This window comes from Pinus tabuliformis, chromosome 3_1 (genome assembly GCF_031772625.1).
Source record: "Pinus tabuliformis cultivar Carrire ecotype Pingquan chromosome 3_1, CPIR1, whole genome shotgun sequence".
NCBI lineage: Eukaryota > Viridiplantae > Streptophyta > Pinopsida > Pinales > Pinaceae > Pinus > Pinus tabuliformis.
The window spans coordinates 85203141-85275229 of record NC_142301.1 but is presented as its reverse complement, the minus strand read 5'-3'; the positions used below and the strand labels follow the sequence as shown (position 1 = coordinate 85275229).

The window sequence follows — 72089 nt, the reverse complement described above, 5'->3', positions numbered from 1 at the left end:
GGAAACCACCGGTGACAAGAAACGTTCCCAGAGCTACTGTATCAGAGAGGTGTCAACAGAGAAGAACAGAGAGCTAATCCATCAGAGCCATTATATCAGAGAAGTGATACCTATGGAGCGCCCTGAACAATGTTTCCACTGCCGCGATCTGCAGGCAGAATTTGAGGAAGTGCGCGCGCAGCAAAGGACTCTGGAAGATCAAGTTCGCAGCATGGAGGCAAGGCATGCAGATCAAATCCGGAATCTGGAAACAAAGCTTGATGAGCAGTGTAGAATCCTTCATGACAAATATCGAGCCGAGATGAATCTATTCCTTCATAGAGTTCACTCATTGCACGAGCAATTCAACAACCTTAGCAACAGATGTGCTCATGCCGAAGAATCAATCACAGTCCTCAGGTATATGATGGACAAGAAATTCAAAGAAGCTTCATCCTCCTCCAGTGCAAAACCGAACGAGGCTGACCCAAACCCGGAAGATTCTACTGCGCGAAAGATTAGTCACATAGAAATTGATTAGTTACGTGTTGCAGCTGTAAGTTTTGGTGTTTTCAGTTTGTAAGAATATATAGTAGCAAAAGATATCTCATAGCTAGAAGCAATAGGATCAGGATCAAGGAAAGGAACTATTTTGTAATTCCTTGGATCCGTAATGCTCAAGAAGCACTCTATGTATGGCAAGATGCCTCCCTCTTTTTTCAGACTAATACATAGCAACCGAACTTGTTAAAAAAAAAAAACAAAAAAAAAATCAAGTTACAATTTTGACATTTTTAAGCAATGGAGTTAAAGATAAAATATTCGAACTTTGAAAAACTGTAAAATTCCAACAATTCTCAGACATGATGTTAAAGATAAAATATCATGTCTCGAATCCTGATAATTCCAACTATTTCCATCCATGTTGTTAAAGATAAAATATCTTGATTCCAAAAAACCTTGACATTGTAATTGTTTTTAACCATAGCATTAAAGATAAAATATCATAATTCAGAAACACCTTAACATTTTGACAAATTTTCAACCTTGTAATTAAAAACCTTCAATTTGTAACACATTTCAACCATGAAATTATGGACAAATTATATGATTAAAACAATTTTTAAAAATGAACAAGTAAATGAAATATTCCTTATTCCAAGAGTAATTTTTATTTCAAAGGCTAAAACTATATCTCTTTTCAAATTTTAGCCTAAGAAAACTTATCCTATTGCAACAAAAACCTAAAAATCAACCATCAAAACGAAGTGTTCTTTTTAATGAGGCATTAAAATTTCAACAATTTTAAAACTATTTTATACCAAATGATAACAATAAATAAAATCATGGCACTATCATTGTATAATTTAAAAAATCAACATTAATTTCTAATATTTATATACTTTTAATCAAAATATCAACTTTCCTAGATGGAATATCACATACATTAAAGCATATAATCCCAAAAACATAGAAATGACCCATAACTTCATGTAAGATCATATGGAAGTAAAAAATATTTATTTCAAGTTACCATGCAAACATATTTAAAGACATGAATTTCTTTTAATTAAAACATTAAATCCAACAAACATAGAAATGACTCATAACTTCATGTAAGATCATATGGAAGTCAAAATATTTATTTCAAGTTACCATGCAAACATCATTTACATAAAATGTCTTAGACATTTATTCAAAATCATCCATAGGATCTGGCACACCATCAGAATCTACATCTTCAGATGAATGACTAGATGCAGATGAAGATGACCCATATTCTTCTCTTTCATCAATTAGAGCCCCATCTGAGTCAACATTCATGCCCACCATTTTAGGTTTTAAACGTATTCTAGTTCTACAACTAGGTTCAGCAGACTCCCATATCAACCTTGTTCCTTCTAGTAGCAACTACTTCAAAATATCTATGGTCTTGAAGTGAAGAGTTCCTCTCTTTGTTAAATTGAATTCATAGACAAGTATGTCAACATCCTCCAATTTTAATAGGTCTGTGCGGTGACAATTTATATTTGTACCCTTTCTTTTTCTCTTTCTGCGAATTTGTTTATCAACAACCATCTATGGCTTGTACACACCATTGAATGGATGGGTATTTGTGGCATACCAATGTACCTCAACAACTGTAATATCTTCATTTTCTTTAATGACTTTTATAACCTTCGCAACCCAAAATGGATAGTCAAGTAGATCTCCATCTGCTACCTTAAAATGGATAGTCAACTCTCCTTGACATCTTGCACAGAACCCCTGTAAAGGTCTTCCATTTCTCTTTCCTCTTCCTATTGAGAATTAATAATGCCTTGAGATTGTTGTTGTTCAACAATGTGTCTTTCCTCCTGTTCAATTTGGCATATTTTGAGGCCAAATAAATGGAGTCTTCAAAAGTATATATTCATTTCCAAATATTGAGATGATATCACTTTGATCATTGAAAAAAGACTCCCACCAAACTGAATCAACAACATCAAAGTAGTCATATGTATCTCTAATACAGTTTTTATTTCTTCCAGAAATTCAGAATAATTTATCTCTCTCTTATGCCTTCGTGCATTATTGAGTTCAAAAACTAATTGTAATAATATTATCTTTGATGCAAATATTGGGTGATCTGGGATGAACTTCAAAAATGTTAAACCTGATGATGCCCCCATTCTGCAACAGTTGAATACTTCTTGCCCCATAAGTGTTTTGCCATCAATTTTTTTTATGCAAAATTGATGCTGGAAGCCAATTTCATTAAGTTGTTCATGTTGAAAATAGAAACAAGAAATGCTAAATATAGAAGTGCTAAAAATAGCATTGCTATAAATAGCATTTTGGGATACATTCCAATTTTAGTTAGTCCCTGAACTAAAATTGAGAATTAAAAATTGAATTTGATCGTAGTAGTTATTTGAAAAATAATTAGTTAATTCATCTTGAGTTAATTAGTTGGAGAAAATCAAACATGAAATCTATGTGAAGACATGCAACAGTTATCCCTTTGATTGAGGAAGTTATCCCTTAATTAAGGAGATCAGGATGAGTTGTACTTTGAGTTGTAAATAGTTAGCTCAGTTAACTGAGTTAAGTCCAGTTAGATTAGTTCCAACAGTTTTTGGAACTGATTGTGAGTTCAGTTAGTTAATGCATGCATGCATGTAACTAGTGTACTTCAGATAACTGAATATTCTCTCATAAATAACTCATTCATGTCAGTTCAGTCAGAGACCCAGTTGAGATCAGAGGATGGGACAGTGTACTATCAATTGCATGAATATTCCCTTGAGGATATCTCTTGCATGCAGAAGGAATTCATTCCTTGAGGATTGTGCAGTTATTTCTGAGTTTGGTGAGATGTGTGGAAGGTGAATTCACACAGGTGGCAGCCAGAGGACCTAGGAGAAACTGCGCAAGGAAATAGGAGGCTTGGAGGACTAAAGGATGGCATATGTTATGACTATTCTATCTATGAGCAGCATTGAGGGATTGTACTAAGAGCTGGATAGCTTGTGAGCTAAAGCATTGTGTAATCAGGAGATATTTCCACTTGTATGATAATACAGATAGCGGGGTTTTTAATTAAGGCTTTCCCCAGAGTATTCTTCTATGTTCATGTGTGATGGATTTCTCATTCTGTGTTATATGTGTTCAAATTGATCTTGCTCAAAATCGATTAAGCTTCTGCAAGTTTGTTTGTAGAAGTAGATCAAGTATTTTGCTTTAGTATATTACATTATCAGGTATCTACAGTAAGAATTTTTATAGTTCAATGCAGTTCTCCTCACCATTTGATCCCAATATAAACCTTCGTATGTCAATAGTTTCTTCCAACACATGAAAAACAGGCTATGGAATGTATACTTTTTTGATACAATCAATTAATGATGGAAGGCTCCCAACATTCTTTGTCCTCAATGTTACTGAAAAACGACTAAACATCTGATCAATATGGTCATGAGTGTGCCCAACAAGAAGGAAACCAACCTTTACCTTTTTAAAAATTCTCAGTTGAACAAGCATGTTTAGATATCCAAAAATAACTTGATTTTTATTTTCACGGATTGTGTTATCCAATTGCAGATACAAAACTTTAGGAAGAATACCATACCAATGAGAAAGCGCATCATGGATTATAGTTATGGTAAGATTTTCATCATTATGAATATTTGGAGCTGTGAAGTAAACCCTTGGCAACATCTTCCCATTAAAGACCATACAGCGAACCAAGTGAAACTGAATAAAATTTTCTTCCTGTAAATTTCTTGGTGTGCAGACAAAATGTGGTAGAAGTGTTTTTTTTTATCCATACCATCAAATTATCAAACCCAAATATTTATTTGGATTATCATAACAATTTTTTCTATGTTTATACAATTTTTGTCTTTCACTTGTTTGCTAATTGTGATTCTCTTTAAGTGCTTTGACAATGGAATCTACACATAAAATAAAAGAAATCTATTAAGAAATATATTTTCATAGTTGATATCTATCCAAATTTTAAAAATAATGTTATGAATGCATACCTCTTTCTGCCCCTTGAAATTTATCTCTTTTTTATTTAAGAGAAGCACATGTACTGCAAATCCCCATCCTTGTCTCCATAGGAATATGAAAATTATTGAATTTGTTCCTCCATATCCTTGTGAAATATGAATATGTAATAAAATTACCATCTCCTTTAGCGCCTTCTTCATATTCTCTGTATAAGTTGTATATTTCTCGTCTTGAGAAATTATCTGGAATATGTATTGTGTCTTTATTTGGTATACACTCTCCATGCTTTGAAAAGAAGTCTTTCATCCATGACATTGCAGTAATTGCTGATGGTCCAACCTCTCTTTTATAATGTACTTCTAAATAATATGTAGGGTCTTTTTCCGGTGTTCCTTGGATTCTTGACAAACGAAAAATACCAACTGAATGCAACATTTTGAAAGCCTTTCTACAGATCAATACATTCCTAATATGGTAATCATAACCTACCAGTGTAGATTGCATGCAACCCACTAAAAATGAATTTTGCATGCCTTTATTCAATGACAAATATTTCTTCCTTTGCTCCAAAGCAAACTTGAAATCCATATGTTTCAAGCAATCCTTTCGACGACATTCACTTGAAATCAGATCACCGATAGAACTTCTACATGTGAGATATTTTGTCCTAACCCTTGTATAACAGGAATATTTTGGATTGATATGAAAAGCCCTACTCCTACTCCTAGATACAATATTTGCTTGCAACGTCTCCCTTATTTCATTATCTGCATAAGCATTTTCATCATCAGTAGGAAGAATATTATACTAACGAAGATAGTTAGAAAATTCATCACCATCATTGCTTGGAAAATATTCATTACCATCCTCACATGAAGGAAATTGTTCACTACCAACATCTGCGCTTTTGAAATCGTGACTCAGATGAAATTATTCACCATCTTCATCCCTGATTTTGAAAACCTCCCTTGGAGAACTCAATTCATCATCACCACGACTACCTTTGAAACACTCACTTAGAGAAAATGCATTATTGACATTTGTGCCTCTAAAATTATCATTTGCAAGAAACTCTTCATCCTCCCCTTCATCACTAGTGCTTGCATAATTCTTAGGAATATGCCTAAGTGGAAAATATGACTCTCTATTGACTTAGTTACCAGAGATTCCACAATAAAAACCATTTTTTTCGTCAACGTTTCAAATCCCAACCGGGATCCATCATCAGGACTTCTTGAATGCTTGGTAGCAGAAGAGCTAAATTTTTGCAGCTCTTCTTGCTATCTTCACTCTAAATTTTTCGAGTAAAATGATTTCATTCCATGTATCCCCTCTGTGTTGGGAAATAATTATGGATTTACGAGATTTGTGGTTTATATCTTTTGACTTAGTTACCAGAGATTCCACAGTAAAAACCATTTTTTCGTCAACGTTTCAAATCCCAACCGGGATCCATCATCAAGACTTCTTGAATGCTTGGTAGCAGAAGAGCTAAATTTCTGCAGCTCTTCTTGCTATCTTCACTCTAAATTTTTCGAGTAAAACGATTTCACTCCATGTATACCCTCCATGTTGGGAAATAATTATGGATTTAAGAGGTCTGTGGTTTATATCTTTTGACTTAGTTACCGGAGATTCCACAGTAAAAACCATTTTTTCGTCAATGTTTCAAATCCCAACCGAGATCCATCATCAGGACTTCTTGAATGCTTGGTAGCAGAAGAGCTAAATTTCTGCAGCTCTTCTTCTATCTTCACTCTAAATTTTTCGAGTAAAACGATTTCACTCCATGTATCCCTCCGTGTTGGGAAATAATTATGGATTTAAGAGATCTGTGGTTTATATGTTTTGACTTAGTTACCGGAGGGGATACATAGAGTGAAGATAGCAAGAAGAGCTGCAGAAATTTAGCTCTTCTGCTACCAAGCATTCAAGAAGTCCTGATGATGGATCCCGGTTGGGATTTGAAACATTGACGAAAAAATGGTTTTCACTGTGGAATCTCCGGTAACTAATTCAAAAGATATAAACCACAGATCTCTTAAATCCATAATTATTTCCCAACACGGAGGGGATACATGGAGTGAAATCGTTTTACTCGAAAAATTTAGAGTGAAGATAGCAAGAAGAGTTGCAGAAATTTAGCTCTTCTGCTACCAAGCATTCAAGAAGTCTTGATGATGGATCCCGGTTGGGATTTGAAACGTTGATGAAAAAATGGTTTTTACTGTGGAATCTCCAGTAACTAAGTCAAAAGATATAAACCACAGATCTCTTAAATCCATAATTATTTCTTAACATGGAGGGGATACATGGAGTGAAATCGTTTTACTCGAAAAAATTAGAGTGAAGATAGCAAGAAGAGCTGCGGAAATTTATCTCTTCTGCTACCAAGCATTCAAGAAGTCCTAATGATGGATCTCGATTGGGATTTGAAACGTTGACGAAAAAATGGTTTTTACTATGGAATCTCCGGTAACTAAGTCAAAAGATATAAACCACAGATCTCTTAAATCCATAATGACTCTCTATTCATAGTCAAATTATCATTTGCACAAAATTCTTCATCCTCCCCTTCATCTGTGGTGGTTTCATAATCCTTGGGATTATGAATAAGTGGAAATTTTGAATTTCTATTTAATGGAAATCTCCATCCTCCCCTGCGTGAGTGGTGCTCTCATAATCCTTAGGATTAGGACTAAGTGGAAACTTTGAATCTCTATTTACTGGAAATTGTTCATCCTCGCCCTCCCCTTCATCAGTGGTGCTCTCATAATCCTTAGGATTAGGAATATGTGGAAACTTTGACTCTACAAATTCTTCATCTCCCCCTTCATCAGTGGTGATCTCATAATCCTTAGGATTAGGAATATGTGGAAACTTTGACTCTACAAATTCTTCATCCCCCCCTTCATCAATGATGCTCTCATAATCCTTAGGATTAATACTATGTGGAAATTTTTACTCTACAAATTCTTCATACCCCCTTCATTAGTGTTGCTCTCATAATCCTTAGGATTAGGACTATGTGGAAACTTTGACTTTGCAAATTCTTCATCCCCCCCTTCATCAGTGGTGCTCTCATAATCCTTAGGATTAGGAGGAAGTGGAAACTTTGACTCTACAAATTCTTTATCCCCCCCTTCATCAGTGGTGCTCTCATAATCCTTAGGATTAGGACTATGTGGAAACTTTGACTTTGCAAATTCTTCATCCCCCCCTTCATCAGTGGTGCTCTCATAATCCTTATGATTAGGAGGAAGTGGAAACTTTGACTCAGGAAATTCTTCATCACCCCCTTCATCAGTGTTTCTCTCATAATCCTTAGGATTAGGACTATGTGGAAACTTTGACTTTGGAAATTATTCATCCCCCCCTTCATCAGTGGTGCTCTCATAATCCTTAGGATTAGGAGGAAATGGAAAAATTGACTCTCTATTCACAGGAAATTCTATTTCTGCCCTTCATCAATGTTGCTCTCATCATCCTTAGGATTAAGACCAAGTGGAAAATTTGTCTCTCTATTCATAGTGAAAGAATTCCTATTACATTCATCAAAATGAATAGAGTTGTTGCATGACAAAGATGTTCGTGCTAAAGAAAGAAAAACTCCATTATCAAAAGAATCCATGGCCTTCAACTAGAAGATGTTGAATGATACAAATGCACTCTCTCCCAATGACAATATATAACTTAGAGATTGAGAATTTCCCTCTAAAGTTTTCCCTCCGAAAATTTTCCCTCCAAAATTTGCCCCCAAAAACTTTTGTTGAAAATTTTCCCTCCAAAAATTTCATTTTTAAATATTTCCCTCCAAAATTTTCATCTATAATTTACTTGAAAACATATTACTAAACTTTTGGTTTTGAAAAAATTCACCCTAGTTTCTATTCAAAATATTGATAGAAACTCAAAATAATTTTTCTATTTAACTTTTTTTTTTTGTTACTAGCGGAATTGGCAACGGCGGTGGTATCGTACTCACGTTACACGCGGTCAAATCCCACCGACTACCAATATAACCTCTAGGAGGAACCGCCCAGCCCGCAAGAACGGCCCTCGGTTAAAACGAGACTTGAACTCGTGACCTGCATAGCGGTACGATGACTTAGCATGTCGTCCGCTGGCCATGAGACCAAACCTCTACGGGCTAACTTATTTAACATTGACTATGTAACTAAATTAATTTTTATAATTAATATTTTTTTTAATCCCATAATGAATGAAAACTAACCTAAAGCTATAATATTAACTATAATTTTTTTTTTAAGTTTAATCCCACATTCAAGAAACGATAAATCAATCCCAAAATCATCGCTATAAAATAAAATTCATCATTTCTATTCATCACATCACATCACGTCTTTTAGGCCTTGTTACAAAGTTTGGAGAGATTTTGCGGAGGAGCTGCGAAGGGCTGCATTGTCATAGATAGCATATTCAACAGTAGTTTTACGCATTCTAAAGGTTAGTTTTCTTTCTATTTCAACTATTTACAGATGAATTTGGGGAAATTGTGTTTTTACGAGAAAAACCACATAAAAACTCTATTTTTTTATATTTTATAGAGACGAAAAAGGAAGAAAAAAACTCAAATTTTTAAGATTTTTAAGAGAAAAATTAAGAAAAAAAAAAATTAATTTTTAGGCTTTTGAAATGAAAAATGAGTATTATTTTTTTTTCTACCTTTTTTTTTTAATTTGGTTTGGGGAGCATTAAAATTTTGGCATGAAAAAAATATATATATATATATATATATATATATAATTGTTCAATTAGAAAAGAAAAAAAATACTTTTTTTTGTTATATATTTGTAATTTGTATTATTTTTATTCTTATTTTGTTTTTTATTTTAAATTAATTTTTTTAATTAAAATATATATTTTTGAAAATATTAAAAAAATAATAATTTTAATTAATTTATTAAAAATAAATAAATAAAAAATAAATTCATATATAAATTTATTTATTATAAATTAATAAATAAAACATATAAACCAAAGGGCCAATTTTATTTTTATTTTTTTATATAAAATTAAAATTTGAATTAAAACAATAAATAAATAAATAATTTAATTTTAATAATAATTTTTTTATATAATTTCAAAATATTAATATATCTATATATATGTAATTTTAAATATTAACCGTATATATATATATATATATATATATATGATTTTAATAATTTAAAATTTAATATATAATATTTCAAAAAAAAATTATATACTTAATTGGTTGATTTTAATAATTTAAAATTTCACTTATCATATATATATATATATATATATAATTAATTGATTTTAATAATTTAAAATTTAATATATATGTTGATTTTAATAATTAAAAATTTGATATATAATACTTTTTTTAATTTCTTTTTATGATGATGATGATGTTTAACTTCCGCTGAGACCAGACAATGGTGTATCGGACCTAAAGAAACAGATTATTTATTTTGATTTAAGATTTTATTCCTATGCTCAAAAAGCTTGGAGAGAAACCTCCCGAGCTCACTATAATTTTGACATTGTAAAAGGCTAGGAAGGTCAGCATTGTAACAAAGATTGTGAAACTGAGATCTAATGTGATTGTACGCGGGGAACTCTAAGAGGAAGTGGTTTTCATCCTCAATGTTCTTATTCTCACATATATGGCAGATCCTTTCCATCCATGTCGTTTTAGGAACTACCCAACGACCTGTTTCACTATGGAGATCATGAGAATTCGTTCTAATCTTTGCTATATTAATTTTCTTCTTTGAGCTAGTTAAAATAGAGAGATACTTTTGATCTTCTAGGGTGGGGTTGATGACCTTCTTATAATAACTTAATTTTCTTTTAGTCGCTAAATCTTTCTCACACCACATTTTTTATTTGAACTTAGAAGTAACAATATCTTTAATGTTATTTATGTTTTGCAATGCATCATTTTCGTTGATCTCCCAATAGTTTAACCAGGCCCTTGTGTCTTTATGCCACCCTCGATTGAGCCTTAGGTCGTTTTGGCTGGAATTTAAAGCTAGCTTAGGAAGTCTATGATCATCTATGTTATTGAGTTTGTGCTTGTACAACAGAAACATAAGCATAGCTAGGCTCTCAATAGGGGAAAGCCCTGCTTCTATATGTATAATTCGTTGATTTTAATCATTTAAAATTTAATATATAATTATATTTTTATAAAAGTGTAGATATAAATTATTTAAAAAAAAATAATAATAATTTATATCTAACAAAAAAATTAATAATTTCAAAATTATATAAATAAAATTTGTATATAATAATTTTTTTATAAATAAATTTTATGACCATTTTCAAAAATTACATATAATTTAACTTATTTTTATATTTAAATAATAATTATAGTGTCAATTATTTTATTTTTATTTTCTTTTATTTTTAAGTAATATAAATTGTTTTTTGATTAACTAATTTTTGTGCGTGTTTTTTTTAGGTTTTTTTCAGGAAGATGTCGTCAAGGAAGGTCTCTGTGAATATGTATGGAACAAAGACAACAATTCCATCATCTATAGTTGCACATGGACACGCTTTGAAGACTGTTGAATATATCGTAACTGAGAAACATTGTAAAAGTCGACTAACTGGCCCATCAAGTACACCAAATATTATTTATAAATGAATGAATTAAAGAGAAATAAATAAAACAAATTTTACATGGCATGTTAAAGATGTTGAATCTAATGATAGTACACATCTCTATCTATACTGTGGTATGATTTACATGGGTGAACCGTATGAGGTGATAGGCAGAGTATGAGACATATGTTTGGTGCCGAATTCAAACATTGTTTATGTTCTTGCAAAATTGTCCAAGTCACATGAAAATGTTAGATATCGTCTCACAAATAACAAGTATGACACAGATGAAGAATCTACACCATTGTGTGAAAAAATCTCATCCAACATTTTAAATAACATTGTAAGTATGCTTTTATATATATATATATTATTGTAAGGATCATTAAATTTTTTATAAATGATTGATCATTGACATATTGTATTTTATTTGATAGGATTTTGTTGAGAGTCTTTCAATGATGTTGGAGGGTATTTATTATGTGGAACCAAATATTATGAATGCGATCAACATTTTCCATATAAAGTCAGAACAAGAAAAGAGAATGAAGCAAAAATCAAAAATCCACGACACTACAATGGTACATATAGGGAATCAACAAAGAATCCATACGGTGGGTCAATCTAACAAAGGTAAATATGTTTCTTTTGAAGATGTGGTAGTTGTAGTTGAAGGTGAAGCTCAAAAATATGTTTCTATTAGTGAGGAGGAGGCTAGAACTATTGTTAAAAATGAGAAAATAAATAAAATGCCGAAAAAGAAAAATGCCCATGGATGTCTCTTTTCCACTTGATGATTAGGAGATTATTTATGTAGAAGAAGATATGTTAACTAAGAAGAAGAGGAAATAAAATAATTGGCAAATCTATTAAAATCATAAGCAACGGTAAAGAACCAAGTGAAAGTTCTAAAGACAGCAAAGAAATCATAACACTAGGTGTTGATTTAGAGGATGGCATTATGGAAACAAAACAAAATTTCATTTGGAATCACTTGAGGAAGAATAAATTAATTAATGGTGGCAAAACATTTGAGCTTAATGTCACCCAATTCTATAAGTCAAATGAAACAATATCAAATTAGAAAGGCACATCACCTACATGTCCATAATTTGAAAAAATTGTTCAGGTGAAATCCATATGCACATGCGGTGGATTCTGTAGTCTTTGTTGATCCAAATCAAATTCCCAATAAAGAGGCAATTGATAGGATACAATGTTTTGACTACAGATATTGTGTAATTAAAGGGAACCATTCAGCAGAGACCAAAAGACAATTGATTGAGGAATATCTTCGAAACTATCTTTTTGAAACAGTGAAATGCATCATTAACGTTGGTTTAACAAAAACATATGCAAAGTTATTGGCATAGGATCATAATGTAGATAATGAGTATAGAATGTCTATGACTTTCATCCAAAGGGTCAAATTTATTCATAATGAATTTATAGAAAAATGTGGTGGGAATAAGACAAAGGTCAGTTTAAGCTTTCGGAAGGAATGTTGTATGGAAACAGGTTATCAAATTGAGGATAGAATCAAAGAAAAAGGTGGCGAAATAAATTCAGAACTATTTGAAGGCATAGATAACATTTTCCAGTTGCCATTTAGAATAGAGGAGATATGGAAATTGATTGATGACATTTTTGAAATGTGGAAGAATATTGCCATAAAAAATCATAAAGTTAAAAAGTATAAACTCATAATATTTACCAATAGTAATACATGTCTGTTGAGGCCTCGAAAATCGCTGCCACAACAAAGGGGAAACCACCCGGTCCGGAACCTTGAAAGTAGCTCCTTTTCCGTTTGGAATAGTGGCTCCGACTGGGGATAATGGGACCAGTTTCCCAATAATAGATAAAAGTGGGGTGGATGAGTAGCTTATGCGATAGGATAGTGATAAGCGAATAACTAAAACTATCAGCAAAATATATAATCTAATAATCTAATCCCGGGACTTATCGCTTGGTAAAGTGTAGTGTTTGATGATCTGTACTTTAGGGCAGGCATATAGATGACTCTAACACTTAAGCATAGATGTTTAAACCATTTAAGATTGCTCTGCATAATTAGTTATGCAGAGCGATTATAGCGAATTACTACACTTAATCATTTATATCATTGACACATGCATGGGTGAAAGAGATAACAAATCACCAAAACATTCAATAGTGAAACGAAATGAAGATTCGCTGTTATATCGCATACATGCATTCAACAATAGCAAAGATAATAACATAGCAATTCATATAATAAGAAAGAACACAGATACAGATAATAGTACCATGTAAGCTGCTCGATCAATCCAGTATGTTAATCACTATGTCGCAGTCCTTCCTTCAAATCAGAAAGCATTCCCAACAACAGACAGTCGTGCGCAATTGTGTAAAACAGCCTTCTAATCAAAATTAAGAACCGTTGGTCGAGTTTCACAAAAGAATATAGACTGAAGCACAATAGTGCAAACTTCAGCCTTTAAGTCTATTACAAAATTTTACGACCCTTTCCAAAAAAATGAAAGGGTCTATAAATACTATACTAATCTAAATATCTAAACAACTGAAAAGCTATTAAATTGGCATCAATAAATGTTTTTCTCCATCTTTCTTGGTGATCTGGTAGTTGGCGGCAATGCTTCATTCGGTGGGTTCTTTGCCTTTACTCCTTAGCTGACATATCGCCAGCATTGGCTCTACTTCTGGTGGAGTGTTGAGACGCGAAGTTAGCTGGGCATCATATGTAGCATCCTGAATGTCGGGGATCAGGCATCCGAGGGCATCTGTTAGACACTTGAGAGCAGACCTTTGAGTATGTGGCTTGATTAGAAAGAGCCAATATGCATCAGAGGTTAAAGTATTTACTCCGGTAATTAACTTCCTCTGTTCCTCCAAGTCATGATAATTTGTTTGTTCAAGCATATCTGCTGTTGTTATGCTTCCAGGTGTGCACTTGGAGATCATGTTTGCCAAATAAAGTGTATCATTGACTAGGTCGATCATATTGCTGGCAATTATTTTACACCTGGAAGCCGCCCTTTCTGCTTTCATTACCTGAGTGTTCCATTCCGTGAAGAGTATGTCCTTGTACGCTTCATGGATTCGGGACAAATTCGCCGCTTTCCCTTCAACAGTGTCTTGCCACTCAATATAATCGGATATGGCTTCTTCGGCCTGATCTAGCTCATTTCTGGCCTTTTCTATTTGCTCACACACTGTTGTAGATATTTCGCATAATGACTCAGCCTTAGCAAGTTGTTGACATAGAAGTCTGATCTGAGACAGTAATGCGCTATTTATTTGAGTTGCCTCTGCTCTGAAGACTTTCACATTCTGTGTGCTCTTGATACCTTCGAGCTGTGCTGATAGTTGAGCTATTCGCTCATCTTTCGATTTCATCATCAGCTCATTTGATGCTTTCAACTGTGACAATGCCTCCGACAATTCTTTTGCCTTCTGAGTTTCACTTTGGTCCATCCTTTGTCTTTCAATTTGCAGTTGCTGGGTTAACAAATTGTTTTCCTGCTGTTGAGCCAGCAACTTCTCTTCCACCTGTGCTGCTTTGTTTTTCGCTTCAATTACCTCTGCCTGTAATGCATATATTTCATGGTCCTTAGTCTTCAACGGAAGACTTACCTCCGATGCTTTGTCGATAGTTGCTGCAGAATAAGCTCCCGCGAATTGCGACAGCTTTGTTAAATCATCGGAGGGATCCAAATCCTCCTTCCAGACCATATTGCCCGTGACTGTTTGCTCAGGAAAGATAGAAGGTTGATCAAGCCTTCGTCTTTTCTTAGAGCGCTTAATAACGGCTCTATGCTTTGGGCTGTAGAAAATATCCAGGGGAGGAATTTCTTCCACCTGGAGAACAATTTGATCGGAAGGGTCCTTATTGATTACCTCGACATCCTGTGAAATGGGTGGGCCGCTGGTTCCTCCTAGAACCTGAGAAGAAGTGGTATCGGGCGCATCGCTTGTTTTAGAGGTGTCTGTGTCTTTGGAGCCTTCCTTACCACTGATAATGGAATCGAATTGGTTCCATTGTTTAATCAATTCAGGATCGGTGGAGGTTTGCTTATGTTGCTCTGTATGGGCTTTGCTCCGTTCTTTTTCTTGTTCTAACTTCTGCTGTTCTTCAAGTGCTTTTCGCTGCTGCTCCTCTTGCGCTTTCCGCTGCTGCTCCTCCAATTCCTTTTTCTGCCTATCTGCTAGTTCTTTCTTTAGTTTCTCTTCTTCCTTCTTCTTCCTCTGCTCTTGATCCTTCTGTGCCTTTTGCTGCCTTTCTATCTGCTCCTTTTTCTGCCTCTCTGCTTGCTCTTTTCTTTGCTTCTCAGCCTGCAGCTTCTTCTGCCTTTCCTCCTGTTGTTTATCCTGTTCTTCAGTTGTAACAGGAGGTGGATGTATCTCTTGCCGACCAGGCTCGCTTGAGGAAGACGCTGGGGTTGTGGATAATAAATCTAGAGGCAGAGTTTGCAACCTCTGCTCCCTAAGTTTGTTAAACTCAGTCAACGCCTCATCATTGTATTTCATTCGCGCAAGCTCTTTGGCACGGCCGATTGTATCGGCGGCGATGAACATGTCATCAAACATATCCTCTTGATGATCAACTTTTGTTAATTTCGCCTGTTCTAGGGCAATGTAGGCGATTTTATTTGGATCATAGAGTCTGTTTGAGATAGTGGCCAAGGATAAAGCTTGCATTTTTGTTGCTTCTTTTTCTGCATGCTTGTAATTAAGCAGAGTAAAAACCCCAATTCTTAAAGGAAAAGAGGGCCAACCTCTCTTCTTCTCCTCTTTGAGAGTTTGTGTGACACTCTCGGCCATAATCTGGTAGCAGATTTCCCGGGCTAACAGTTTGTCTGGGATATATAAAGGGAGGACATGCGGCCTAGCCTTACTCCCAAAAACTCTGATATAGGTGAAATGCTCCTCTCCGAACCAGCTTGCTACGGCTGTTAAGTCAAAAGAAGCTTCATAGGAAATTCTGGGAATGGGTTTGTCATAAATAGAATAGTGAATGGGCGCCATGAAACCATTGCAAATTTGATATAAATGGTCCTTGTAAGAGGACTTCCACAATTTCTGATGGTATAAATGAATGGGTGTTGGATCTTGGGTGGTCCATCTCCAACCGAGGACAGGAAACTCAGAATTAAAACACAGGGTATCCATAATGTAAGCAGTATAATAAAACGGTGGGATTTTCCTTTCGGTAACTATGGTTTTGGCTCTAAATTCACGAACAGCTGTGACCAACTTATCAGAAAGAATAGTGGCCCAATCCATAATTATACTATTGACCGCCGCTTCCATTAGGGGAACCATGTCAATATTGATATTAACGGAGTCATGTAATCCCCACAATCTACACATCATAATCCCCGCATAGCAATAGGGAGAAGCCAAAGAAACGTTGGAGTACTTACCCGAACTTTCATGCTTGTGTTTGGCTGGGTTCTGTCTCCAATCTCGGAGGGGTTCGGATGGTGATTCATTTTCTTTTGCGAATTTCTCCACGAAGGCTCTGTTATAGACTAGCTCCGGTTCAGGCAGATGATACATTTGCCTCAGGTCATCAGGCTTGAATGACCCGAAAATCCTTCCATCCCTTGTATGAAAAGTTCTATCAGTGATGGGGATTTCTTCAATTGCCCAGCGCACCACATCTGTGTAAGGGAGAACCTGCTCTCTGGCCGCTATTCTGTGTAAAAAGGAATCGGCCAGGTCTTTGAGCGTTGCATCAGACTTCCTTAGTACATCTACACTAGCCGTTCTCACTGTCACTTGCGGTTGCTCGGCCTCCAACAGATTATATGTGCCCTGCCATGTGGTCCTAGCAAGACCAGTGCACGTAGTGTCCGAGATAAGGCCTTTCTTCGAAATTGTAGCAGCTTGACCTGTAACAGGTGTTGTAGTGGAACCGGTACCCCTCTTGTGTTTCTTCCCCATCATGTTCAGGCTTTTCTCAACAAACGAACTCTACACAAATGCAAGAGAAATCGTAACACGAAAAATAATGAAGACAAAGCATAATGGGAAAGATATATATCATTTGAAGCGTGGCGATATTAATTTTCAAAAAGTGGCTGCGGATCCAATCACTGGTAAGAGATCGCATATGCATTAATGGTGTTTTTAAGGCCTGCTACCCATTAAATGACCTTTATACTGTTATTCAGCTGAATGACCCCCTAACGCGCGCAACAGATATGAAAATGCTTTAGACGCAAGTATTCGTTAATCGAAGGGGAAAAGTTATTAAATACGCATGCATTACCTTATCCCTGCATTTAACGGCATTTTGAAATCTGCGCTTTATCAACCGGATTTAAATATAATTTTAAGGCTCAAAGCAATCACTTTTCGAAAATGCCGATTACCGATGAACAATGTCGCATCGCATCGGAGGAGAGAGTTACACTATCGTTTGAAAGAAGTCCTGGCGAATGCCGATTGCGACATCGCATCGGACTGGCGCGTGAACACATTACCAGATGCAGATTAAGTGATTTGCCGACCTCCGATAGCGATATCGCATCGCATCGGGGAAAAACCTGAGCGCCTTATGAGAGTGTATGGGATTCCGCCGACGGCCGATAGCGATATCGCATCGGGTCGGGGGTTTATAACTTAAAGTGTTTTCCCACAGGAGGCAGTGCCGATAGCCGATCGCCGATATAGCGTCGCATCGGGGTGTAAGATATGTGCTCTTTTTGTGTATGCATTGAATACCGCCGATCGCCGATAGCGATATCGCATCGGCAAAGACCAAAGTGCCATTTAAATGCGTCTCTCTTGTTATTGCGATATGCGATCTTGCGATCGCTTTATCGCAATAACAAAAGATTGTTTTATTTTGGGAACATTGTTATTCGAAAAAGGCTTCAATTCGCAAACACATTTGATTATCATATCCTTTTCGAACAAAATCATTAATGCCAATTAATTTTTTTTTTAAGGGACCCATTTCATATGTTGATTGTAAAGAAGTACAGATGATATGAAATGGGGGGTTGTTGTAGGGCACAACAATTGGCGATTCGTTGGTAGAACCAGTTATCTCTGAAATTAATACAAACACTCAAGCTTTTCAAAAATAGAAACTCAATCAGAAGAAGAACTTCTAATATAACTAGATATTCATGTGTTCTGACTAAAGTGAACTTCATTTTGTCAACTTCTTCCCATTTAGTTTCAAGAAACCAAATACATAATAAGTTTCAAAAATAAGTCTTTATTGGTTGATAGTGATAAAATAGAAAACCTTCCCACATCAGCTTTTATAATTAACCCCTTTGTCATAGGTAGAGCCTCTGTTGCCAGCAAACATTTATAGTCTCGACAGGGATACCTTTTAACCATAGTATTGTCCACTTTTCCATTCACATAAGAGTGTGATTAACAGAATGAATCCATAACATGTTTTCATATTTTATTTTTCATCTGTTTTTTCTTTGTAATTAATAAGATAAAAAGCCACTGTCCTGGTTTGGTGGCCAGCTTATGACAATGCCATTCACTGGTAATAATTTAACTGATCAAGCTGGCTCGTGATGAGACCCCTTGTCTTGAAATTTCAAGCCATTACCCTGTTTTGGTAGGCAGTATTGGTAATGTCAGTTAACCTATTTTCCTATGAACATGGTAAGCAGGCTTATGATAAGACCTCTTATCTTTAATCTTTTATATTTTAGAATTACACTCTGAGTAATCATAACCTTTAGTGAATGGGGTGAACAATCTTCTCCTTAAGAGCAAATGGATGACAGGTGAAGAGTTGAAGATACTGAAAATGGGTTAGCTTCTATCTTTTAACAGATAACCTTTGGAGACTAGTTTTGAAAACAGAAAATGATTCAGAACTTTTACCTCTTGAGAGGAGTCTTCAAAATTTAGGTTATAGTTTCAGAACACAAGGATATCTAGTTTCCTAGAAACTATTTCTTTTGATTGAGGGTTCTATTATCTAAAAACAAATATTTATATTATTTTTGTGAGACAGCTTCCTCAAACACAACAAAAGGTCAATGGAGATACTCTACAGTTTTATTTCCTACCAATCCTACAAACTACGCAAATCTATAAAAGGAGAAGGGGTTACCTTCTCAATTAAAGAATTTCTTCAGGATCAGGCCATTGACGGGGAGAGAATCTCTCAACCCTGATAAGTCTTGCAATATAAAAGTTGAATGGCCTATCTTTTCACAGATCTGAAATGGTCCAAGCCACATTTTCTGAAATTTGGTATGCTTACCTTTATCTTCATGGGCCTTGTCCCATTTGAGAACTAAGTCACCAACTTGAAGTTGTTTGGAACCGGATGATGCTGAGTCGAAGGATGCTTTGATGATTTGTTGATGTCTGGCATGAGTGATTCTGGCTTTTTCCCTCTGTTCTTCTAATTTGAGAATTTGGTCATGTCTAAGTTGGATAGAAAAAGAAGGAGTTTCTTCAATGTACTGTACTAGGGCTAAAGATGGAAGAACAAGATTTGTAGGCAACACGGCTTCTTTTCCATATACCAAATTGAAAGGAGAGGTCCCTATAGAAGCCTTTTGTGTTATTCTATCAGCCCATAATGCAAAGACCAAAGATTTATGCCAGTTTCTATGATTCTGTTCAACAGTTCGCTTAATGATTTTGATGAGATTCTTATTAGTAGATTCAGCTAAACCGTTTCCCTGGGGATAATAATTGGAAGAATATTTCAGTTTAAACCCCCTTTTAATAGCAAAATCATATATAGCGTTTCCCGAGAAATAGGAAGCATTATCAAAAACAAGAGCGTTTGGAACACCAAACCTGGTAATGATGAATTGGTCAATGAACTCGATAATTGCCTCTGCATTTGCCGCTTTCAAAGGAATAGCCTCTACCCATTTAGTAAAATAATCAGTAGCAGTAAGGATATACCTATGTTGTTTGGAAGATGGTGGAGTAATTTCCCCGATGATATCTAATCCCCATTGTTCAAATGGATGTTCAATGTTGACAGGTTGCAGAGGGAAAGCTGATTTTCGTTGTCTTCCACCAGATGTTTGGCAATTAAGGCATTTTCTTACGTACTCATGGCAATCTTTAAATAGAGTAGGCCAATAATATCCAGCATGAATAATCTTGTGAGCTGTTGTGTCAGCTCCAAAATGTCCTCCAGCTGGTCCATCATGTAGCTCCTGCAAAACCTTTTGAGCTTCAGGTTTCTCAAGACATCTTAACAGGATAGAATCATAATTTTGTTTAAACAACACATCATCAATGAGAGTGAAATTCTTAGCTTTTAACCTAATGGCCCTTTTATTTTTGTAAGATAAATTTGGAGGAGCATGACCGTTCTTCAAATAAAATATCAAATCAGCATATTGAGATTCAGAATCAGTGACACTTATCTGATTGATGGATTCAATCTGATCCTCATCGCTTGATTCGTGAATATTTGATGCTCCTGCCAATATCCTGCAAAAACCTTGGCCCCTAACAATCTTTGCTGGCTTTATTTCTAAGTCATATTCTTGAAGCGCTGTAACCCAATTGGCTCTTTTTTCACCCAATTCTTTCTGAATTAATAGTTGTCTTACCGATGGGAAAGGAACTATAACTTTTGTGTGGGTTTTCAAAAGGAAGGGTCTATAATGTTTGACTGCTTTGAATACAGCAAAGGCTTGTTTCTCCACATCAGAATAATTTAATTCGGCACCTTGAAGATTTGAACTAAAAAATGATATGGGTGCTTCTAAGTTGTTATCATTCAGTTGTGTGAGTACTGCGGCATATGAAGTGTTGGATGCAATAGTATATAGTGTAAAATGATTAGAAAAATTTGGAGTATTCAAGGCTGGGGCATTAATTATTGACTGTTTGATAACATCAAAAGCTTGCTTTTCTTCTGATCCCCATTTGAAGACTGAATTCTTCTTGATCATTGTCTGAAGTGGTAATACAATCTGCGAAAAATCTGGAACAAATCGTTTGACAAAATTAATCTGACCCAAAAATGACTGCATTGATTTTTTGTTATGAGGGAAAGGGATTTCAGAAATTTCATTAATCCGATCAGGATCAATATAAATACCATCTTTGGATACTATAAAGCCTAAGAGTTTTCCTTGGTCAAGCGCAAAGAAGGACTTCTTTGGGTTTAGAGAAATACCATATCTTTTGCATCGCTGAAAGATCTGATTTAAGTCGTGCAAATGATTATCTCTCTTCTTAGAATACACAGTAATATCGTCTAGATAGACGACTACTGATCGATTAATTAACCCTCTGAAGGCCATGTCCATAGCTCTCTGAAATGTCGCTCCGGCATTTATAAGACCAAAAGGCATTTTCTGATATGCATAGGTTCCCCATTTTGTTCTGAATGTAGTTTTAAGCTGGTCATCAGGATGTACCAGAACTTGGTTGTATCCGGAGAATCCATCGAGAAAGGACATCAATTCAGAACCTGCCACCGATTGGAGAATTTGCTCCATAGTAGGCAAAGGGAAGTTGTCTTTCAAGCTTGCTTTATTGAGGTTCCTGAAATCAATACAGATTCGAATGTCGCCATTTTTCTTTCTGACTGGCACCATATTAGAGACCCAGTTTGAATGTCGGACTGGAAAGATAATCTTGGCTTTCAAGAGCTTGTTAAGTTCCGACTTTATCTGGCTCTCCAAACTTGGATGTATTTTTCTTAGCTTTTGCTGAATCGGTTTCTGATCAGGAAGCATAGGAATGGTATGCTGGATAATAGATGTATCATATGTCTTTAAGTCATCATATTTCCAAGCAAAAACCTGTTTGTTTTTTCTTAACAATTTAATAAATGCTTCCTTTTCCTTCTGAGATAGTCCTGTTCCTAAATTGATGTTTTGAGGAGACTCATTGGTTCCTAGATTTATCAATTCAAACCTAAGGGTAGAACTCTGAAGCTTTGTATTAATTACAGGTTTAAACCTGTCTTTGATATCATAAAGATCTTCTAATTTTACCACTGGTTTAGGGATCAAATTTTCTTTGGGTACTTCTTTCATCTGGGAATCATGATCATCTTCCTCAATAACTTGCTTATCATAAGATTTCTCAGAAGTTAAAAATTGCAAAATATCATCATCATGATTAAATACTCTCCAATTAGTGACATTGTCAGGAATTGAAGGTCTGAAAAGTAATTCTACAGAAAATCTATCAAGGCTGTAGTCTTCAGAAGGTAGAAGCTTTGAAGCTACATTGGCTAGTAAATCTGCGGCTGAATTTTGAGATCGAGGTATAGAAGAAATGTTAAATGCCAAAAAGTGTGAGGTAAGCTCTTGAACGAGCGATTGGTAATGTTTAAGGTGAGTCGAAAGGCAATGAATTGCATTTCTAACATGTTTGACTATGATTTCCGAATCGCCGAATACCTTTAGATATCGCACTTCAAGGCCGATCGCTTTATATAAACCCTGGACCAGAGCTTCATATTCAGCTGTGTTATTAGTACACTCAAATTCTAGCCTACAAGACAGCATTGTCTTTTCTCCTTGCGGACTAACCAAAATGCAACCTGCTCCTGAGCCTTCGCTGGACTTAGAGCCATCAAAATATAAAGACCAAAATAAAGAAGTATTAACTAAAGTATTTACATTTTCCTGAGCATCATTAAAACATCTGGATTTATCTGTTTGTGAAAAAATTTCAATTTGAGATGCAAAATGATTGACTGAAAAAGGAGATGGTTGGGCAACAAAGTTGCCAAAGAATGATTCGGTCGAATAGTTCCCCAAAATATTGTTATTGAATGCCACAGGTTGGTTTTCTTGCTCGAATTCAGTAACTGTGTGGGTCATATGCTTCTCACGATCGATCCTTATTTGATTTGGCTTTCCCTTGTAGGGAAGCCACATATGTGACCAATCTGTGGAAATATACCCATGTAGTTTTTCGGACCAATCTCTGCTTAAAATTAAACCATAAAATTCAGGTATGTCAGCGATTAGGATGTCAATCCTTTGAACAATTCTGGGGTCGGCTGACAACCTGATGGTTACAGAATTAATTTCTCCCACAACCTGCACTTTAGTTCTATCCAACTGTACAATATGAATGGCAGACTTCTGGGGTTCAATGTTCAACTTAGAGCAAACTGAAGCTGGCATTATATTAGATGAGGCCCCTGAATCTATTAAACAGTTGTGTAGGTTTCTATTATAAATCTCATAAGTGAGCAGGAAGGGTGGAGTGTGAGAATTTGATTTATCTCCGATTAAGACTGAATCGGTAATTTCAACCATACCTGCGGGAGGCTGGCCTGAATCGTTGGCAGCTCTTGCACTGGGAAGGGGAATAGAGGGAACAGCATTTAATTCTTTGAGAAGTAGCTTTTGCTGATGTTTCAGTTTACTAAGTTCAAACATGGTTATATTTGCCTTGGTTTTCTTCATGCCATCAACAATGTTATATTCCATTGAATCGGATACCACTAGAGTCTTGGATGTTGAAGGAGAACTAGAAGTTGAAGGCTGGTTTTGAGGAACTACCACAGGTGACTTCTTTGGGGGAACTTTTTCCTTTGCTGTAGTAGCGCCTGCGCTCCTCTTCTTTGAAGTTGCCTGGGCGGGTTCAGGAGTGCTTTTACTTCTTGTAGTAACCGGAAAGGCTTCTTCTTCATTCTCCATATCAGAGTTTGGGAGTATAAAATCCCACATTCCGTGGCATTCAGCTACTTCTTCTTCATCATCGGTCTGTGAAGGTGTTTCCTCTTCCTCTTCTTCTTGGTCCGAATCAGCGTTAGATATAACATTAGGTGGCTTTGATTCGGTTCTCTTAAAAGTCCTAAATGGTCTTTTGCTTGAAGTTTCGGCCACCTGCTTTTTAATCTCAACCATTTCATTAGACAATGTTTTAAGGACCTTTTGTAAACCTTCCATGTCATATGGGTCCTTCGGGGTTTTCTTCTTGGAATCTTCTTTGAACGAGACTTTTTTAGCTTTTCTATCTTCTAGAGCAGCTTTCTTTTCAAGAGCATTGATGCGCTTTTCAACGGCAAGTGCCTCTCTCATATTTTCAGCTAAGGTAGGTTTGCCAGCCCTGTCTACAAAAATGGCTATGTTGGCAGGTAGGGCAGTGATGTACCATTCGCTTCGGATTTGTTCACTTGGTTTAGAAGCGGTAGGGATTTTATTCAGTAGTTTATTAAATCTGGCATTAAACTCCTTTATTGGTTCCCTGTGCTCTATTTTCAAATTGGAGAGGTCATTTATTAAAGTCGCTAGGGACCTATCATCTCCATATTTGGTGAGAAACTGCTCTTGGCATGTATTCCAACTGGTAATCGAACCAGAGGGTAAGGAAAAATACCAGGATCCTGCTGATCCTTGTAAAGTGTAGGGGAAAAGTCTTACAACAACATCTTGCTCTGTCACTCCTTTTAGGTTAACTGCTAACATGAAGTTGTTGATGTGTTCTTCAGCCTGGATCCCATCATCTGGATTGAATTTAGGCAGCCATTTTTCGGGATCATTGGGTAGATCATGCAATGGTCCAGGCATGTTGACTGCTCCTGGCCTAGTCCATGGATCTGCCATTATAATGGCGACAGTGGTTGGGACTACTGCTGGGATTCCGGATGTGTTGGAAAGGGTTGAAGATGAGGAGTGAATAGATTGGGATATTGAGGCTTCTGTTCCCTGGTGAACGACAATTTGTAATGGAGGAGTGGGTGGTTGACTTTGCAGATGAGGAGATGAAATGGAGGATGTGGAAGAAAAATCCCCAGTATCAGATCCTTCAGTATTTTTCTTTGGCTTTTTCCTTTTGGGTAAAGGAAACTCAGTTGGTTCAATACCAAGTTTTTCACTCTGAAGTCTGGTAAGAGGATGAGTGAGGTTGAACTGCGAAGTCGCACTGCTTTCTGATATCTCAGATTTCTGTGGTGAGATCGAGAAGCTCTGAAGTTTATGGATTAGAGACTGGACTTCAGGAGATTCAAGACTTAGCTGTTCTGGGATATGATGGGATTGAGCAGTGGTGGTAGATTCCTCTTCTTCTTGGTTATGGGCTGGCGAACCAGCATGTAATTGAGAAGAACGAGGAGATTTGGAGGGAGAATTACTCTTAGAATGACTTGCCGATTTGGGTCTGCTTGCCATTCACAGTCAGGCCCTCCTTCTAGCGCCAATTTTGTTGAGGCCTCGAAAATCGCTGCCACAACAAAGGGGAAACCACCCGGTCCGGAACCTTGAAAGTAGCTCCTTTTCCGTTTGGAATAGTGGCTCCGACTGGGGATAATGGGACCAGTTTCCCAATAATAGATAAAAGTGGGGTGGATGAGTAGCTTATGCGGTAGGATAGTGATAAGCGAATAACTAAAACTATCAGCAAAATATATAATCTAATAATCTAATCCCGGGACTTATCGCTTGGTAAAGTGTAGTGTTTGATGATCTGTACTTTAGGGCAGGCATATAGATGACTCTAACACTTAAGCATAGATGTTTAAACCATTTAAGATTGCTCTGCATAATTAGTTATGCAGAGGGATTATAGCGAATTACTACACTTAATCATTTATATCATTGATACATGCATGGGTGAAAGAGATAACAAATCACCAAAACATTCAATAGTGAAACGAAATGAAGATTCGTTGTTATATCGCATACATGCATTCAACAATAGCAAAGATAATAACACAGCAATTCATATAATAAGAAAGAACACAGATACAGATAATAGTACCATGTAAGCTGCTCGATCAATCCAGTATGTTAATCACTATGTCGCAGTCCTTCCTTCAAATCAGAAAGCATTCCCAACAACAGACAGTCGTGCGCAATTGTGTAAAAAAGCCTTCTAATCAAAATTAAGAACCGTTGGTCGAGTTTCACAAAAGAATATAGACTGAAGCACAATAGTGCAAACTTCAGCCTTTAAGTCTATTACAAAATTTTACGACCCTTTCCAAAACAATGAAAGGGTCTATAAATACTATACTAATCTAAATATCTAAACAACTGAAAAGCTATTAAATTGGCATCAATAAATGTTTTTCTCCATCTTTCTTGGTGATCTGGTAGTTGGCGGCAATGCTTCATTCGGTGGGTTCTTTGCCTTTACTCCTTAGCTGACATATCGCCAGCATTGGCTCTACTTCTGGTGGAGTGTTGAGACGCGAAGTTAGCTGGGCATCATATGTAGCATCCTGAATGTCGGGGATCAGGCATCCGAGGGCATCTGTTAGACACTTGAGAGCAGACCTTTGAGTATGTGGCTTGATTAGAAAGAGCCAATATGCATCAGAGGTTAAAGTATTTACTCCGGTAATTAACTTCCTCTGTTCCTCCAAGTCATGATAATTTGTTTGTTCAAGCATATCTGTTGTTGTTATGCTTCCAGGTGTGCACTTGGAGATCATGTTTGCCAAATAAAGTGTATCATTGACTAGGTCGATCATATTGCTGGCAATTATTTTACACCTGGAAGCCGCCCTTTCTGCTTTCATTACCTGAGTGTTCCATTCCGTGAAGAGTATGTCCTTGTACGCTTCATGGATTCGGGACAAATTCGCCGCTTTCCCTTCAACAGTGTCTTGCCACTCAATATAATCGGATATGGCTTCTTCGGCCTGATCTAGCTCATTTCTGGCCTTTTCTATTTGCTCACACACTGTTGTAGATATTTCGCATAATGACTCAGCCTTAGCAAGTTGTTGACATAGAAGTCTGATCTGAGACAGTAATGCGCTATTTATTTGAGTTGCCTCTGCTCTGAAGACTTTCACATTCTGTGTGCTCTTGATACCTTCGAGCTGTGCTGATAGTTGAGCTATTCGCTCATCTTTCGATTTCATCATCAGCTCATTTGATGCTTTCAACTGTGACAATGCCTCCGACAATTCTTTTGCCTTCTGAGTTTCACTTTGGTCCATCCTTTGTCTTTCAATTTGCAGTTGCTGGGTTAACAAATTGTTTTCCTGCTGTTGAGCCAGCAACTGCTCTTCCACCTGTGCTGCTTTGTTTTTCGCTTCAATTACCTCTGCCTGTAATGCATATATTTCATGGTCCTTAGTCTTCAACAGAAGACTTACCTCCGATGCTTTGTCGATAGTTGCTGCAGAATAAGCTCCCGCGAATTGCGACAGCTTTGTTAAATCATCGGAGGGATCCAAATCTTCCTTCCAGACCATATTGCCCATGACTGTTTGCTCAGGAAAGATAGAAGGTTGATCAAGCCTTCGTCTTTTCTTAGAGCGCTTAATAACGGCTCTATGCTTTGGGCTGTAGAAAATATCCAGGGGAGGAATTTCTTCCACCTGGAGAACAATTTGATCGGAAGGGTCCTTATTGATTACCTCGACATCCTGTGAAATGGGTGGGCCGCTGGTTCCTCCTAGAACCTGAGAAGAAGTGGTATCGGGCGCATCGCTTGTTTTAGAGGTGTCTGTGTCTTTGGAGCCTTCCTTACCACTGATAATGGAATCGAATTGGTTCCATTGTTTAATCAATTCAGGATCGGTGGAGGTTTGCTTATGTTGCTCTGTATGGGCTTTGCTCCGTTCTTTTTCTTGTTCTAACTTCTGCTGTTCTTCAAGTGCTTTTCGTTGTTGCTCCTCTTGCGCTTTCCGCTGCTGCTCCTCCAATTCCTTTTTCTGCCTATCTGCTAGTTCTTTCTTTAGTTTCTCTTCTTCCTTCTTCTTCCTCTGCTCTTGATCCTTCTGTGCCTTTTGCTGCCTTTCTATCTGCTCCTTTTTCTGCCTCTCTGCTTGCTCTTTTCTTTGCTTCTCAGCCTGCAGCTTCTTCTGCCTTTCCTCCTGTTGTTTATCCTGTTCTTCAGTTGTAACAGGAGGTGGATGTATCTCTTGCCGACCAGGCTCGCTTGAGGAAGACGCTGGGGTTGTGGATAATAAATCTAGAGGCAGAGTTTGCAACCTCTGCTCCCTAAGTTTGTTAAACTCAGTCAACGCCTCATCATTGTATTTCATTCGCGCAAGCTCTTTGGCACGGCCGATTGTATCGGCGGCGATGAACATGTCATCAAACATATCCTCTTGATGATCAACTTTTGTTAATTTCGCCTGTTCTAGGGCAATGTAAGCGATTTTGTTTGGATCATAGAGTCCGTTTGAGATAGTGGCCAAGGATAAAGCTTGCATTTTTGTTGCTTCTTTTTCTGCATGCTTGTAATTAAGCAGAGTAAAAACCCCAATTCTTAAAGGAAAAGAGGGCCAACCTCTCTTCTTCTCCTCTTTGAGAGTTTGTGTGACACTCTCGGCCATAATCTGGTAGCAGATTTCCCGGGCTAACAGTTTGTCTGGGATATATAAAGGGAGGACATGCGGCCTAGCCTTACTCCCAAAAACTCTGATATAGGTGAAATGCTCCTCTCCGAACCAGCTTGCTACGGCTGTTAAGTCAAAAGAAGCTTCATAGGAAATTCTGGGAATGGGTTTGTCATAAATAGAATAGTGAATGGGCGCCATGAAACCATTGCAAATTTGATATAAATGGTCCTTGTAAGAGGACTTCCACAATTTCTGATGGTATAAATGAATGGGTGTTGGATCTTGGGTGGTCCATCTCCAACCGAGGACAGGAAACTCAGAATTAAAACACAGGGTATCCATAATGTAAGCAGTATAATAAAACGGTGGGATTTTCCTTTCGGTAACTATGGTTTTGGCTCTAAATTCACGAACAGCTGTGACCAACTTATCAGAAAGAATAGTGGCCCAATCCATAATTATACTATTGACCGCCGCTTCCATTAGGGGAACCATGTCAATATTGATATTAACGGAGTCATGTAATCCCCACAATCTACACATCATAATCCCCGCATAGCAATAGGGAGAAGCCAAAGAAACGTTGGAGTACTTACCCGAACTTTCATGCTTGTGTTTGGCTGGGTTCTGTCTCCAATCTCGGAGGGGTTCGGATGGTGATTCATTTTCTTTTGCGAATTTCTCCACGAAGGCTCTGTTATAGACTAGCTCCGGTTCAGGCAGATGATACATTTGCCTCAGGTCATCAGGCTTGAATGACCCAAAAATCCTTCCATCCCTTGTATGAAAAGTTCTATCAGTGATGGGGATTTCTTCAATTGCCCAGCGCACCACATCTGTGTAAGGGAGAACCTGCTCTCTGGCCGCTATTCTGTGTAAAAAGGAGTCGGCCAGGTCTTTGAGCGTTGCATCAGACTTCCTTAGTACATCTACACTAGCCGTTCTCACTGTCACTTGCGGTTGCTCGGCCTCCAACAGATTATATGTGCCCTGCCATGTGGTCCTAGCAAGACCAATGTACGTAGTGTCCGAGATAAGGCCTTTCTTCGAAATTGTAGCAGCTTGACCTGTAACAGGTGTTTTAGTGGAACCGGTACCCCTCTTGTGTTTCTTCCCCATCATGTTCAGGCTTTTCTCAACAAACGAACTCTACACAAATGCAAGAGAAATCGTAACACGAAAAATAATGAAGACAAAGCATAATGGGAAAGATATATATCATTTGAAGCGTGGCGATATTAATTTTCAAAAAGTGGCTGCGGATCCAATCACTGGTAAGAGATCGCATATGCATTAATGGTGTTTTTAAGGCCTGCTACCCATTAAATGACCTTTATACTGTTATTCAGCTGAATGACCCCCTAACGCGTGCAACAGATATGAAAATGCTTTAGACGCAAGTATTCGTTAATCGAAGGGGCAAAGTTATTAAATACGCATGCATTACCTTATCCCTGCATTTAACGGCATTTTGAAATCTGCGCTTTATCAACCGGATTTAAATATAGTTTTAAGGCTCAAAGCAATCACTTTTCGAAAATGTCGATTACCGATGAACAATGTCGCATCACATCGGAGGAGAGAGTTACACTATCGTTTGAAAGAAGTCTTGGCGAATGCCGATTGCGACATCGCATCGGACTGGCGCGTGAACACATTACCAGATGCAGATTAAGTGATTTGCCGACTTCCGATAGCGATATCGCATCGCATCGAGGAAAAACCTGAGCGCCTTATGAGAGTGTATGGGATTCCGCCGACGGCCGATAGCGATATCGCATCGGGTCGGGGGTTTATAACTTAAAGTGTTTTCCCACAGGAGGCACTGCCGATAGCCGATCGCCGATATAGCGTCGCATCGGGGTGTAAGATATGTGCTCTTTTTGTGTATGCATTGAATACCGCCGATCGCCGATAGCGATATCGCATCGGCAAAGACCAAAGTGCCATTTAAATGCGTCTCTCTTGTTATTGCGATATGCGATATGCGATCTTGCGATCGCTTTATCGCAATAACAAAAGATTGTTTTATTTTGGGAACATTGTTATTCGAAAAAGGCTTCAATTCGCAAACACATTTGATTATCATATCCTTTTCGAACAAAATCATTAATGCCAATTAATTTTCTTTTTAAGGGACCCATTTCATATGTTGATTGTAAAGAAGCACAGATGATATGAAATGGGGGGTTGTTGTAGGGCACAAAAATGTCCTGAAATGAAGCAACTTCCAGATGATATGACTATTGCACCTTGGAAAACATTGCAGGGAGTGAAATATGACAAACTAGTCAAATCAGTATTATGTCGTGTGAAGTCGTGAATCGTCATTGGAGGAAATGTGCTCGGAATTTCAAAAGTAAGTTTGTTGAATTACTTTTACTTTTTTTTGGATTATGATTTTTTTTAAATATAACATATTGTTGTTGGTATTATTTGTTATACATATTATTGTATTAACAATTTTTACTTTATTTATTCAGTCATAAGATTTATATGAAAATACAAGAACATATGGTTGTAATGTTGAATGAAGAGAGTTGGAATGATGTTGTACTCAACTACCCATAATCAAGTTCTACAGCAACACTCAAAGATTTTTATCTTACATTCAAAAAGATGTGTTGATTTTTACATTCATATTATTCATATAATTTTTTATTTTATTATATTACTTATACTTATATTTATTTATTTCTTTAAAGATGTTGAATAAGGATGTGAATGGAGTACCTAATACTTACAAAAAATTCATTGAAAAATTAAGTTTGAAAAGCTGAAAAAACAGAGTCTTAGGAATGTTGAACTTGATCCTACTCTTACTACGCTATTTCATTTGGAATGGGTTGGACACTATCCAATATCAAATAATACAAGGTGACTATGAAAACATTTCAAAACTCATAAGTAAAATGGAATATGCCCTGATTATTGCAGACATTCCTTATAGTTTCAATTTCTTAGAGATTGGATATGATAGTGAGCCTTACACAATTACAAAGGATTTACGTGAATAATTGAGGGCAGAGAATTGCGATTTCAGGAGATCTCGGGACTCGATCGCTGGAGCGATTCTTCTCAGCGAGAGCGGAGATGGGAAGCAACAGGGCACTAATAATCGACACAACAGGCTGCAGTGGACGACATGTTGCCAAGACTAGCCTTGATCTCGGCCATCCTACCTTCCTTTTCGCCAGGGAATCCACGTTTTCTTCTAACTCTGAGAAAGCCCTGCTTCTGGAATCCTTCAAGGCCTCAGGTACAAATATAATCCATGGACCATTAGAGGATCATGCAAGCCTTGTGGAGGCAATAAAGAAGGTGAATGTCGTGTTCTACACAGTTGGAACACTACAAATAGAGACGCGGGTCTATATTATAAAGACAATTAAAGAAATCGGAATGGTCAGGGGGCTTTTCCCATCTGAGTTCGGGAACGATATTGATAACGACAATGAAGGGGAGCCTGCAAAGAATATATATAGCTTTAGCAATTGTTTTGCAGGGTTTTTCTTTCCCTGCCTGGGACAGGTTAGCCATATATCTCCTCCAAGGGATACAGCTGTCATTCTTGGAGACGGAAATGCTAAAAGCTTGGATAGGATGGGTTTTGGATATGCAGGTCTTCCCATCGAATCCAGCGCTGAAATCAACAGAGCCTGGCTGCATGGAGCGGATGTGCTCCCTCCTGCTGTGAACAGATACAAACATTCCAGATCTGGACTGGATCTACCCAAAAAACAAAGGAAACGCCAAGATCCAAGTGCTCTGGAACTCTGGCCAGCGAATGGCCATCCGAACTGGGATGCACAAAATTTCAGCCACCCGTTACACTGCGCATACAAGAAACCTGTTTCGGTAGCGGTGATGGGTCCTGCACAGGCACTCTACACCGATCTGATTCCCCAGATCTCAGAAGGGGATATATGGCACGAGGATAGCCTGAATACAAAACAGAGGAGAACAGCTCCCACAGTGTCTGTGGCGGCAACCTCACCAGATCCACGTTTCCAAATCATTATAAAACCCCCCTCTGGGAAATCAACCCTAATCTGGATTCAAGCTTCAGACAATGTCTCAAATCTGAAGGAAAACATTTCCAATCACATTGGCCTCCCGAAAGGATATCAACATCTGCTCTCTGAAGGCAGATCGTTACAAGATCACAGAACAATTGACTACTACAACATCAAGCCAGGATCTAATATTATTGTCAACTTGAAGCTATGGGGAGGTTCAGCAACCAGTGGCCCACGAAAACAAACAGAAGGGGGCAGTGGATCTAAAACAAAACACAGCCCAGATCCACACCAGCAGCACAAAAGCGAAGGAACATCTTACAAGCATATTCTACAAGGGGGAAAATCTTCTTCTACAACCCCGCAGCAAGCCGGAATAGAACCCAGTGCATATATTGTGGAGCAACTGAACTATACACCTGAACTAACAATAGATACAGCAGAAGCGGAGGAGGTTCGTAACATTTACGAAAGACAAGCCCTCATCTGTCGTTTCAACGGTTTCTGGCCAAAACCCATGGACCTTTTCCACTGGATTTTCACAAAATGGTCTCTTAATTGTGATGTCATGCTCTGCTCCAAAGGCTTTTTTATAGTCAAACTTCCATCAGAAGAGGTCAGGGCCCTAGTTATTCAGGAGGGACCGTGGTTTTGGGGATCTTCAGGACTCTTCATTACACCTTGGACCCCAGATTTTGATGCAAACACCTACATCGTCTCCAGGGTGCCAGTGTGGGTTCGACTACATAACCTCCCTGCACATTTTTGGGACCAAAAGACACTCGCATGCATCGGAAACTCTTTTGGCAGATATATTAAAATGGATACTCAGCAAGTGGAAGATGGAATCTACACTTTCGCACGAATCTGTGTGGAAGTTGACCTCAGCAAAGGATTACCGGACCGCATAGTACTGAAGCATAAAGATCGCAGCTGGATGCAAACAATAGATTATGAAAATACAACATTCCGGTGCAGAATATGCCGGCAGACAGGGCACCTACAAAATGCCTGCCCAGAATTCAAAAAAGACAGCGAAAGAAGGAGGAAATCTGGAAAAACAAAAAAAAAAAGGAAGAAGAAGAAGAAGAAAAAAGGGTGGACTTTCCCCCCACCAGACCCTGAGGAAGAGGAAGAAGGTGAGGAGGAATTGCCCATCCCAAATGAGAACAGCCAAGCAGAACCGTAGGAACAATCTCCACAAGTGCCTATGGAATCGCAACCGAAAAAGGCTCCCGACACAATGGAACTCAGTGGAACCAAAAGGCAGCATAAATCGGACACCTCGGACTCTGACAAGGAAAACCCTCGACCCGGTGAGGAAAACCCATTTCAACTCGTTCCCATGCATCCGGCTCAAGGCGAATGGCGCAAGGTAGAGAAGAAAAAGGGGAGGAAAACTTGATCTTCCCCCTATCAAGCATCTCAGTGCTCCAGGCATGGTTTTTTTTCATCAGTTTTTTTTCTTCTTTGTACTTGACACTTGTGTCAACCATTTTTTGTTAGGCTTCATAGCCTTGTCTTTGCGATGCTTTGGCATCTACAAAATGTATTTTTCAAAATTAATGGAAATTACGATTTTTTCCAAGTGAAAAAAAAGATAGTGAGCCTTACACTTATCAAGCTTTTAATAAAGTGGTTGCGGGTTTTCAAGAAGTCACAACATCACCACTTTGGAGATTTGTGACATTTATTCAGAAACACAATTTGCAATGTTATTAACAAGCTTCAAGGGAAAATCAAACTCAGGGATGCAACTTACATGGTAAGACATTGAAATTGTATATTTGATTAATATAACTTCTTCTTTTTTTGTACAAGTGGATTGAACTTTTACTATGACGTGTTACAGGCAAAAGTCAAATCTTATTTCTTTCGAAGATCAACGAATTACAAATGATTGTGAGTTCATCCATGTTGAATGTTGGGCAAAAGATGATAACTATAAATCCATTCTTTTGAACCAAGTAGATGGAAAGAGTCATAACCAAGTACTGGTTTATGATGTTGTTGTAAAAAAGGTAACACATGAGGATAAAGATGCAAAAGGAGAGAGTTAACATTTATCAAAAACCACAAACATTGATTAACCATCTTATAAATTTATGTTCAAATGAAAAAGATTGGGTTTTGGATTTATTTTCAGGTTCAGGTAAGTTTTATTATATAGAATTGAATTTTAATATTTTGTTTTTTGTTTTTGTGTTTATACTAATTTACTTATTTATTGTTTATGTACTTGATGATTAAGTACAACAGTAGCATGTTGCATACAAAAAGGAATAAATTGCATTGTGATTGAAAGAGACCCACTACAATGCAATTTTATTCAACAAAGAATTAATGCCCTTCAATTTCTTCCAGATGCAATGCAAGGAATTGGTTTGAAGAAATTAGATTTTAATGAATCCTGTGTGGCAAAAAAGGCAAAAGAACCTCAACCACCATTATATGGAATGATTGGAAAATGACACTTTGAAAGATTTGCAGACATGAAATATCTATTAAAAAAGGAAAATGAAAAAACTCAAGCAAGAAATATTATGGAAGAAAAAAATAATAAAGCTAAAAAAGACGATAAACATGGATTATATGATATTCTTGATGACGTTTAAGTTATGATTGCAAATCAAACTCAATTTTGAGAGATCTTCATTAATTTTACTTGTAATGTTTTGATTTTGAAATTTTATGAAAAAAATGAACATTTGATTATTGTTGTTATATGTTCAACATTTGTATGATCTAATTTTCACTTTAATTTTTATGTCAATCAATTTTATATTTTTTAAACTTGTGATTACTATTATTTTTTAACATAAAATTCATAAAAATGTTATTTTTTAAAGTTTTTTTGGTTAGGGTTTTCCCATGAAAATCGTTTATTTGACATGTCATTTTTGACAAAAATTCTGAAAATGTGTATTTTTTTCATTATATTTATATAGAAAATGTGTTTTTTTGGTCAAAAGTTTAAAATTATTGTATTTTAGTGACAATTATTTGATGTCCATTGAAATATTAATTAACATTACATAAACATATAGAAAATACTAACTTTAAAATATTGACCATTTCTTTATTTTTTTAACCACGCTAAAAAATTAAAATTTCATTACAAACAGAATTGAAAAAAAAAATGAAAACACAAATACAAAAATACACTTGAAAAAATTCTTACAGAAAAAAGAAGGCATTAGAAAATTTAAAGTGTCAAAAATCAACCCTCTAAAAAAAAGGTTGATGTTGCATCAGCACTATTCAAAATCAGCATGAAAATCACTAATATATAAAAATAATGTTCATACTTGATACATAAGAAAATTTAAAGTGCCAAAAATATGCAGAAAAAAAAAAGTGTATTTTGCATCACTATTTTTCAAAATCAGGGATTTTTTACTACCTCAAAAGAAAGGGTACTTGGTCATTTTCTCGTTTAATCGGTAACTATGTTATAAGTGTATGTGACGATGATTCAAAAGAATATGACTCCCCTCTATTCATAGGACGGTTTCCAAGTCAAATTTCACATATTTTACAATCGAAAGCCCTAAAATTAGCTTTAAGCATTCAACAATATTAAATTAGGAACCTAGTAACATGGCCAGTGAATTCTTAGCAAATTTATCACAAATCTATTGAATAAAAACACAACTTGGATCTTAACATAAACAAAAATATTCAACAAAAACACAACCAATCTCAATCACACCACACAAAAAAAATATGCCCAATCAAACAATGCTTTATTAAAAATTAACTCCCTTAATGGGAAAATGGCCTACTGAGGAAATGTACATACAACAAGGTTCGAACCTAGATCTAATCCAGTTGATCAAACCCTACTTGGTTGATTTGGATCTCCCTTCCTATCTCTTGCACCTACCTCGAACTCGGCACACTTGAATGCAAGTCATTCTCCACCCCATTATTGAGATGTCATTCTCTCAATGTCTTGTGCTCACTCATTGTTTTGTGTCTTCTCTCTTGGGCTAGCCTTTATTTTATAAGTTTGAGTTATCACTGAATCCACAACCATAATTTCCTAAGTGATTGATTATTGAGATCTCACTTGACTCGAAATCGATGGTTCAGATTTATCTAACTCACTAATGAAAAAGTATTTGCATTTCATTAAATTAACTCATTTTACCTTGTAAAAAGAAATTACTTTAATCACTAAAGTAATTTTCCAAGGTTAAGGGTGCATTAAGCAACTTCTAGATGGTTAGACACTAAAGCTTGTGCACAAGACCATGCCCAAGTTACAAATATCAACAAAGTTACAATAGGTCACGTGCTAACCTAAAGATAGCTTTACATGATGATAAAATGTAATAAAATGACCATGCAATGCCCATCAAGTAAATGTAAGGCCAACCTAGAGAATCTTGGATCCTCTAGGGCACATCATGAACCATGCCAATGACCTAACTTCTTGGCTCAATGTTTAATCATCTAGAGGTGTCAAAGGGGCCATACATCCATGTGGAGGCTCCTGAAGGGCAAACACTCCTCTCTAGGGAGACAACGTTAAGGTTGCAAGGTCACAAGAGTTCTCATGCTAGGCCAAACGTCCTCTGTATTGTGTTACAAAAAAGCGAAGCCATCCCTCAAGGGATATCAAATGCATTTGTGAAAAGCCACCTAAAACATACACTCAAGATCCAGTAAGACCAGCATCATTAGAAAAATAAACCATTGAAGTATCAAAGCAGGCCATAATCAATGCTAGGGGTGGAAAAATGCTCCACACTAGCCTCACCTTCAAATGTCTTTTTCGTTGATGATTTAAGCAATTTATTACATTTGTGTTCGGGATGCTTATACAATTAGCCCTATTAGGTGCGTTCAGCGCCAAGGGGAAAGACAATTCCTAGGTAGGCTCATCAATCAATCAATATGTGCATACAATAAATGTGTATATGGAATGGGAAATACTTCAAGGAAAATTTCACTTCCTTGGTGCCAGCTGAAGAGGTCCAACATCTGGAAAGTAATGAGCATCGAATTCTTGAAAGTAACTTGTCTAGAATTATGGATTGAATGATGGAACAAAATCATAGCCACAAAGGAGAATCATCTCTTGTTTATTGTGCTCCGTTAACGAGGATAAAATTAGTCCCCAACATAGTATGATTTGGTGCATACCTTCAGGAAACTTTAGCTCGGTAAAAAATTGATCTAAATGATTGAATTTCACAGCTTGAGTTGTATACATGTCATTCTAGGGATTGATTTGTCAAGTTCAGTTTGAGTTGAATAAATGACATTTTAGTGATTTGTCCATACCCGCAACAAACAACAATGATAAATTAAAAAATTAATAAATTAACCAAAAAAAAAAAAAAACTCACTCATTTGCAAAATGTACGAACTGTGAAATTTGAGTTTTTGCATGGTATGAATCAAAGCTGGGAGTGGTTTTGAACTTTTTAGAGTAAAACAGAAGACATTTTATTAAAAAGGCATATTTCAGAGTTCAGTCTGATCACAGTAAAGGTCATACCCTATTGGAGGTGATGATATATAGTTGATTCTGATTGTAGGAGGTGATGCTATGCCTATATATCAACAAGGAAATGCCGTATCATGTCATCTCAAAGGCTGTAATGTCCAATTAACATATCAGTGGAAGAAGGTTTCCCTATTATATTAAGAAAAAGTTGAGGATACAAGGGAAACATGTTCAAGAGAAAAAAAACAAATCCAGATCATGAAATTTTTATTTACCATTATTTTGTCTCTGCCTCTCACAGTATTGAACCTGTCAACAGGTTTACAATGTAAAGTTTTTCTCCTTTCCATTGTGGGAACAGGTTTGGGTGCCGTGTTTGGTGTAGCCTTTGCACCTTAAAAACCACTGATATTTCTCTGATGCAATTGCCAAGCATGAATATCATCCAAGAAGGGAATTATTTTGGTACCTGATATTATGGGATTTCATTTTACCAATGAAATCTTTCTAGAAATCGTTTAGATCTAGTCATGAAATAAAAAAGAGGGTAGTCGACTTGATCTCTTAATAGTTTCTGTAACTTTTCACCTGTGATTTGTTGATCCAAATATAACAAAAAACCTCTAAAAAATGACAAACACATTAATTGAATTATTGTATACAACACTTATTTGAAAAAACATAAACATATTGACCACATCTTGGTGACTGATGGTGTCATGTTAATCAATGTGTCCCAGCAATTTGGTTTGAATCTCGAGTCATTTTGATTGTCTAGAACTTTTCAGACAAGCTCTTGATCACTTAATACCATAGCAATTCTTACAGTCTCGGCAGTATTACAAATTCTACCATAACAATATAGTGATTAGACTGCACTGAAGCTTGTTTTGCACTACCAACCTGCTTTTAGAAGGGTACAATTAATGCCCCAATCTATCTGTTAATATCATTTAGATTAGATTGCAACACTACTTGAAAAGGATAACCATCTAGCTTCTAATTGAAGATTGGTATAGTTAAGGGAGCTTTCAAGCAAAATCTATTTGAGCTCTATACAAGGTCATGGGCAATAACAAGTTTGAAACCCATACCTCTGTTAACTAATTTGAGAACTAAACAGTCTTTGGTATAGAATTAGAAAGGAACAGAAAGCGAGTAAACTTGTAAAATAATCTGAACAAAACATAAGATTGAAAAATAATCTCAACAAAATATAATAACAAATAGCCTTCCAACAAAGAGCAGACTGTAAATTCATTGTCTCTGAATGATGGGAAGAATATATAGGGAGACAAAATAGAAACAACTACTAAAAAGTACTAAAAGCTTTCTCATTTCTTAAAGAAAATGAAGTAAATCAACCAATGTTAATTACAAGTAGAGAGCATCAATAAATTTAAAAGACATTACAGTAAAGCCCCCATTGTTGAACACACGGGGAAAGCAGCCAGACTAGTCGATTATAAAATTTAACATCTCCATTAAGAAACTTTATGAATGTACAAGGTCCATTCCCTGTATTATAATTCGAATACGTTTCTAGTGACACAGGTACAAACAATTATAAATTTTACCGACATAGCAATTATACTAGTTTTCTTCATATAAGTTGTAGAAGAGTATCGGGACTTAAGGGCCCTCCAATAAACCTGTTCATTAAAGGGATTAGGGACTCGACAATTGAGCCTGAATTAAATCTCCCTTAGCCTGCACAGCCCAAAAGAAGAGAAACTTTTTGGGTTTTCTTTGGCTGCTTTCCAAAAGAAGTAGATTCAGCAAACCGCATCAATTCAGATAATCAAGTGTCATATCATAATGAAATAAATTCATGCACAGAGAAGAAATAAACGATCACACACGTTTCCCTTTGATTCACCTCCATGTACGATCAAGCACATTTCCATTTGATTCACCTCCAGTGTCTATATTCTCTGATTATAGAAGACAAACTTGCGACCAACTACACAGTAACACACATAATAAATTAAGGATTCTTTCACAAGTTCCGAACCAAATACACAGCAAAAGCCTAAATCATCATGCACAAATCATACAGATGACGGATCATCATCTTCTTGAATTGTCATTTCTCTACATGAAAGTGCCCATACAGATGACGATTGCCATCTATAGGTTTCTATCTAATAAAAATGACTCCAGGTAGATGTTTGTAAGAGTGGTCCTATAATAATATGATTCAGGAACTATAATAGAACTAGATGTCCTTGTAGAACAGAGTTTCAGAAGTACCATGATGAGATATTCATAATAACTCTTGTCATGCTCCAAAATACCATATTGAATTATCATACTTAGAAACCGTCTCTGGGACTGCATAGTCAATTGGAATATTGTTATATGTGGAGACAAATTTCATGTCTCCATTCATTTCCTGGCAATGATGTATAAAGGGTTGATCATAGACCCTGCTTTGATCAAGGCTTAAGCCCTCTCTCATTACCAGCTGCATGTTCGAACCAAAATCGTTACCATTGTTTCCAGCAATAACTCCTTGCCCAAAGAAGTTATCATCAGGCGTAATTTTGAAAACTTCCCCACCCTGTGAAGCAGGGTGCATGTTCACTTCAAGCTGATTGTGACCATTCATCATCTTAAGGTTCCCTAGTGTTGCTGTCTTATTCTGATGCAACCCATCATATAAAGCAAGTAATTCACTGATAGGCTGCTGATTACCAGTTGGAATTGCTGAACTTGTAGTGCCAAGAGGATTAAGATTCACATTACCATTGGATGTCGTCTGTCCTTCCTTCTCAGATGGAAAAATACTCACCTTTCCTTGAACTTGTAGCTGGTTAGGCTGCCCCGTAGATAAACAAAACAAGGATTTACTCTCCTGAGGTTCTGGTCTCTGATATCCCATGCCTTGCAAATCTGTCCTATACGCACAAGTAGACTGATGGGCATTTCTTAAACTCTGATCTGAAAATCCAAGTTGGCGCTCATGATATGGGCACTGCTCATGTGGACATGTATAGACCTTTTGATCTTCCAATGGAGATTCCTGTGGTAACTTTCTTTTTCTGATAAAATCTACATTATCTCCTACCTGAAGAGCTGAAACTCCCTCATTTGAAATACCTACATTGAAATGGTCAAATTCTTGTGGTTTGCATTCCTGTACCTCAGAATTTAAGAGATCCAAGTCTTGTGGTTTGCAATCCTGCACATCATTATTTGTATAAATAGAGTTCGGATCATCTTCAAAGCCTTCAACATCATACTCGCTGCCGCTGCTGAATGTCAGAGACCCAGCATGTGTAGTCAACGAAGCATTGGTCGGTGGACAAGCATTAGGGTTTTTCTGGCGAGCCAATGCTTCCTCTTGGTTAACAACTGCTAGCCAAGTTGCACTTTCTTTAGCTGTCATCTTATCCTGCAAGCACTTTGACTGCCTAACAAGCTTGCGAATTTTGGCTATATCAGGTGACATGTGCTTGATAACAGCAGTGAGAACCCCCACCTTCCAAGCCTTTTTCAGATCATGAGGCTTTTTATAAGGCGGAGGCCCTTGTCCTTTTGGCAAGCCTAACTGTGGCCACCAATCCTCATGAGTAGTTGGCCACCAAGGAGGAGAAATGCCCTTTTCTAAAGGATATCTCCGCTGAGGCGGATCACAGTGCTGCATAAGGGCAGAAAGAAGCGAACCCAAAGTGGTGTCCTGAAGTTCCTGAAGAGTATGAGGGGTAGGAGCCACAACCATGTTACTCTCATTTGCTCCAGGTGTTGCATGTTCTGCTTGATATTTGGTGATTGCAGCAGGGCCATTCCTATCAAATCTGACCTTCTCCTTCCACCATGCTCTAAGATTGTCGGAGGCTCCACTTACAGGCTTCCCTTTTTCAGGAATGATACCATATACAAAACCTTGTGCTTTGCAAACTTCCATCATTTTCAGCATGTACTTCAGTATACCATCCTGTGCCCGGGACATCTTTTTCCTTCGGGCTTGTTCTTGTGACTGTCTCTGTTTTGCTGTGTCGCTGTGATATTTTCCCTTCCGTTGCTCCTTAATGCGCCTAAGCCGGATGCGATCCTTCCACATCTGCTTCTCAAGCTCATCCACATCAATGTCATCCTCACTAAGTCCATCATCATGCATAACCTCACCCTCATTTTCACACATTGAATCTCCTTCAAGAGGAACAGAAAGCAGATCCAAATTTCCTGGATAACCAATCTCATCATATATCCCCATGACTTCTACCCTAGATTGGCTGTGCCAAATTTTTACAACTGATTGGAGGAAAACCAAGGAAAAACCGAAGTGTGAAAATCTCCTTCCAGTATTGATCCTGCTAATATTTATCTTCTAGCAGGGAGTCCCTGTTCCATCACAATTAGTGATGAATAAAACATTAGCCTCTGCCTTAGTTTCATGCAGGGAATGCCACAGAAATTAGCACCACCTTCGTAAATGGAAACATCCAACTAAAAAGATACAGCACTTTGGCATATTCATGGCAGTGTGTGGCAAATCTAAAGCAGTCAAGACTCAAACCACTCTTGCAGCATTTCTGTCAATGGCCAACAAGAAGTTTAATCAGAAAGTATTCAGAAACAACATTGTTGCTTTTTTAATTCAATTTTCCAGTGAAAAATAATAATTCCAGGTACAGAAGTTACATACTTTGCATCTGTTGGACAGGAGAAGAATTTCTCAAAAATTACAGGGTTTTTTCCACATCCAATTGTGCAATGGTCCAGCATCCAAATCTGGCACTCTTAATTCACAAACATAAAAAGACATTCAAAACCACTACAATACTCCATCTTATTCTCTAACAACATTTAGTCAATATCTTCAAATAATTAACAGAAAACACAACCCACTGAAATAGTTGTTAATGTTACTTTGTAGGAATTCAGTACAACTGCAGAAATCAACCATTAGTATGAGACAAAGATTGAGTAGTCTGGAAGGATTGTGCTAGAAAACAAAGACTCACCACAGGAAAATTTTCAGGAATCACTGACATAGAGAACCAACAGTACATAACAGAACATGAAATATCTCACAAGAAATCCCCAAATATTTGGTCACATTGATGAATGCAGACCCCTAAATACAGTGTAATTAGTCTCTTCCCCCATGTGTGTCTTAATTTATGTTGTTCTGCATGCTCATGCTGACATCTTGAATTTTGATATGTTGCAAAATAGAAACAAGTCCCTACAGGTCACAAACATATTTATTCTAAAACCATTTTGTGAAATTAGTTATTCCAGTGAGCACCAAAATTGATTGAAACATTGCTTAAATCATAAATAAAATTTTGAAAAGAAAAAAAAGCAAGACATCAATGTTAAATATAAATCAACCCTGTTAAGGGATGTAATAAAAGCTTAAAAGTGGCTTGGTAGCATTGACCATTGAAATGCTGTGCTGTATTATCATTAATCTTCATGATCCAGGGAGCCTAAAAAACCATGCTATAGAATTGTGGATTGAAGTTGAAACTTTGGGGAAGGTTCATCCAAATTATATGATACTGATTTGGTATTTGAGTTGTCTTGTCAAACCTAAACTCAAAGTTTGGTGCCTATCAGAATCTGTGTTCACTCTGTTGCTAGATCTCGTGCAATTACCAATTCAAAGATCCATCTTCTATCCTCAAAGGCAATTAATTTCACAAATTTGCAAAGCTGATGAATGACTTGAACTTGGAACCATTAGCTGCTGCACCCAAGGAGCATGTTCAGCTTAATCTACAACCCAGGGAAGCAGGAGAACAGCCTTGTTTTTTCTAGTAGACCTGTTCATATTCACTTAAGTAACATGAATTTACAACCAAAGAGATTCCAGACATTCTTTGCATTGACTATCACTGGCATTATCCCATCAACGTCTAGTAATACAAATGTTTTGCTTGTACGCCTTGTAGCACACACCCTGCCAATCTGCGTAGGCTTTTAAGTAACATGAATTTACAACCAAAGTGATTCCAGACATTCTTTGCATTGACTATCACTGGCATTATCCCATGAAACTCTAGTAATACAAATGCTTTGCTTGTACGCCTTGTAGCACACACCCTGCCAATCTGCGTACGCTAGCAAGCCCTCCTCTTCTCCCACAACTGCTGTATATTTTCCTTGTTGCTTGTATAATCAAGGAAATGGCCTTTCAGAAGTCCAGTTTGCAATTGTGAGTAACCTCCAGGGATTAGCTTTTTGTGGATCCTCTCTATGATAGTCATTTCTCTTGATGCTTTGCACCATATACTACACACAGAAAACATTGATTCCTGACTTCCTGACTTTGTAGAGCTTTGCAATGCACAACCCTATGCAAGAAACTTATTTAAACATTGTGAAGATCTGATGCACAGGATGCAGTTTTCCTGCAGGAGTAGAGATCAGCTGTGATGAAGTGCAGGAAGAGGATGCACAAAATCCAGTGCAATGCAAGGTATTCTATTTTATCTTTTACCCCGTCCACCCTCAACTGTCTATACTTACTGTTGTTTCCAGGATTTTGGCATCCATTACTCTGTGCAAACCTCTCTTCAAAAAGATACAGAAAATCATTGCCAACAGCAAGTCCAAGCTCTCTGTGCATGCTCTAAATCACACGATCCTTCCAAGACAAGAGGTGAATCATTTTTTTTGTTATATTACCATTCATGTTTGCCATTTATTTTAATTTCGCAAGGTTTGGCAGTCGGAGACTTGTTACATATTCAATTCTGTCAGCACTATCAAAACATAAAAGTTAATTGTGGAATTTGGTCTGCCCATCACCTCCCATGCATGTGGATCATTGCCCCACTCTTGTTGAAGTTCTATTGCAATGGTGCTTGTCATGATGGTGTTACGTAGTAAACTCATGCTTGCCAATATATGCTTCAGTTATTGATGTTCTTTAGCATACATGTGCCAGCTGAGATAGATTTATACTATATAAGAAAAGCAGATTAATACAAGTTAATATCATCCTAATACTTGCAAAGGGATGTGGTTTAGTGTGAGGAATGGGAGGGAAACATGAAAACAACCCAGGTTCAAACACCAGCAGGTATCAGCCCTTATGTGCATGTGCGAGAAAAGGTGTTTGACCTCCCAAAGTTGGCTTTGCTTCATCAACAAAGGGACTTAACAAAAGTTGGACTTGTGTTAAGTGGATATTAATGGGATACTTTATCTTTATTATTATAGAGCTTAGATATATAATTTACAAAAATATAAATATATATATTGCATCCAATAAAAGACATTATTATTCCAATTTTATATATTAGTTGACATACACATGCACACATAATTTTATATGTTAGTTGATATATATATATATGTTCGTTCAGTTTCACATAAGTCAGGCATCGAACACAACTGTGAGAAAGACTCCAAACAATTTTTACTTCAGATCTTTAAAAGTGTATGTCTTGATGCAAAAATCTAACTGATGCTTCTCAAATATGCAGATATTTCGATGCGATGTGCAACTTGATTGCACATTAAATGACGAAAGAGGATTGGAATATAAATAACCCTTCCACAATAACCTTCAAATTCCTTTAGACCTGGAAACCTGACACCTCACCAAACTGCATCAGTGAGACAAAACAAATATAATCTTTAAGAAAATCAAGTATATGGAAGGGTAAGTAATGCCCGGCATTTCATGCAAGGCTGACGACAACTACTTGTTCAGGCATGGCATAAGAATTCATGTAACCACATGCAGGCTGCCATTTAGTTAAATAGTGTCCTGATTTACATAAGGATTTTGTAGAAAGAGATGTTATCTATTATAAGCAACCTTCGTCAACATCATTGGGGTTATGGTTGTAGTATATACTATATACATGTATAAATTATATGTAACCACATGCAGGCTGCTTTTAGCTAAATGGTGTCACAATTTACATAGGATTTTTGTAGAAGATGTTATCTAGCATAAACAATCTTCATCGATGCATTTGGAGTTAAGGTTGTATAAAAATGTAAATGATATGATATAGAAGTGAATAGCACACTGTAGAAAGGAAAACAACTTGAAGAAATAGGCAAAATCTAGCACTCCCTCTTTGCAAGGAAGGTGTTCTCCACCAAACCAAGTTTCTCCCCCAACATCTCAAATTCCCATTAACCAGGCACTTTGTCAAAATATCTACCACTTACGAATCTGAAGGAGCATACTCAGGAACAATTGTTGCATTAAATGATGATAAATGTCAACGTGTTTGGAATAATCATGAAATACTAGATTCTCTGATAGCCTAACGCAATTCTAATTGTCACAAAAGACAACAATGAACTCCAGCATCTCACCAATCAACTTGTAAAGTTATATAGTCTCACAACAAACCACTAATGCTACCATGCACTCTACCTCTATTGAACTACGTGCAACTATCACTAGCTTCTTATTGAACTTGGAAATCATTCATGTGCCAAAATAGAAACAAAAACCGAAAGTGCTCTTCCTAGCACTAATGTCTCCTGCCAAATGAGAATCAATGAAACCAGACAACAACAACTTAACATCTCCCTCACACCTCATGAGTCATGCCATGATGAATTCTTTACACTTCAAGTATCTAAGCACATGCCTGGTAGCAATCCAATGAATCTGCTGAGGTTCAGCCATGAACTTACTCAAAGTATTCATTGCAAACATATATTGAGCTTGATATTTAGAAGATACAACATGGAACTAATCAATCTGCTCAAAATGTTCACTACAAAACATATATCAACCCCGATATTGACAAAATACATCAGAGAACCAATCAACTACCTGTGCAAGGAAGAATCCAACATATCTAAATCTAAATCAACAAGTAATGTCAGATTTGGCACCCATAGGAGTGGCCATGGGTTTGCAATTTTCAAAATATTAAATCACTCCAGAATCTCCACTGTGTACTTCCCTTGCCCAAGGACGACCTCAAACCCTTCCAAACCTTGAGGCCCAAAATGTAACACGTAATAAGGTTGATGTCCTTCATATGATATCAAATTTGTTGGACAACTTCTTACACCATGCAATGAACTTCTAATTACTTCTAAGAATCAAATCATTTACATAGAGAACCAAGTTAAAGAGATCATATTTGTCATATAAATAATAAAGGCCTACGACAATCTTGGTGAAGCCCAAAGTCAACAAGTGCTCATAATCGTTGAGTACCATGCACATGGTAATTACTTCAACCCATAAAGGGCCATCTTCAAACTGTACGCATGGTTATCTCACCCATGTACCTCAAAACCCCATGGCTGATTAATATACACTTCCTCCTCAATTAGGACATTCAAAAAGCAGTGTTACATCCATCTAGTGTAAAGGCCAACCAAACACTAATGCAATAGAAACAAATGAAATTAGCAACAAAGCCGCTTATATTTGCCTATTAGAAATATTTTGATGTAATAGTTGTAAGCAATTCAAAGTGAAAAGTTAGAATAATTATAAGACATTTAAAACTTGTAATAATGTATTACCTATACATGGTTTAAAAGAAAAATAATAGTAAGAGTGGTTGTTCAGTATTTAAAAATTGAAGAAAAACTGAATAAATTTAGGTATTAGTAACTATTGACAATGTTATAAGTGTAAATTGATGTTTTTAAAATAAATAAATTGGTGAATTAAAGATGTGGCATATTAGTCCTATCCATAACACTCCAAAGTGTAACCAAACTAGAAGACGTGTTTTTTATATTTTCAAGTCAAAGCTATCTAATATCACCTAATTGGTAGCAAATCTGCTTCGGACCTGTTTCTCAAGGAATAAGGGAGTTAACCGGTTAGTGATTAGGTTGTAGTAGTTTTGATTCTTTGTCAAGTCTAATTCTCTTAACCGCAAATGCTAATCGAGAATGTAACAGATTTGATCCCAAGATCATGTACCTAATGACTATTTTGGAGCCCCTACTATTATGAATCTCATATTGCAATGACTTTTGACTAGATTCAAGTCTTAAAAATGTGCATATACCTCAGTTTAATTGTTAAAAGAGACACCAAACCTCCAAACATAATAAAAACAATTGTTTTTCAAAGTCAAGAATAATCCCTCTTACACCTGCCACTTCTTTAATTTATTTTAATATTAATATGATTGGAAATGTTAATGTCAATACTTTGATTGATATTATATTCTACAATTTATTATAAAATATAAAAGGTTTATAGTTAACATTAATTTGATAACCAATATTTTAACATAAAAATAATAATAACAATTAATTATTTTAATTTTCATAATATATAATTTGAATTTTGAATTATATATACTTAAATATTGAAAAAGAAATTGCAATTGCAATTTTTTCAGGGGAAATCATCCTCTCTCTCAATCTGAAAGCGAGAGTGAAAGAGAATACAACAATATTCATAGGCACATAGCCATTACAACAATATTTCTCATCATCGTGTCACCCACAAGGAATTGAACCCCGGTGGAGGGAATAACAACCATTCTACCCAACCACCCAAGATAAACCAAATTGACAACAAACTTATTTATATATAATTATAAATTCACTTTAATTTTAAAAATCTAAAAATTTATATCTTTAATATTTAATAAATTTCAAATTAAAATAAATTTAATCAATACTCTATAAACTTCCTTCCAAATATAATTCTTATCTGATGTAAGTATCCAATGCAAAGTCATTGACTTCCCCTACTCATTTTACAAGGCAAAAAACCCACAAGGCATGGAACCCATGTGAGCTTTTACTAGTGTTATGTATCTTATGTTAGTCGAATTTTATGGACATCATGGATAAAAAAAGCCAAGCATTTCATTTTATTTAAATATTGAAAGAAACTCACAGCTAAAGACAAATGTTTTATTCGAATGAAGGTGGTGGCCCCTGCATAAATAAATATTTAAGTATCCTCTAATGATAGTGAATTGGTTGAATCATCCTTTTTTATTGAAAAGGAGGAGTTAGCTGAGAAATCTTTATTTTTAAAAAACAGATTATGTATATTATGTTATTATTACACAAGGTTAATAAACTTGACTTTTAACCATAAGTTGACGATAACCAACTTCTATAACTCATATACCTACCAATCAAAAAGAATAAAAGATAAAACATACCCTTGCTCACCTAGATAGGGCAACCTCGTTTAACACCGACATCTACCCGGAAATAGAAATGTAGATATGGATGAAACATTTGACACCAACATCACCCAAGGGCCAAAAGCACACGGAATGGTTAAACCTCCTTTAGCCCGAACACAGTAAGATTAGATAATTTTATTAATGTCAAATGAATGACCACAAAAGTAGGAAAATGGGACTAAAGGGTATATCCAATACAAGTAAATGTGGGAGTGCAAACTGCAAACACAACTCCTAGAAAATGCCAACGCTAAATCTAGGGTAAATGAAGTAAAGAAGAAATACAACAATAGGACAGCCTCATAAACATGTATATAACTCGATCAAAGGCCCTGATGATGTAGAAGACTAAGTGAATAAATCCAAGACTGAAGGTCGATGATGTCAAGAATGCTTGAGTTTGATAGTCAAAGACAAGGAGGGTGGCAATGGTGTTGGCTCATTATCGGTGTCCTTTGGATCCAACAAGGAGTCTGGTTGCATGATCCTGGGGGGATGTATAAACTTCCAAGAGTGGAGTCACACTAGAAATGCCCAAATCCATTGGTTGTCATGTGCGGGCGTGATATCAAAGAAATAATCTCACTCGTGCATACCAATGAATAATCGACGTTGTAACTTCTACATCGTAATGCAATGGAATTTGGGATAGATATTTGATCCTACAATGAACCTCTTACCAAGGGATTTTACAATAAATAGGTTAGCCTAGTTATTTTATAAGATTAGCAACAAGTGTGGGTTCGAATCCCATCCATCCCAGTCTGTATGGTGTTATGAAACTAGCTCACAAAAAGATAGAAAAGAATCAAGATAGATCAACGCCTTAGAATTTAGCCTCTTCGAGGGGGGCAACCTCCTTTACATTACACAAATGAACAATTCTTGGATGATACAAATGACAAGGCCTCATTTCTATATATAGGAGTCTAAGGGGTCATAATATAATCAGAGCTGACATAACAATAATAATGTAAGGGCACAATAATAACAATATGGGGACTACATGGGCACAACAATATAATAAGGGGTTGTACTAATAACAATAAGGGGTTACACTAGTAGTATAGGGACCTAACATGCCCCTCTCCTTCAAAAAGTGTTGTCCTCAACGCTTGAGTAGTTCTTGACGCTTCTGTACAAAATTCTTGTCCTCCCATGTGGAATCTTCAACGGGTAAGTTCTTCCACTTGATGAAATACTCTGAAATTGATCGATTTCGTCGCTGTCGAGTTCTTCTTTCTATGAATGCTCCAGGTTCCAATATGATTTTTCCTTCCTCGTAAAGTTCTGGCAATATTGTTTGAATTGGGATCTTCTACAACTTTTGAATGAGTGGCCACACTTCTTAGTCCCTTTTCCATTCATCCCTTGCTTCGTGTATCCAATCTTATTAGATAACAGAAATAGCACAATACAATGCTTCCACATCCTCATCCTTTCTCGAGAGTGCATCTGCAACAACATTTTGCTTCCCTTTTTTGTAGATGATTTCAAAGTCATAACCCAACATATTTGTGACCCATTTTTTATGTTCTTCTAAAAATAATCTTTGTTCTAAAAGGTATTTAAGACTATCATGATCCATTTTTACCTTGAAATGTCTTCCCATTAGGTAAGGTCGCCATTTCTCAAGTGCATGTAATATTGCCAACATTTCCTTCTCACAAATTGCTTGCTTGAGATGTGGCTGTAAAAATACCCAATCGCCTACATCAAAACTTCTTTCACTGTGATGTTGATATGCCTGTTGTTTCATTCGATTCTGCACCAAAGTGGCATTGTCCTTTAAAAGTTGGAGAACTTGTTGTTGATGCTTGATGTGATCTTTCACTGCTTGAATATTTTTCTTTTTGCTATGTCCTTCTATCTTGAGAGTTTGAGGAGTGGTAATTTCCTTGAATGCATTACAAGATATGGTCGGATTCATTTCTTGATGCTCGATGTGATCTTTCACTTCTTGATATGTCCTTCTATCTTGATAGTTTGAGGAGTGGTAATTCCGGCCAATGCATTACAAGATATGGTCAGATTCATTTCTTCTTTCTCGATGTGATCTTTCACTTCTTGAACTTTTTCTTCCTCCTCTTCATAATCTATGTAAAATAATTTTTTCTCAGCACACTTATGACCTTTAGTGTATTTGCTATCACAATTGTAACAAAGCCCCTTTTCTCTTTTTTCTTCCAATTGTTGTCGTGTAAACCTTGTAGGTTGTGGAAGGCTAGTAGAAAAAACACTTCCATAATTATAGTCATGAGTGGTGGGATTCCGGCCAATGCATTACAAGATATGGTCAGATTCATTTCTTCTTTCTCGATGTGATCTTTCACTTCTTGAACTTTTTCTTCCTCCTCTTCATAATCTATGTAAAATAATTTGGTCTCAGCACACTTATGACCTTTAGTGTATTTGCTATCACAATTGTAACAAAGCCCCTTTTCTCTTTTTTCTTCCAATCGTGTAAACCTTGTAGGTTGTGGAAGGCTAGTAGAAAAAACACTTCCATAATTATAGTCATGAGTGGTGGGATTCCTTGTTTCCATAATTTCACTTCCAATTTTTCTTGCCAACCTGAATGCGTTCTCCAATGAATCAAGTTCCCAAAGATGAACCTCATGTTGAATGTTATCTTTTAAAGTCCCTACGAAGACATCAATCCTTTGCTTCTCTGGAATATCATTTACCCTTATATTCAATTTTTGAAAGTCCTCAATGTGCTCTGCCATTGAACCCTTTTGTTCGAGATTTATCAATTGCTAAAGAAGGTGTTACTCTTCATATCCTCATAATGTGCTATCATTTCTTCCGTGAAAATTGACCAAGTGACAAGTGCTTTACTAGAACAAAGCCCTTTATACCATAAAAATTGATTTGGTTCTGAATATAAAAATGCAATATGTACCTTTTGTAACAGTTGAACCTCATGTAGATCAAAATATTGCTCCATCTGTAATATCCAATTTACCAAATCCTTGCCATCAAACTTCCTCATATCGCCTTTTCTCAATTTTGGGAGCTTGATATTGAAACCACTGTAACTCGGTAATTTAAGATCTCCAAGTTCTGAAATTGCGTCCTACAGTAGCCCTCTAAGTCCTCTTTCTAACCCCGCAATTCTGATCAGAATTTGATTCTCCAAGAAAGAGTTATGCCCAATCTCCTAAGATGACCTGATTATAAATGTTTCAGTAGAGCAAACTTGTATGACATGCCACATGTCACTGTTTCAACCTTCGGATCCTTCCTCTTTCTATAACTTCTTACGAAATTTCAATTTATTGTTCAGAGAGAAAGTTGTGACTATTTTCCCAAGGTCACTTGTTTAGAATAAAATTCGAGGGTCTGCAAAAACCCTAACTTCCTCAAATCATATCTCCAAAAATAAAGAGAGAAAAGCTCTAAAATTCGAACCTGAAGTTCAGAACGATTTCAGCGCAAATGGGTTTTTTTGAGCTTCTGAAACGTCGCATAAAAAAAAAGTTATAGCGGAAATGCCACAATGGCCTGTTTAGAGCAACGAAACCCTAGAATCCAAAGCTCTGATACCAAATGTTAGGAAACTAGCTCACAAAAAGATAGATCAATGCCTTAGAATTCAGCCTCTTTGAGGGGGCAACCTCCTTTACATTACACAAATGAACAATTCATGGATGATACAAATAACAAGACCTCCTATATATAGGAGTCTAAGGGGTCATAATATAATCAAAGCCGACATAACAATAATAATGTAAGGGCACAATAATAACAATAGTGGGCTTATATGGGGCACAATAATAACAATATGGGGACTACATGGGCACAACAATATAATAAGGGGGTTGTACTAATATCAATAAGGGGTTACACTAGTAGTATAGGGACCTAACATATGGCCCATGTATGGACATAGCAACAAATATATATCGAACTATGTTGCACGAAACTTCTAGGAACCCGACGTTTCAGGCCGTACCCGTACCCGAAACTTGATCGAAACTTGGCCATCATGTAATCATTGATGAGAATTAATATAGACTTTGTTTTCCTTCTAAATTGTCATTTACGGGTCTTGTTCCCTTTTTTCTTGCAAGATAATTTGTTGTTCACTTATATATATAGAAATATATATATATATATATAGAAATATATATATATATAAATATATATATATGACATTTCGGTTGACGTTTCCATTTTTGGGAGGTGACGTTTCTAAACGTACTTGTTTCGAAAACTTCGAAACGTTTCGGCATTTTGTGCAACTTGGATATCGATGATCTAGCTCTGAGAGTCAAAGGTGTTTTCTTTGTCAAGATGTGCATAGGGTGTGTCATTTATATAGAGATATACATGCACCGCCCTATTGATTTGGGTGGGTTGACTAAACATTTGTGTTCTCTTCATGTGGTTGGGATACATAAGCAAAACGTTCAAACACCCAATCACATCCCAACCTCAATCTGTGAAATCGAATAAACTATTGCAATGTTAGTGTTCATTGATTAACTAGTGTCAGTGTTAATTAATTGTTAGGACACTTGGTGATGGTAATTTTTTATTTTTTTTTTAATCAAATACTTGTATTTATGACAATTCTATTTAAACCGTAGCCACTTCTTGTACATCAACCAAATAAAGATAGGAATTTAAATTTCAAAAATTTAAAAATTATTTTTAATTTTCAAAATATTCAATTTAATATTTAAATTTTATAAAAACTTTAGTAAACTTTATAGATTCATTTCAAAAATTTAAAAACTAATTGAAGTCAAATAAGTTTGACTAGCAACCAATTACAATATAGGCAAGCAGGTATAATACTATGATAGTATATCTAACAACTGGAGGAAAAGTTTCCACATAGTTGTCTCCCTCTTTCAAACTAATGTACACTTCCTCCTTAATAATACAATGGGATAAAAAAATGTTTACACCCATTTAGTATAAAGGCCAATCGAAAATGGTTGCAATAGACATAATGACTCCAATAGAAGTATACCTTGCAGTTGGAGTAAGAGTCTTAGCATAGTTGACTCCCTATTTCTAAAATAATCCTCTAGCCTTGTACTTCTCTACGCTCCCATTAGTCACATGCTTCATCTTGTATAAACCCTAGGAATCTAGTTCCCCACCAATCTCAACACAATCTCCTAGACATCATTCTTCACAATGAAGTTATACTCAATTATTAGAAAAACATTGTTATATCCATCTTATATATAGGCCAACCAAGCAACAATGCAATATAAATAATGATTCTAATAGAAATATGTCTGACTATTGGAGCAAATGTCTCAATATACTCTACTCCCTCTTTCTAATCAATGTATGCTTCAATTAGAGAATTTAGAAAATAAATTTTGACATCCTACCATAAAGGCCAACCAAAAACCGATGAAATAAACATAATGACTTTGATAAAAGTATACCTTGCAACTAGAGCAATAGTGTTAACATAGTCCACACACCTCCTTTTCAAGATAATCCTTTCGCCATGACTTTAGCCTTATACATCTTTATGCTCCCATTAGCCACATGCTTGATCTTGTACAACCCCTTGGGATCTATCCTAATTTCCCCACTAGTCTCAACACAATCTCCCAAATGTCATTCTTCCTAATAAAGTTATACTCCTAGTCCTCAGTCATGGCGTCCTACCACACTTGTTTGCATTTGCCTCCACAAAGCTAGAAAGCTCTATATCAATGAGAGATCACATCAATGCAACATAAGTAGGAAACTTCTTAGGGAAACGACTCACTCGAAATAAGATTTTGCTGATCCCAATTGGCCTTCTGCCTCCTACAAACTAGGGATTAGCCATCTTGACATCCTCATTGAACTAGATGGTAAGGAGGCCTTTGTTCCTTCATCGAAACCCTATCGTTCAAAATCTATTTTTTCTTCTTCCTTCTAATCAGCCCTTGGAATAGCAACCTATTCACTCTCCTTAGCCTCTACAAAAGGCTTCTAAGACTCAAAGTATCATGCAAAACCTCATCAACCTTAACACCTTTGTTTAACACTATCTTCTATTTTGCTAGAGTGGAGATCCAAAAGGCCTTGGATGTTTCTCTATAACCAACAAATATACCCTTGATACTCTAGAGTTCAACTTTAGTCCTCAAAATGCACATGAGCATAAACAAGACTACAAAACACACAAAAGTGTGATATATGAGGCTTCTAGAATCCCCAAAAAGACCCTTAGAAAATAATGATCCTATAAAACCCTACTTCTGCATTGCAAGATATGATACCTATACCCAACAATTTTCAAATCAACCAAATATACTAAGAGGGTAAGGTTCACACCTACTCTAATACCATGTTGAGATTCACAAATTAAAGTAGGAAAATGAATGGAACCAAAATAAACCCAAATTCTAGCTCTAAGATACAATACCTATACACAATAGTCTTTAGATCAACCAAGAATATTGAGAAAGCAAAGTTCACCTACTCTGGTACCATGTTGAGATTCACAAGTAATAGTAGGAACTTGGAAGTCAAATGGAACCAAAATAAACCCAAATTTTGAACTAACTTAATCACAAGTGCACTAGAGCAGAGAACGAGAGATAAATATGACCAAGTACAAGTGTGTTGCACAACAAATGCACAAGTACAAAAAAAAAAAGAAATGCCAAACATATAGGTGCCCATGAGGTTAAAACACTTTATAAGAGAAATTAAGATCACAAGATGAGATGACACAAATAAAAGCTTTGTTGTGTAGTTATACAAAACTCAAGTGAGGTATCCCTTCAAGAGGGGGTTATGGGCCCACAAAACAAGGGCACACACACCAGAGGGTTATTTAGTCTACATATCAAGTTTGACTACATTGACCTTAACCATACCTAGTAATACAATAAAACAATAAGAATATGACCTTAATCATTATCACAAGTTATGACAATAGTAAATTGTGAACACATATACATTTACACTAATAATCTCAACAATTCACTGGGTGAGATGACAATTATGGAAAAACAAAAAATTTGAGGGATCCACTAAACCTGTAAAACTCAAGCCCCTTTTATGAAACCCATTTCCTAAGAAATTGAAATCCATTTCAGCCATAATAACAAACCTAACAAAATATTAAATAAATCAGCATGAATACCATCAATGCAAAAATGATGTGGCATTCTTGATAATGTGACTTGTGGTTTTGAGATGATCATCACAAAGATAAATCTGTGACTCGAATGACTTTACAGAACAGTCATTGCTGATGACTTCTGGTTTTGAGATGATCATCACAACGATAATTTTGTTAATAAACTGATTTTACACAGAATCTGAAAAGATTGCGTTAGAAAAGGGCCAAAAATGTGTTCATATATATCTTCTAAATATGCTCACTGCATCTTATGAAAAGGGTCAGTTAGAGCAACAAAAACAATTTTGCTCAAGGAAGTAACTAAGTACCTCTTGACACGTATTATGATTTGTCAGAAGAAGTAAGTTTTTAATCACATGGAAACACATCCTGTGAATAAAATCACTTAAAATGATCTACGATTTATGGTTCAATGCCACAAAAAGGGAACAAACTATCCTTGAGAACATGGTCCAGCAGTGCCCTCACTAAAAACAAGCAATTTATTGAAAAATATGGAATTTCTAAATATCAAAAACAATGATCTATGATTTCCTGTTCAATGCCACATAAAGGGAACAAACTATCCTTGAGCACATGGTCCATCAGTACCCTCACTAAAAACAAGCAATTTCTTGAAAAATATGGAAATTCTAAACATCAACAACATCATGCAGTATTGTGGGCATTCCACAGATCAAGCAAAGGAAATATGGGGCAAAGGTATAATAATTTATGCCAATTCAATTCATGACACTTTTTTAAAGGGGAGATACTCAACAAAGGTAAGAAAACACGAAATTAATGAGAGTTTGATTACAAGAACTATCGAAAATAGAGATTCAACAAATTATAACATGACAGCAGGTAATTCAAATTACCAGGGAAATGATTAAAAACAACATGATCAACACATAAAACACATGCAGATAGAGGAAGGAGATACCTTTTGAAAACGAAGTATTTAAACAAATATGACCGAGACCGTAGATAATACAACATATCAAAATGGCTTTGGATTCTACCATCGTTTGAAAGGTAGGATGATTGGTTCTACCTAAAGGTTGTTCAATAACACTGCAAAAACATATATACACAATTACAAGCCCATACGAAACTATCAAAGCTGTTCTTAAAAGGATCTCATAATATTATGCAGTATCTCTTGAGTTCTATGACATCTGTTACTTCTAAAATCCATAGTTTCGTCCAGTCCTAATAAAATCAATTACCCAGAATAGGTATTTTGCGTTATATTCTGACGGACCAAATATTCAGCTATATACATCATAAAATCATATCTCACTCGGTAAAAATTTTCAACCTGGACATAATCAAACAAACAATTTCTTCATACTCACAGAAAACACAAACTGACTGCATCTGCAACACAATTAAAAGCATACGTGACCTCGAGTATACTCCTCACCACGCTAAAAGTAGAAATCAGAAAACGATAAACTTTAAATTCCCAAATCTCTCAGAAGTATTCAAATTCAGCCTAACTGGAAATACAAGTACCCGCAAGCAGCGAAAATTGAGGAAAAAAGACACAAAAAGCACACTGTTCAGAAAAGATACGGAAAACCCGAACAGATGATGACGAAGTCAGTGTAAAAAGACAGCCCAAAACCGTAGAAGTCCTTTTTTTCTGCTGACAAATGACCAGGGCCTCAAAAGGCTTACTGAAGCAAATCTGGGTATGTTAGCTCTGGAAAAGCCATGTAAATGCGAAGCATAAGGCAGGAAAACACTTACAAAGAGGGCTTTGCCACCCAAAAACAAAAATTGCTCGCAAAATGACTAAATATATGCCGTTTTGGATACCGATGCAGCAATGCTAACTGGAAAGGGATAAAGAAAATGGAAAAATTACCTGGTTCCTGCAATCTAGCGACTTCGATTACTTCCTTTGGGATTTCTCCGGCTTTGAACCTGCGACCTCCTCTTCTCCTATTCTTTAGGATTTCGCCGGCTAGAACCTACGATCTCCTCTTCTCCTCTCTGTCAAGAACCCCCTACCAGCGTTTCGCTGATCAATTCCCTGCTCTGGAACAAGAGCACGTCATCCGGTCATCCGGTTTTCACTTTGTGGAAAATTGGCCCGAGACAAATAGAAATAAATTATAGTCATCCCTGACTAATGATAATGGTTCAATGCTAGAGCCGTCGGATGTATCTTCCTGTTCCCCAATCCGACGGTAAGAATGTGTGAATGTCAGTGGCCCTAATCCGCCGGTGCTGGCATTTAACGTTTAGCGATTATATTAATTACAGACCATCGTGGCAACTACAACGTGGCGCTTTCCTATTTTTCCATTTTTTCAGGTCACACATATAATGAGACATCACGGGTATTTTGTCTGATCACTTTAAATTAACGCAATTTTAAATATTTATTCATTATAATAAAAGATGATGAATATTAAATATATAAATTTTGGGAAGAATAATATATTTATTTATTTATTTTAATATTTTATTTTATATAAAAAATTAGATTTACATTTGAAATTTTAATATTTTAAATATAGATTATCTTTATAAAATTTTAAAAAACCTCTATCGTTAAAGTTAATTAGCGTCCACGAGGATCTATATAAAATTAATAACGAAATATTCATATTATTTTTAAATTTGATTATTATTGATATTAAAATCTATATTTATGTTTTTTATTTATTTTAAATATATTTGTAAATTTTAAATTTATATATATAAATATATTTATATATTTATATATTTCCGTAAATCATAAATTTTTATCGGATATTAATTTTATTTTGCTTTTTAATTTAAATATTAATAAGGTTAAAAATTTATATTTAATTTGAATATTATTATTTATTTTTAATATTTTTAAATTTTAAGATTTAGATTTATTTTTTTCCTACATTGGTACATATGGTTATAAATAGAACAAATTGTGTCTTTATTGAGGTATATTTGGTTATAAATGGAACAGAGCGTGGCATTATTTAAAGTAATTTTATAAGTTAAAAAAATTGTTATATGAACATGAATATTAATTACTTATTTATAAATAAAAAATTATGGAAATTTTGGTTATATTTTGATAAAATTAGGCAGGATTTTTCTAAATCTAGTTATAGCTGTTAATCTTAAATATTTTGGGTGTCTTAGAGGTTTTTGATGGCGTTGAATCCATTTTCACCATCAAAACATGATTTAATCTTCAATTCCGACCACTTTTGGCCATCTTGGCAATTCCTTCCTCCACCTCCATAAAAAATGTATAATAAAGATGTATAAAAGTGATAAGAGATGCATTCTCATGTACATTTATTAAGATATTACTAGATAAACTAATTCTTATTATATAGTTTATGATTTAAAAAAAAAAAATTATAAATTTATATTTATATAGGTTTATTATGAATTTGAAATGGTTATAAATTTTTTGATATACGATTATGAAAAAAAATTTAATATTCTCATCATTCTTATTATTTTATATGGATGTGAGGTTTGGGTTTGCAGTGTATCTAGAGAGCTTTGAAGCAAGCTTTTCTCCCATTAAAAACATTGTATGTTTTGTCTATAAGAAGAAGTTATATAACATGGATGCCAAGAGGTTTCCTAAAATTGCTTGTATCTCTAGCCACACTTTCGGCTCAAGTGATGATGGCATAAGAATGCCCAATCTTGAGTGGACCATTGGGGAATAAAATAGATCACCCTGCAAAATTCAGTTAATACTAAAAATATTTTTACTTCCTAATTTAAGGAGAATTGTGAAGTGATAAAGAGTTAGAGGGAAAAAGAAAAGTAAAAACAAAAATCATCTTTTTTCTTTAACTAGTATTAAAAAGAAAATGAACATTGCTAAGATGAGAATTAACTCTCATGAGTTGATTAATTTCCAAAAAATCAGAAGATGAAATAGTCTATTACTTGTGACATCTTAAGAAAATTGACCATGAAAAACATTTTCTTTAAAATATCCATCTTATATGAACTAATTTTCAAAATATTTGTCATCCTATAGAATTTTTTTTAATTTTTAAGTCTACAAAATTATAACTATTTGAGAATGCTTACTTTTTATAATTAAATTTTTTTATAAAACTGGATTGACAAAACATTTGAATATACAGAAAAATTATATTAAATTTTAAAATATTTAGTTGGATTTTTATTTTTACGTTGAAATGGAATGAAATGGGATAAAACAAAGTGTGTTTGATGCGGTGAGGTGACGCTTTTTATAATTTACAATTTAAAGAAGAAGAATACATTTTTAAAGATCTATGTTTAATATATATGATTAATTTAAATAAAGTTAAAATTTAAATTATTTGAAATTTTTATTAAATTAAATGTTATTTTTTAAAATGTGTGGGGATGGTGGGAACTTTTAAAATAAGTTGAAAGATTTTTCTATCAGTAGTGGAACACAATTTTCCAAATATGATAAACTAAATTATTATGGTAGTTTTAGTTCAACTAATTTAGTAAATGTGTACTTAAAAGATTGGAAATTTCTTTCGTTTGGAAATTTGAATTCATTCTAAATTTTCTTTCCGATGTCTTATTATACCAAGAGATTTGAAACTTCTCTTGTTTGAAAATTTGAATTCACCCTAAACTCTCTTTCCAATGTCTCATTGCACCAAAGATGGCATCCTTGGATGTATGGGACAAGGAACAATAAAAGGAGGCTCTTCCTTTGCAACACTAATTAAAACATTTAAGGAATGTATGTCATGAAGAATGAAATCTCTTCAATTTATTTTAAAATATTTCAAAATTTATTTTTTATTATAATTTTTTGTAAAATTTATATTTCCTACCTCCAAAGATTGTTGAATTACTAGAAATTGCTCATGGTTTATAATGATAGACAAGCGACCACAATACATAGTACATTCTTTTTGGTATAATATATAATCTTCAATTTCTATTAAAAAAATAATTTCTTCAATTTAATATTACTTTGTACTTATGAATTTGATAAATTTAAAATTAATTAATTATTAATTAATTTATATACTGGTAATATTTCTTATCTTATTCTCTTAATTGAGGCTAGCCTTTCCCCATTGAACTATGTTTTAGGTATTTGATGTACAAGAAGAAGTTGTACAACATGGAAGCCAAGAGACTCCCAAAAATTGCTTCTAACTCTAGTCAAAACCACCTTCCACTCAAGTGAGGGTGGCATAAGGATGCAAGTTCTGGTTAGATCATTGGGAGATAAAGGAGGAGATCATCTTGGGGAATAAGGATAATATTAAAAACGTCATTACTTCCAAATTTAAGGATAAGTTGTGGAGTGATAAGGAGTTAGAGGGGAAAAGAAAGTTAAGATATTATAAGGAGCTTATCGACCAAATTTAAGGATAAGTTGTGGAGTGATAAGGAGTTAGAGGGGAAAAGAAAGTTTATAAGGACCTTATCAACCCCATGTTTGATAAGAAGAAAATGAATATTGCAAGGATTAGAACTAATTTTCATGATCTCTGGAGTGAAACCAAACTTGGTCTATTCCCAAGAGAGTGGAAGATGAAAAGCACTTTCTGGCCTCATTTGCGATACTAAGAGAGTCCAAGATGAAAAGCACTTTCTCTTAGATTGTCCGGCCCTTACTCGCATCAACTCTCATTTCCAAAACATTCTCCCCACCACCATCCTCCTCGACTTGTTCAATGAGCAAAACTACTACACTACTACAGTGACCTCACAAAGCTTCTTTCCTTTTTTTTTATCACAAAAAATAAAATTTTAAATAATCCCAATTAACCACTTCTTTCTTAATGTCAGATAGACCATCTCAATCTTAATGAATATTAATCATCATCATAAATATAAATAAATAAAATGATTAAAATATCATTTTTTTTAACAATTAAAACTAAATTTCAAATTTTAATATTGAATATAATAATATTATAATTAAACATTTAAATGTGTTAAATTTATTTTAAATTCAATATTTATTGATTTCAAAATCAACATTTTAATTATAAATTAACAAATTACAATAAAAAATAATCATAAAAATTATAATTACAAAATAATATATTGTAAAAATAAATTAAAAAATATAAACATATTCTATTTTATAAATTAAATAATATAAATAAATAAAAATTAAATAAATTATACAAGATTTGAGGTAGAGTGGTTTGGTCAATAATTTGTTTCTAGCCCGTGGTTTTGGTCAATAATTTGTTCCCAGTAAGTTGAAGTCTTTAAGACGTTATAATTTGCATATTGTGACATTTAAAAAATAATTATATTTAGTATAATATTAACCAACTAAATTACTAATTTTTTCATTTGAATATTGTGATATTTATAAAATAATTATATTTAGTGTAATCTTGACACCTGAAGTTATTAATTCTTTCCGGAAAAAAAATCTCAATTGCATTTAAAAAAAAACCACCTTTAAAGGGGATATTATTTTATTTAAACAAGACTCATGGAAACAAAACAAATTCAATGAAAACTCACGAGCACTCTTAAACTGTACGTTACGAAGAAACACGGTAAAATCGTGCCTTTTCCTTGACGGCTCATATTTTCTAGTAAGTTTTGTCGTGTAGGCGATTAAAAGTTAAATAAATGTTACTCCTGCTTCCTTCCGCGATTCACCAGAACACGACAAAACCACGTGAAGACAAACTTAACTACAGTCCACTAATGTAGTGAAGTCAAGCACAAAAATCCAAAATAAAGTTGATTTGACTGCCATTTGCCTTTAGACTTTCTTTCCCGTGTGGCCCTAGGGTTTCACTCGTGCTCTAATGCAAGATATTTCTTTTCTAATGTGAACTGACGGTGGATGACTATGACCCAGGGGTCACAAAAATATTCCTACAATTTGACGCAATAAGTAAATTCCAAAATAAATCACGTTTTTAATGATAATTTCATTAGAATAATGATATAATTCTACACGCATTTAGATGTAATTCCGACCTTATTAATATATTCAATTACAGTTATCATCCCATTTACGTCTTCTTAACCGTTAATGTTAACATTTAATGTCCAGATGCATTGATGGCGAGAATTTCAACAAGACTCTGACTGGCAAAAAATTCTGAAGCCCACGGACTTTCTCCAACTTGGACCTCCATATCCTTATCCGTGTGGACCCTGAAAGCTAACCGGATAAAAACCTTTTTGTTGTGGACACTTACCTATCAATTAAAGAGTTGGAGGGTTTACTATTTGGTCAAACGCATGTGTGTAATTGAATAAAGTGAGAATGAGGAAAGTGAGATTATCAAAATCAAGTCACATCAATTATCACTAAGATCCCTATCAAAAATGGTTGGTATATTACTTTTCATTAGATACCATTTGCCAAACAGTTACACATTGACTTAATCCACAAGTGAAGGAATCGTGTTAAAAGGAGATTAATTTTAAAAATTCATTATATCATTCTAAGTTATTAAATAAATGGTTAGCGTAAAATTATTTCTAGCCTAAATTTATCATAATTTTAAATTTATTAAAAATAATAAGTTTGAAATTAAAATAGATTAATGTAAATTTATTTTAATTTTTAACCAACATAAATTTATGTTAAAGGATTAAATATTTTAAGTATAAATTTATAACACATTTTTTCCATCGTAAGGAATACTTATTCAATTGTTTTAATAAGTTTAAATTTTTCTGATAAATAACGTTTATTGAATTGTTTTAATAAGTTTAGATCCATCTTAACTCTAGATCTACCAAGTTTTGAGAGGAATCAAATTTATTTTTATTTTAAAAGAGATTTGCAGTTCAAGAGATTTGATGCCTCTCATTGTAAATCCAGAATTAAGATGAATCTAGGCTACTTTAATTATTAATTATAGTTAATTATAATTATAATTATTAACTTTATATTTTATATTTTATTTTTATTTTTTCAGTTTTATGTAATTTGAACCAATTAAAAAGTTTTATTGATAATTATAATTATTAATTCTTTTATTTTTATTTTTATCATTCTAATTTTATTTTGAACTAATCTAATTAACACTAATGAATTGTTTTAATAATAATTAAAAAAAAATACTTTATATATAAAGTTAAGGCATAGCCTAACTTATAGACGAAATGCTTTTTCCGCAACATTTTTTCTGATTAATATTAACCAAAATTCGGCAGAGATTTTCAAAAACTTGAGTTTAAGTTGTTTAATACGTAGAATTTGAGTGCCTTGGGGGGTTTTCAAAGGTGTTGAACTCATTTATGCATTCAAAAATGCATTTTAAAAAAACAAAAAATTGCATTCTTTTTTGCAATTGTTTTGTCGGATTCCGGTGAAAGAGTTTATTTCGTCTATACGTTAAACTACCCCTAAAGTTAATATTAAGCCCCAAGGGTTAGCTCAAGTGGTCTAAAGCTAGATGTAAAGTTCTTTGATATTGATGCTAGTTGTTGTTGATCATAGTTCAACTCTCTATGATTCTCTTTGTGTAAGGTCCCATAATAAGGATCGACTGTTTGTTGGGTTCACTATCCATGAAATTCCAGGAAGTGTTATGGATTTCTCGTGCTTGTTCCAAGTATATAGACACACACACACACACATATATACTTACTTGGAACAAGCATGATAAACATAAAGTTAATTTTGATGATGATGATGATTAACATCCACTAAGACCAATTTGGTCATTGGACCATAAGAAAGTAAGAGATTAGCTGAGCTTCTTTAATATTTTATTTCTATGATCAAAAAGAAGGAAGAGAAGTGTTTCTAGATCACCATTGGTTTACTAACTTAACAAGTCCGAAAAGTTGCTAGTGTGGCAAAGATTTTGAAAATTGTTTTAATAATAATTAAAAAAATACTTTATATATAGAGTTAATTTTGCAATATTTTATTTTATTTAAATATCAACATTAAAATAATTTTTAAATGTCACATGTCAACTCCATATTTAACATTAATAAAATAACACATCACTCTCGTACTAAGAGAAATCAAACATTTACTTTCTTCGTATTAAAAAAAAAAGAGTATAAATTCGAAACAAAATCTCAACATAGAGATATGTTATTATAATAAGATAACATGTAATATCATACAGATAACAACATCAAGACATATATATTTTATAAAGCATGGTGCCAAATTGCCAACAACATAGAGATATGTTATTATAATAAGATAACATGTAATATCATACAGATAACAACATCAAGACATATATATTTTATAAAGCATGGTGCCAAATTGCCAACAATGTTAGTAATAAAGTGAGAGAGGTTGTTATCACATCTAGCCAAGGATATTAATATACTAGAATGAAGTATATTAATAGAAACTCATTTTAAAAATTGTCTATTATACACACATCAATTTTGGTGTTATATTCGAGGGGCAAAGTCATCTAGAATCATTAGTGTGAGTTGTGCAATACAATAGTCAACTTTTGCACATGTAGGGTGGCAATTCCACATTATGTTGCAAAAGATGATGGAATTTTACATTTTATTACACAATTCCAATAATGTGGTGTGGTCTTAATATGTAAATTTCAATCATCCTTAATAGGTGTCAGAGTATTTTGGCAATTAGTCGTAGTCATGTACATGCCAATAACACTTGGTAATAATCCCTACTTGCTCCCACAATAAAATTAGCACAATCACACTAAAAATATTAATGTGGTTGATATAAGCTGAAGGCTTCATTTGCATCTACTATTAATAAATATATATTAATAAAGATAATATTATTACAATAAAATTATTATTATTATTATTAATTAATATATAATGTTTAATTTTATTTAATAATGTTTAATTTTAAAATATTAATATGATTAAAATATTTAATAATATTATTAATTGATAATAGTAGTAATATTAATTAACAATAATAATCTTAATAACAATAATTATTTTAGTAAATGTGGTTGTTATACGCTCAAGGCTTCATTTGTATCTATCGCAACCATAGATAAATATATAATAATAATATTTAAAAATAAATAAATTCAATTAAAAATAAATAATAAATAATAAATAGTAATAATAATCATAATAATAATAATTTATTTATAATTAATAAATAAAAGTTATAAACCCAAGGGATAAAAATATTAAAAACCCAACAGAACAATAAACCAAAGGTATAAAAATTATAGACCCAATGTATATAAACCCTAACATAAATATTATATACCCTAAAATAAACACGGTTGACCATGGTTGATTTTGATATTGAAACAATCCTTGTCACAATGGGACGTTGGAACATGGTTGACCATGTTTGACCATGATTGATTTTCATATCAAGGTAATCTTCGTCACAATGCAACATTAGACCATGGTTGACAATGGTTGATTTTTATATTGAGACAAACTTTGTCACAATTCGATATTTGAACATGGTTGACCATGGTTGGCTATGATTGAACATGGTTGACCATTATTAATATTATAAGCCCAAAGGAATAATAAACCCAAGGGATTGATATTATAAACCCCAAGGGATTATGAACCCAAGGGAATAATAATAAACCCAAGGGACTAATATTATAAACCCAAGGTATATAAACCATAATATAAATATTGTAAACACTAAAATGAACATGGTTGACCATTCTCCATGGCTGATTTTCATATCAAGACAATCTTTGTCACAATGCAACGCTTGACCATGGTTGACCATGATTGACCGTGTTTGACTTTAAAAACATGGCTGACCACGATTGACCATGGTTTACAATTTTTGACTTTATAAAACATGATTGACCATTGTTGCCCGATGTTGACCATGATCAACCTTGGTTGACCATCATTATCATATTGAGACAATATTTGTCGTATTACGACGTTGGACCAAGGTTTAGACAATGATTGATTTTCATATTGAGACAGTCTTTGTCACAATGCAACGTTTGGCAATGGTTGACTACAAATGATTTTATAAAACATGGTTGACCATAGTTGAATAATATTAAATCCAAGGGACAAATATTATAAAGCCAACATATATAAACCCCAAGATAAATATTATAAATGATCTGAATTTGAAACTACTTGTAAATGGTTTGCAAGGTATTCAATTCAGATATATACATGTTTAAAAGATGTCCATGTCTTGCAGAAAAGAAACAAATGAAATTTTCAGCTGTTCATGACCCATTTAAGTATAGCAGATTTATTTCCTTTTACTGTTTAACACACTAAAACGAATTTGTTCTGCAAAATAAATCAACCACAGATGCAAAAGAAGTTGATAAAGCAGTTCACCCCTCCTGGGCTACGTCTGCTGGGTCCAAGGCTCCCAAATGGGCCTGTCCTTGTTTTAATTAAATGCTCAAATTGAATATACAGCTGAATAGAAGCATCTACAGGTGGAATAGATGGTAAAAACGGATTCAGAACACTTGAATCCTTCAGGATTGACTACTGGTTCACCTCAAATGGGTACCTGCAACCCTATACAGTCTTCCCAATATTGGGCCCTAGTGGCTCCTAGAACTTCCACAGCTCCAAAACCTCTGCAAATGACCTTAGAATACTGTAAGACCTATGCCAATGGCTTCAGAAGGTCGAAAATACCCAAAATAAAAATAAAAAAAAATTGGTCCAAAACCGCCTTTCCTAGCCAAAGTTATGGCCATTTACTCCCAGCTGCCAGTTTGGCCTAAAATCACTCCATCTAAAATTGGCTAACTGTCGGATAACCCCGCTAAATATGGGGCACCGCCGACTAACTGCAGTTTAACTCCACATGTGACTGCAAATTTCGGGTTGGTTGTTTGCATGGGATTCTGTGCCAACAGTTAAGTCTTGGCGCCGAGTTCTTGGCTTGAAGTCACGTGGTATGGGGGGCTGGCCCTCTTGGGGCCCCGCCAAAACAAATTCAAACTTTAAATAAAGTTCTCCCCGCCCATTTTTCATGACTCACGCCATTGGCGCAATGGTAAATGGTTGCATTTGCTTCGGTTAGGTCGCAGGTTCAAACCACAGACCTTGCCACGTACTTTTAAAACATGCGCGTTGATGTCACCCTTGGCCACGTGGCGGCCTCTGGGCCTGCCACGTGGCAGCCGTTGATTCGCTGCTCAAAAGGAATATTCCCTAGAATATTCCAAGGAATATTTTATGGAATATTCTTTTTTAATTTTTTTTTTGAAAAATTCAAAAATTAAGGGTTATTGGGCGATTTTGTTTTTGGGATAACTTTCTCATACGGCGACCGTTTTTCGAACCGTTTGCGGCGCCAGAATCAGGAAGACGAGCTCTATCCGGTCGTTCAGGTTTAAACCAGTTTTGAGCATTTTAATTTTTTAGCATTTTATGACACTTGGGACATGAGCCCCTGATCAATAAACATTAAAATAAACATGGTTGACCATGGTTGACCATGATTGATTTCAAATCGAGAGAATCTTTCTCACAATATGACAATGGACCATGCTTGACCATGGTTGATTCTCATATTAAGACAATATTTGTCACAGTGCGACGTTGGACCATGGTTGACCATGATTAAATTTATAAAACATGGTAGACAGTGGTTGGCCACGGTTGAATAAATAAAACATGGTAGACAATGGTTGACCATAGTTGACCATAATTGACCATGATTGATATTATAAACCGAAGGGAATAATAAAACCTAGGGATCAATACTAAAAACCCAAAGGACTATAAACCTAAGGGAATAAAATTAAACCCTAGGAATATGAACCCTTAGATCAATAAACCAAAGGGATTGATATTATAAACCCAAGGAAAAAAATTATAAACCCAAGGTATATAAACCCTAAGATAAATATTATAAACATTAAAATAAACATGGTTGAGCATGGTTATTTCCATATTGAAACAATCCTTGTCACAATGTAACGTTGGACCATGGTTGACCGTGATTGATTTTCATATCAAGAAAATCTTTGTCAAAATGCGATGTTGGACCATGGTTGACCATGGTTGATTTCCATATTGAGACAATCTTTGTCACAATGTGACCTTCGACGATGGTTAACCATGGTTAGCTATGGTTGACCACAAATACTATTGTAAACCAAAGGGAATAATAAACCCAAGGGATTGATATTATAAACCCGAGGGAATAATAAACTGAAGGGATTAATACTAAAACCCCAAGATATTATGAACCCAAAAGAATAATATTAAACCCAAGGGGCAAATATTATAAACCCAAGGTATATAAACCCCGATATAAATATTATAAACACTAAAATAAACATTGTTGATTTTCATATTGAGACAATCCTTATCACAATGTGACATTAGACCGTGGTTGATTTTCATATCGAGACAATATTTGTCACAATGCGACGTTCAACCATGGTGACCATGATTGTCCATGATTTTCATACAAAGACACTTTTTGTCACAATGTGACATTCGACCATGGTTGACCATGACTGGCTATGATTGAATATGATTAACCATGATTGATATTATAAGCCCAAGGGAATAATATACCCAAGGGATCAATATTATAAACCCAAGGGAATAATACTAAAACCCCAAGAGATTAATATTAAAACCCCAAGGGATTATTAACCCAAGGGGAAAATATTATAAACCCAAGACATATAAACCTTAAGATAAATATTTTAAACACATGGTTAACCATGGTTGATTTTCATATTGAGACATTTTTTATCCCAATGTGACGTTAGACCATGGTCGACAATGGTTGGTTTACATATCGAGACAATCTTTGTCACAATACGACGTTAGACCATGCCATGGCTAATTTTCATATCGAGACAATCTTTGTCACAATGCAACGTTGGACCATGGTTAACCATGATTGATTTTCATACCGAGACAATCTTTATCACAATGCGACATGCGACCATGGTTGACCAAGATTGACCATGATTGTCCATGATTTTCATATGGAGACAATTTTTATCATAATGTGATATTCGACCATGGTTGACCATGACTGGCTATGATTGACCATGATTGATATTATAAACCCAAGGGAATAATAAAACTCAAGGATTAATATTATAAACCCAAGGGATTAATACTAAAACCCCAAGGGATTATGAACCCAAGAGGATAATATTAAACCCAAAGGAAAAATATTATAAACCCTGAGATAAATATTATAAACACATGGTTGACCATGGTTGATTTTCATATTGAGACAATTCTTATCACAATGCGACGTTTTACCATGGTTGGCCATGGTTGATTTACATATCGAGACAATCTTTGTCACAATGTGACGTTAGACCATGGTTGACTATGATTTATGTTCATATCAAGACAATCTTTGTCAAAATGCGATGTTAGACCATGGTTGATTTTCATATCGAGACAATCTTTGTCACAATGTGATGTTGGACCATGGTTGACCATGGTTGATTTTCATATCGAGACAATCTTTGTCACAATGTGACGTTTGACCATGGTTGACCATGATTGTCCATGATTTTCATATGGAGACAATTTTTGTCACAATGCAACATTCGACCATGGTTGATCATAGTTGACCATGGTTGGCTATGATTGAACATGATTGATCATCATTGATATTATAAACCCAAGGGATCGATATTATAAACCCAAGGGATTGATATTATAAACCCAAGGGATTAACATTAAAACCCTAGGGGATTATAAACCTAAGGGAATAATATTAAACCCAAGGCACGATTATTATAAACCCAAGGTATATAAACCCCAAAATAAATATTATAAACACTAAAATAAACATGGTTGACCATGATTGATTTTCATATTAAGACAATCCTTATCACAATGCGATGTTGGACCATGGTTGATTTACATATCAGGATAATCTTTGGGACAATGGGACGTTTGACCATGGTTGATTTTCATATCGAGACAATCTTTGTCACAATGCGACGTTCGACGATGGTTGACCATGATTGACGATGTTTCATTCTATAAAACATGGTTGACCATGATTATCTATGATTTTCATATGGAGACATTTTTTGTCACAATGCGACATTCGACCATGGCTAACTATGATTGACCATGATTGATATTATTAACCCAAGGGAATAATAAACCCAACGGATTGATATTATAAACCCAAGGGATTAATATTAAAACCTTAACGGATTAAGAAGCTAAGGGAATAATATTAAACCCAAGGGACTAATATTACAAACCCAAGTTATATAAACCCTAAGATAAATATTATAAACACTAAAACACACATGTTTGACCATGTTTCGTTCTACAAAACATGGTTTACCATGATCAACCGTGGCTGACCATGATTGTCCATGATTTTCAAGATCATGGTTGATTTACATATCGAGACAATCTTTGTCACAATGCGACATTGGACCATGATTCACCATGTTTGACCATGATTAATTTTCATATCAAGACAATCTTTGTCACAATGCGACATTCAACCATGGTTGACCATGTTTCATTCTATAAAAAATGGTTGACCATGATTGTGAATGATTGTCCATGATTTTCATATGGATTCATTTTTTGTCATAATGCGATATTCAACCATGGTTGACCATGACTGGCTATGATTGACCATGATTGACCATGTCTGGCTATGATTGACCATGATTGACCATGATTGATATTATAAACCTAAGGGAATAATAAACCCAAGGGGATGATATTTAACCCAAGCAACAAATATTACAAACCCAAGGTATATAAACCCTACGATAAATATTATAAATACATGGTTTACCATGGTTGATTTTCATATTGAGACAAGTATTATCACAATGTGACGTTAGACCATGGTTTACCATGGTTGATTTACATATTGAGACAATCTTTGTGACAATGTGACGTTAGACCATGGTTGACAATGGTTGATTTTCATATCAAGACAATCTTTGTCACAATGTGACGTTCGATCATGGTTGACCATGATTGACCATGGTTGACCATGTTTCATTCTATAAAATAGGGTTGACCATGATTATACATGATTTTCATATGAAGACAATTTTTGTCACAATGCGGCATTTGACCATGGTTGACTATGATTGAACATGATTGATATTATTAACCAAGAGAATAATAAACCCAAGGGATTGATATTATAAACCCAAGGGAATAATAAACCCAAGGGATTAAGAACCCAAGG

The 72089-nt window shown here is 35.2% G+C and overlaps 1 protein-coding gene across 3 annotated transcripts; it reads right to left on the bottom strand.

Annotated features, from left to right (window-relative positions):
• Positions 1 to 39255: 39255 nt before the first annotated feature.
• Positions 39256 to 58120, bottom strand: LOC149185883 (ETHYLENE INSENSITIVE 3-like 1 protein). Of its 3 annotated transcripts, XM_089410824.1 has the most exons (4): positions 57879 to 58120; positions 42444 to 42537; positions 40046 to 42330; positions 39256 to 39755 (listed from the first exon to the last, which is right to left on the bottom strand). In XM_089410824.1, exon 3 carries the CDS (start codon positions 42009 to 42011, stop codon positions 40074 to 40076), a length of 1938 nt encoding a protein of 645 aa, XP_089266950.1. In that variant the 5' UTR covers positions 42012 to 42330; positions 42444 to 42537; positions 57879 to 58120; the 3' UTR covers positions 39256 to 39755; positions 40046 to 40073. The 3 variants fall into 3 exon arrangements, with proteins under 3 accessions (XP_089266950.1, XP_089266949.1, XP_089266951.1); XM_089410823.1 differs by having other exon boundaries at positions 39746 to 42330; XM_089410825.1 differs by lacking the exon at positions 42444 to 42537 and having other exon boundaries at positions 39746 to 42330.
• Between the last annotated feature and the right edge of the window lie 13969 nt (positions 58121 to 72089).

Excerpts from the sequence above, each read along its gene's own strand:
- LOC149185883 (XM_089410824.1), bottom strand. The coding sequence starts at position 42,011 with ATGGGGATATATGATGAGATTGGTTATCCAGGAAATTTGGATCTGCTT.